At 35.4% G+C, this 69,647-nt stretch overlaps 2 long non-coding RNA genes across 2 annotated transcripts; one reads left to right on the top strand and one right to left on the bottom strand.

Annotated features, from left to right (window-relative positions):
- Nucleotides 1–15,616: 15,616 nt before the first annotated feature.
- On the bottom strand, nt 15,617–20,336 carry LOC149415030 (uncharacterized). Its single transcript, XR_016303882.1, has 4 exons — nt 20,295–20,336; nt 19,054–19,181; nt 16,507–16,653; nt 15,617–16,417 (listed from the first exon to the last, which is right to left on the bottom strand). It is a non-coding gene; the product is annotated as an uncharacterized LOC149415030 (long non-coding RNA).
- An 8,076-nt stretch (nt 20,337–28,412) lies between these two features.
- Nucleotides 28,413–37,068, top strand: LOC149415029 (uncharacterized). The gene is made up of 3 exons (XR_016303849.1): nt 28,413–28,505; nt 33,964–34,161; nt 36,968–37,068. It is a non-coding gene; the product is annotated as an uncharacterized LOC149415029 (long non-coding RNA).
- Nucleotides 37,069–69,647: the final 32,579 nt, after the last annotated feature.

Genomic DNA, 69,647 nt, shown 5'->3' with positions numbered 1-69,647 from the left:
AAATCATCCATGTAGACGTTTATACGATGTATTTTATATCATGTAAATACCCCGTGGATAGCATGGATAATTGTATGTAAGAATTGAAAGAGCTGGGATTGGGCGCGAAATTGAGTAATCTGAAAATATGTTCCCTGTTGTATGATAAACAGTCTGAAAGATCTACAGTCTCTCGTGTCTAGGATGAACGAAGTATGTATGAAGAATGAGTTAATGATGAATGTAAGTAGGTCTAAAGTCATGGTGTTTGTTTTCGTACTCAGTGTGCAATATAGTTGTGAATGATGAATACTTAGAGAGGATGAGTTTGTGTATTCGGGAAGTATGTTTACGAGATATGTGAAGGCCAATAGTGAAGGAACTATCTAAGACACATGTCTTTATACGGCTGTTCGTGTTGGAATCATTTCCAAGTTCGCCGCAATAGTTAGTGGGGGCTGCGTGTCGTTTGGGTGGCAAGCTGATAACTCTTGCCAGACGCCAAAAAATGATTTACGCGAGAGAAGTTCCTATAAGATATTAAGGAAAGGGTTAATGCAGGAAACTTCATTAATGGAAGACTGAACGCGGTCGGCGCCAACCATTTTTTTCCAAAGAATCGAAGCTAGCCGTCCACAATGGAGTGCTGGTACCTACTCTGATGAATAGCAGTGAGGCTGAGGAAGGACGAAAGCAGACTTAATGCTGTATAAATGAGACCTCTGAGGCGTATATGTGGTAAAACCATGAATGATCGCGTGAAAAATGTGGAGATTGGGAAAATAATGCAAGCGTAATGAGTAAGGTTGAAAAAGGGCGGTAAGATTTTTTGGGCACGTAGAGCGAATGAACAAAGGAAGGAGTGTAAGAAGAATATATGACATGAATGTGAATGGAATGTAGAATAATGATAGTGGACGCCCGAGGAAGACATCACACGATCAAGCGAACCAGATACTTGAGTCGGGCTATGTCAAAAGTGGCAATAACAAAAGTTAGACGATGTATGAATGTGAATGAGGCCAGAAGTGTTTTCCAAGAGTGAGTTGTTTGGCATAATGTACCTTCTGCCTACCCTGCGGAGAGATAGTGTGATGGTTAGTTAGTTAAAGTCCCCGTTAATTACAGGAAAATGGTTACTTTCATTTTTTTTTTTTTTTTTTTAATTTTTTTTAATTTTTTTTTTTTTATATATACAATAATATTATTATTGGGTTTATAAAAACAGTTTATTTTTAAACAAGTTCTGCTGTGTAATTATTATTACGCGTGACAGCTGTTTCGCCCTCTAAAGGCATTATCAAACTGTCAACTGTCAACTGGTTACTTTCAGCCAGAATGAATATTCAGGAGAATCTAATAACAGAGGGGCAATTCAAAAAAATTTCTTCCAAGTCGGTGCGGCATTCCATAAAAAGAAAATACCGCTTTTAAACACTTTTATGTGAATACCGCAAATCAGTCACAATCATAAATGAACCACGACTCAAATGTCTGGGGCCCAAGAAGTTGAAATAAAAAACTTGCCGGAATAGTCGGGTGCTTACCTGCATCGTTATTATTTTCTTTGATTAACTTTTGTCTATGGATATGAAAATTTTCGGTGTCTCCTTTGCTTTGCAGCCGCGCAGTGATTGTTGTCCCGCCTTTATAATACAATTAACTACACAATAATAACTGGGTTTAATTTATACTATATGAAATTATTTCAACAACCATCACATGTTTATAATTCATTCGTTCTACCTCTACCTCTCTAATTCTACCTCTGACGTGTCTTTATTACTTTCGATTTCAACTGACCGCCTCGCCTCGCCTTGTAAGTAAGTAGTTTCTTGCTATATATTGACTAAATAAGACATAAGCTCCTTAATTTGTGCTTGTTTATTGTAAGAATATATTGATTTTTAATTTATATTGAGTTTTTTTTTTCAGATCACTTGATTGATCAGTTTTAATAGCATTTGCGATATAACACATTGAGCTACCCAACACTAACCAGGTTAACACGTGGTACATGAGAATACATGAGTTTGTTCATTTTGATTTACGGCCGCTTTCACACATTAAAACCAAGCGATTAGTTCTTTTTTTTTTATTTTGGCGCGCAGTTAACCCGATTCCATTTAGTAAATTTCATTATTACCACATCTTTTGTCCTGACTAAATGGCTAAATGACTAAATGTCAATAAAAGACGTCTACGCGTGTGTTTTATTTTTCGACCATAAATTCATTAACCAATATTGCTTATTGTATGTATACATTTAAAATATTTAATAAATATTTCATATTTATGGGGCAATTGGTTCGACCCACTTAAAACTACACCAGCGTCAAATTAATAGTTTTGAGCCGTGTGACTTAATACACTAGAATGACTGACTTTTACTAGACGTGTATCGCTTAATGATAATTTCTGCGATTTCAATGATACATAATACGGGGTTATGGAAAAAAGGTGCCCTGTTTTGAAAATTAATAAACTAACTTATTAAATTTATACACCAAAATTCGCAGAAACCTTAATTTTTTTACATTACTTCGGCAATTTCGATATGAGTTCCCTATGTTTTACGGCAAACATCTGAGCAATCTTTGACTGCCCTCCAGGTACACTGAATCATATCAGGGGTTACAATTGATGTGCGGATTCTCTCTCATTGAGTCGTTGGGTTTTGTTTTAAATTTAAAATGTGCTTTTTAAGTCATTTTGTTTCATGATTGATTTATTTTCAGCTGATATCAATTACCATCACATAACAGGACTCTATCACAGCAGTGCCATGGATCTTCCCAACACTGAGAATGTTTCCATCAAGACTGAACCATGGCCACAGGAAGAAGGCTCAGCTGAAATGGGGCATATGGATATAGAATTCCACCTCCCGGATGTGAAGAAAGAATGTTTGCAGTATGCGGAGAGTGTTCAGCCAACTAGTAAGTTGCATTGCATAGATCGCAAAAGGTGTTTCAGATATAATTTTCTGCTTCCACTGTTGTTGTCCATCGGTACTTTTGATTTGACCTTTAAAATATTTTTTTACTTTACTTTTCGACCAACAGTTTCCAATTTCTAGCCGTAATGCCTAATGAAAGCGTACTGCTAATACCCCACCTTATTTTATCAAAAAATATATCACCTCAGATTTCGTATTCTAAAAAATCTTGTGGATTACCGCATCTAACGTGTCTTTTGTGAACCAATACATATAAAGATTTCGGAATTCCTTATTCGATTGTCTATAAAAAACTAGACATTCCTTCTGAAGATTATCAAGAATAGAATCCTTTCGCTAAAACTCCCCTATTGGCGAATAGTTTCGTGTCAATTTTATAAATTTATATCATTATACGGTCTCTAATATTAAATGATCCTGTATCGTAGTTTCTAAACGGCATATCTAACGGTAAATATTTGTAAAAAAAATCGTATTGATTTGTTTTTTGGAAAAGTACTTTAAGTCGAAGTATCTTTTTTTATTGTAACTTTTATAAATTCCACAGAAATCTGTAATCGCTAAAGCTAAGCTTACTGTAAGTAGCTTGTCATTAGGAGTTTGGTTAGCAATATTATATAATCCAACAATAAATACAAATAATTATAAAAAAAATACCAATGGTGGCCGTAATTTTTGATGTAATACTAACCATCACATCGATGTATTGTTGTTTTGTTATTGCAGGTAGCATTACTGTAGATACTGTTCCCATCAAGGCAGCACCGGGACCCCTAAAGGAAGATGGAAGAGGGATTCCTTACACGGAAATAGACATAGACCTGCCAGATGTTAAAAAAGAATGCTTAGAGTACTCTGAAAGTATTACAAAGACTGAAGGTAAAATCGATATTTTTTTTGTCCGAACGCGATTTAATTATTTTATATTTGCACTATAGATACCTACTTATCATGCTTTATCCGCCATCTTTTTCAGACTTAATAACGGACCCGAAGACGCATCCTGGAGAAAAACCGTTTTCATGCTCTTACTGCAGCTCTTTATTTTCTCGAAAGGGAACTTTAAAACTTCACATGCTTATCCATACTGGAGAAAAACACTATTCATGTTCCTACTGTAGCTTTACATGTTCTCGAAATGGATCTTTAACACGTCACATGCTTTCCCATACCGGAAAAAAACCTTATTCATGTTCCTACTGCAGCTATTCATGTTCTGAAAAGAGTAATTTAAAACATCACATTCCTACTCACACTGGAGAAAAACCTTTTTTGTGTTCTGTCTGCAAGTGTTCATTTTCCCGAAATGGATCTTTAAAACGTCACATGTTTACCCATACTAGAGAAAAACCTTTTTCTTGTTCTTTTTGCAACTATTCATGTTGCCAAAAGGTATCTTTAAATCGGCACATGCTTACCCACGATAATAAATTATCTAATAACTAAGAAATGTGTAAAAGTACTAGTGTAATAATGCACCACCGATAGTATAAGTGCGGATCTTTGTGAATGCAAAAATGGAAAAGTGATATTTTAGTTAAATAATACCGAATTACGAGCGAAAGTAGTTGTCAGTAATAGCCATAAATAAGTGCGAACGAATAGTGCCACAACTACTGCTATTGCTGCCGTTACTGTTTAAAATGGAAAAATAAACAAAATGCCGAACGGTGATTCTCCAAATAATGAAGAAAACCCTTTCGGGACAACTATTCTAACACAAAGATGTTCCTACCGTAGCTATTGCGCCTTCGTGGCAGCAGGACGCGTCGTCCAACCGCTCTGTGTTTTTTAAGTATTTTCAAGGGAAATGTGGCAACATCCCTTTGAAATTATTTTTAAAATCAACATTTTAAATAAACTTAACAACCAGTGATTAGAACTTCATAGTACTGTGATTTGAGTGCATTGTGTTAAAAATAAATAATCGGAAATTTTGCTCAAAAATATTCTACATTCGACGGCGATGAACGAAAATGGATCGGTAAAGGCACCCCAGATGTTTTCAACGGAATTTTCGGCAACTCTGAAGCCCAGGGTAATTTATTATCCCGACCGTCGCCTTTTATTGCGGGCAGAGTACACCAATTCAACAATCACCAGGAACAGGATTATATGGAGATGATAATGGACTCGCCAAACGTCACAGCGGTGCTGCCAAGGTCTCTTATCTATGTGTGGATATTTTACCTGGACTGATGACGAACCTCGTGCTGGCACTGTTGTGGGACGCGGTAGATTCTCGCTGCAATAGCTGGTCCAGTTTCTTCACCACCTAAGATTATTGCAGCAGAGTCTCCATCTATCTTCTTGTCACCTGTTCCTTTACTTCATTTTACTTAACTAAACTTCACTTTTTGTAATTTTTTTTTTGTAAAAACTGCATCAACTGTAAAGCGCCCCTGAGGTGATATCTCACAAAAGCAGCGCTATATAAATTGTCCAATAAATAAAATAATAAATAAAGACCGCTTAATCAAAATAACAGAAGGAATCGTGTCGTAGGCAGATATGAGGTTGCTTATGATCTTTATTATTATACTACAAGCTCGAAAAAATCGAGGGAAATTAGAGATGATTCCGTACAAATCGACCCAATAATTACTAATAACAGACATGTAATGACGCGTATTTTGAGTCTGTACCGTCCTAGAACGCAGAGGTGCGTACTAATAGCTTATTCATTAAAATCTAAATAGCACTGTTTTAAAATATACTGTGTTACTACGCAGCAATCGTTTATCACAATACAAGCAACATTTTCAGCTTACTGTGGTGGTAGTAGGAGATTTTCAAATATTGTCAGGTTATTCGTAACCCGGGAATGTTTGTCTTTCTTTTAAAAAATAAAAATAAATCTATAATCACTCAACACGAAAAAAAATTACATTTCCTTCTCTCTACAAGAAGATGTGCCAAAAAAATAATTGACATTCATTATCGCTATCATAAACCTAATTTTAAATATCTCGGAATCTTAATATATAAAAATGTTAGATGGAAAGACCATACCAATCTCCCAGTGGAAAGAATAAGAAAACTTATCTATGTCTTCTATAACTTACGTTACATATTAAAAATGAAAACTATCAAAATTGTACATTATGCATTAATATAGTCCCATTATGGCATTATTTGGTTAGGAGGGGCCTTTATACCTTACAGCCCATAATAATAATTGAATGAATAATTATTAAAATCATCCTTAGGAAACCATACGACTTCTCAACTTAAGAGATATTTCGGGAATTTAATGTACCAACTATCAGAGAATTGTATAAAATAAACGCCTTATATCAGATGCATAAAGAATATTTCATCAGTAAAGTTCACCCATTTCAGCTTAAGCAATAGATTCAAAACAAAGGGACTAATAGCCATTCCAATACTAAGACCGACCACGGCTCAGCACCCATACTGGTATTTAGATGTGAAATGGTACAATATATTATTGTCCAAAAACAAAATTAAGGTCACCGAAGCTTTGAAAAATGAACAATTCAAAAAGAAAATTAACTCCCTGAAATTGGATGATGATATATTGTACCCTTAGGATGGGTTGTTTCGCTGAATTTGAACAATTCATGAAATTTAAATGTTCATTTTTGGGTTCTGCAAAAGTCCTATTCAAGTTCTGTTATTATATCATTGTAGGCTGGTAGCTTTACAGAACTGAAATAATAACAGAATTTGAAAAATCTTTCACAGAACTTGAAAATTAACTTTTAAATTTGGAGAATTCTTAAAATTCTCCTAAACAATTCGTCCTAAATAAACGTTAACTTAATCTTTACCATTTAGAATTAAAAAAAATTTAACTTTGGCTCTTGTTATAAAACTCGTTCTCTAAAATTGTTTATATTGAATTATGTTTGAAGTTATTTTGAACATTGAATTGTATTAATTGTGTTTTGAATTACGTTTGAAGTCATTTAATACGTCTTTGAATATTGTTTACACATCGCCTTTTAAGCATTATTTGCTTTTGAATATACTTACTCCTCCCATAAACACGAGCTTTTGTAGCTCACCTTATAAAGTAGTAGAATAATGGTAAAAAAATTGCGTACTGTTATAATTTGAAATCTTGTTTTTTTTTGTAATATTAATTTTTTTTTAAAATTGTAAAATACAATTAATAAAGAGTGAGAAATTAAAAAAAAAAAATAATGCTACATTTTTATCCAAAACCTGATACTTTACCGACGATTTTTAGATATATTCTTTTGCTATTTTGCATGTATTTTTACCGATTCATTTATTGTCCAATATTTGTAATTGTAATGTAATAAAAAATTGTAACTTATTCTTATTTAAAAGCATAAGCAAATCTCCCCAGTTGGACCCGTGAATATTTCTCTACTAAATGTGTGATTAAATTATTTAATAAGAATGTTATGTAACATATTATTAATGTTTACCTTTTCTTTATAATTTCAATATAAAAAAACACTGTTTTATAAATTTTGGAGGCGGGTATATGTACCGCCGCCCCGTGAACAAATCATTGGAAACCAATACCTTGTCTATAGGTCACCCTAGGTAGTTGGCTACGTTTGGTGACTCGGCAGGGGTACTCTGGCTCATGGGGTGACGATTGTCTAGGTCTTGGCGGCGAATGCGTATGCCCACCTATTGTGTGTCAGGCGATTTTGAGAGACTGGTTCAGGGAGATATTTTTACTTCTCCTGCATGACTCTTGACCTACCGCCAAACACCGCAGTGGGAGGGATGAGTTCAAACGTCCGTCACTCCTGGATACACTGACCCCCCGATTCCCATCCCTCATTCATGTTTCCTTCCCAGATCTTCACCTCCTTCCTTTTTTAAAAAACAACCTCCATTCCTCAAAGATGACAGTGGTCCTGAGAAAAAATATATGTTGATCTAGGCTTGTCACGAATTGGACTGTGCTAAATCTGGAATCGAGATAAAAGTGAATAATTCATATTTCGTGCCGCTATCGTAACAATCGGTTTAATTTAAAAAAATATTTTTTTATTATATAAACGAGATTAAAGTGAAGTTACATTTTTCTTACAAATTCTTCAAACAAAAAGAATGTATTTTCTAAATATCGAGTTCTTTCAATTTTTCTACAATTAAGTAAAAAACAAATTTGTTAATGTTTTTTACAACATTCTTCATGTTTGATGTTTTAATTTAGGAGTGAATCTGTATGTGTGAACTCGCTTTAATGCTTTAGTTAAAATTACACTCAGAACGTGCAAATGGGTTTCCTTCAGTTCTGGCAGCACGTAGTCTGTAACGTCACTCTGGAAAATAATCATTTTTCTAAATTTTATATTTTTGGTAAAATATTTTCACACCACGCCACTAGCATAATCCTCATTTCACGCCACTGGCCAAATTCAAGCATATTATAGCCAGAATCCCGCTGAAATTTCTGACCCCGAAAAGCACGGATACCGCGCCCGGATTGTTCGTTTGTACATCTATATGATGTACATATTGTACATCTCCCCAGCGGCACTAAAATAACTAAATACACTTTGGGATAAACTGCCAATGGAAAGGTATTAAACCAGTGTTTCCCATCCTTCTCTATGCCATGCCCCACCGCAGTCTTTTTAAAAGTCAGATGCCCCACCGGCATCTTTTTTAATTAAACCGCAGCTAAATTTTCAAATCATATTGTAATATGTTTGTAAACTTATGAACCCCTAGTGAAATTAAATAAATCCTATTCTAATACATATATTTTAACTGAAATTATTACAAAACAAATTGAAAATGTAATTAAGTAGAATAAAATAAAAATTAAAACAATAATAAAACACAAGTTACAATTGAAAATTAGTACAAACACACACATATATTGATGCCTAATTCATTATTAAATTCAGTTACGCTTGCTACTATTTATTATTTAATTTCAGTCTTATGTTCCCTCTATTAGTTATATCTAGAGATGGCAAAATTTAGCATTAATTTTAAAAAATTTTAGCATTAACAATTAGAAATTTAGCGTTTTATAGCATTTTGAGGCATAATTTAGCGTTTCGTAGCAAAATAGAAAAAAATGTATTTCCTGAATGTTTTTAGCGCATATTTTAAGTATTTTTGGTAAAATATATGTTTAACCTTCATTTGCAAGTATTTCCATATGAAAGATTATAATTAATTTTAATAAGGAAGGAAACTCTAAGTACGGGTCAAACACAAACACAACAAATGCAGATTGCGATTAACATCAATAGGCGTAATTTATTTCGCACAATTTGTGTAATGTCAAAAAGCAATTTTAGCCTACAGTACAAAAATATTAAATATTTACACATAAAATAGTAACAAAATTATAAAAAATCGTAATGTAAATATCGATTTTTTGAAATTCTCACATATTATTTTAATACCCGGTATTTTCGGGAAATTTGCGCCTATTTCGCTAAATAGAATAATTTAGCTGAAATACGGCCAAAATCACGTTTTTCGCGTTAATTCGCGAAATAGAAATCACTGGAAACACTTTCAAATGCCTTGAAACGCAAAGAAAACTTATAAATGCCCTATTTTCGAAACATAAATATTTTTTCGCGTTTTTAGTTAAAACGAAATTTTGCCATCTCTAGTTATATCCAATCGATTTCGTTTTTTAATGAGCCCATGGTGCTAAAATTTTTTTGTATGACCGACGAGTATTCCTCTTTATATGTGGAATGCCTACGTGTCTCATCTCTGAAGTGTGGTGCCCCACTTCTGAGGCGTTATGCCCCACCGGTGGGGCGTACGACGCACCGTGGGAAACACTGTATTAAACTGTTTAAATCGATTAAAATACCATGTCATAAAATTTACACTTTTTCCTGTACAAAAATCCAGGAACCTCGTAGCGTAGTGATATAAACAGATTCCAGAGCGCTGCCTTACAGGGAACCTAGGAAAAATAACGCTTACAAATTTAATCGCATGGGGATCAAATTTCTAGTAATTTTAAACAAAAATATAGTTGTCAAGTCATACTTTTTAACTCGTGTAATGTAATGAAACAGTTTATAAATTATGCAGTTGAGCCTGTATAATTATTCTTGTAAACCCATTTTAAGCTATTGTCTTCGTTGAATACTCTGACAAAATAACATATTTGGTCAGCTTATAAAGCACTCTCAAGCGGGGGCAGATCCTCCAACTTTTTTTGGCATATACTCGTATATCGCGTCAGCTGAATAAAATTTAGACACAAAATTTTATAAAATAAATCAGTTCAACTTTACCACTCAAAAAAGTCTTTTACTTACCTACAAAGTAAATCCTGACCATCAGCTACCTCGCTTCGCCCCAACTCTGCTTGGAATCTTCTGGTGCTTACCTCATCAAGACCATCCGGCTGTTAGGCAATCGTAAAGTGCCAGAAGCAAGCAGAAGCAAAGCACATCCAGTGCCCACCTACCAACCGAGCGCTGGATGCAGGAAGCAGTCCACAGCAAATATTCATCACCATCATCATTGTAAATTACCATCTTCGTCGGTTGAAGACACGGTTTGGGACCGGTGCCTAAATCTAGTCTTGTACAGATATCCGTCTGGTACATAGTCGACAACTATAACATTTAATTGCACTTCGAACACGAGAATGGGTTCCTTCAAAATGCGTCAACAGATGAATCGAAAAATCAGAGTGCCCCGGCAAGCTAAGGGTCCTGGGTTCGAGTCTTTGATGTTACCGTATCTTTTTCTGTTTCAAATATTCATTTAGGAATCGCTAATATTGTCTTCAATAATTAAATATTACAATTAAGGTTTTACTTATTAAGTTATTCTAAAAAATAAGATTATTAAGTTTATTAAACAGAATATAAGATTACGGATAAGTCTTAACTAGTTAGAAGCTGGGATGTGATAAGTGATTTGCCTACTAATTTCGTATTTATAACTGTTCACCTTCCTGTCTTGCTCAGTACTAACAGTCAGTGACTTTATGTGACACATCACATAAAATCGTTGGGGGGCTCTATCACCACCCGGTTAGTCGCCTCAGGGGAGCTCTATCACCACCCGGTTGCCAGCGTTGTGAGGCGGGTTAATAGGGGCTGTAGGGAGGGATTTATTAATGTGGGTTTTGAAGAGGCATGGATTATATGAAGGAGAAAAATAGATGCCGGTAGCTCGTTCCACATAAGAGCCGATTTACACAAAAACGAATGGAAGAAGTGGCTCGTTCTCATGAGGCATCGACTGTGAACGGGTGTTTCGCTGGTGTATGTCGAGTTTCACGCTCATGCACCGGGGATATTGATAGCTCATTAGAGCAGGTTCCATTAAAATACCTGTAGAACAGACGCAGCATGCCCACATTGCGTCTGTGCAATAGAGATGGCAATCGGTCTGTTAACAATGAATTGTCAATCAGACGGACTTGCCCTCCTTTGCACAGAATCAAGTATTATGAGGCTCCAGCACAGAGGTGGCTTCCATACCGTTAAAGAAAACCACTCAGGTTCTGAATGTAATTTTTTGCGGTTTTTTCAGCACGACGCACTTTGGACGGAATGAAAAAAAACGCGAATTAAGTGGTTTTTGCAAATGTTAATTTTTTTAATATTTATATATTTTTTAGTGTAGTATAATAGTTTCTGCATTTTATGTGTTAATTTAAATATGTCAATAGGGCTTGATGGAAGTTTGGCAACGCTGCAAAGTGTGTCGTAAGTTGGATGTTCGGCATCGCGTTTTTCAGTTCACTCGTGAGTGGTTCATTTATGCTCCTACGCGTGAGCAGAGACGGTTGTGTAATTAGTGACGTTTGGATATATTTACAAAAGTTTTTTATGGCTGACATTCCTCAAGGTATTCTTAATTTAATTTACTAAACTATATATCATTATATCATGTGTGTGAGATTTGAACTAACATCTAATTTTACACTATTTTTTTTTTTTGCTGTTAAATTGCATATTTCAATTAGCATTTAGAAACAAAACATCGTTTGTTCCCATTTATGAATACATAAGTATTGTAGACTGAAGTCTCACCTTTAATGTCATATATAAATTGTGATCATCTTTTGTCCTTCCTTGAACAATTTTGTCATTTTCAGAAAGGCCTGAATGCATTCCCGGAGAGAATTATTCGAGGCATTAAAAGAACAGGGTATATTAAATGCCACTTCTGTGAAGTCAAAAGAGTTTTTAATTAATTACGTAACACAAAAATACCACATAGCGGCAGGTTCTAACATTTTGAGCCCTACATTTTACAAAAACATTAAGAATTTTTCACTACAATTAATGAAGAAATGGAGAAAAAGATGTCCAAGAATCGAGGCATAAAGAGATAAGGTACTACCGAGAACATCATAGCCGAAAAGTTTCCAGAACAAGCACCAATCAAGATATATTAAATAATTTGTTAATCTCATCAGACCCCGTAATTTCCTCTATTCGACCACTTCCTAAAAAAAAAGTTCTGTGTTACCAACTGAAGTTTTAAGTCTACTAAGAATTCCGTCCAATGGCTCTGGAAATTTGAGTGATGATTTAGACTCCGATGACAACGGAGACGCCTTTAGCACCTAGATTTTCTATACGACCATATTTCTAATAAAATATGTGTGTACCTGATTATTGCCCATCTTTTTGTGTTCACAGAAGTAACTTAAAATATGTTATATTTATGATTAATATGTTTTATTTTCCCAGATATTTGTATATCTTCAAATTGTATTGAATTATTTGTCGTTGTAAATTTCTACATAAGAGTATAATAATATTTTTACTTAAAAATAGTTATAATTCATTAATAAGATAAAAAAAATATTGCACTAATATTTAGCCAGCAAACAATTAATTCGTGTTTTTTCTTCATTCCGTCCACTGTGCGACGCATCAAAAGTAGTCGCGGGCTGCACCAAAGGACTAAGTTTCCTCACCCTCAATTTGAAGTAATTTAGTTAAAATAATTTCTTCATATCTAGACGTAGGTATATCTACAATATTTCAAATATCTTTGCTCGGTGTTCAGTTTAGGGATTATCATTTTGATTATGATGATATTTATAAAAAGTTGTAAGTAATTTAACTGTTTTTATTTTAAAAATTATATGATTCAATATTTTGAACACATTTTGCTATTGTAGGTAGGTACAGTGAATATTGTAAAAAGGGTTTCAGCAGAAAATGTTGATGGTTTTTTTAAAGAATACCTTAATTATCAATCTTTGAATTATTTTAAGTTGATTGAATACATTCTCGTATACGTCCGCCCCAGCTAATAATTCCATATTGTAAAATAGATTGAACAGTTGCATGTCCCCTCTTTTTAGGTTTTCTAGTCTAAGAATACTTCTAAGACATAAAAGTACATTTCCTAATTTGTTTTACAAGTTCACAAATTTTTACATTTAAATTGAGTAAAATGCATAATATATATTAAGATTTAATTTTGAAAGCTGCTTTTTTTTCGTTTTAAAAGATACAAATACCAAAACCGCAGATAAACATTTATTTATTTATTAACGGACATCGTCCAAATTACAAAAAAAACTAACACGAATAAAGTAAAATGAAAAATACAGGAGTAGATAAAGGTAGATGACAGCAAAGACATATGGTAGATATAATATAAGAAAATAAAGTGACAAGTCGAATCAAGTCAAGAATACGCCGTGGGTCAGGACCACAGGACACTTATAATATTCCGTCACTTGTTTAGCAACTGGTAAAAATCATTCAGACTAATCCCAAAAAAGTTAAGTTTTTGACTTGAGTTGACCAGTCTACACATTCTGGACAATGGTGAATAATATCCATAATTTGTCGAATGATGGTTGAGGAAGAGCAGTTCATTATTTCAGAGTCTTTGCGAGGGGATATTGAAGGGAATGAGTTGCAGTAGAGTAGGTGAATCAATAATACCATTTATAATTTTGAAGAAGCAAATGAGGTCATTTCTTTCCCGACGGACTTCCAAAGGAGAGAGGTTTAGAGTTAGTTCAATTTCATCATATGAGTATTTGCCTTTTTCTAAACCTAGCCTCCTAGCAATCCCTCTTAAGAACCGAGGTTGAACAGATTCAATGCGTTGAATGTGGACAGCATAAAAAAGAGACCAAATAACACAAGCATATTCAAGATGGGGGCGAACCAAGGAGCAGTAAAGAGTTCTAAGGGTATTTACATTTTTGAAGTCCGAAGTGATTCTAGTGATGAAACCAAGTAGTTTGAGGGATTTATTAACGATTGCAGTTATGTGATCCCGAAGAGAAAGCTTGCTATCAAGAGAGACACCAAGGTCTTTAATAGATGTAACAGTTGTTAAGCAAATATTATTAAGTTTGTATTCGAAGAAAATCGGTTTTTTTGATCTGTAGAAGGACATAATTTTGCATTTATCGACATTTAGTTTCAAACAATTAATTTTACACCAATCATTGAAAGAGTCGATATTCGATTGGAAAAGAAGGCAGTCATCGTGATTTTTTATTATCTTTAGAATCTTATTGTCGTCCGCAAAAAGCCAAAAGCGTGTATGAGAAAAATACTAATAATGTCGTTTATAAACAAGTTAAAAAGAAGCGGTGCTAGATGTGCTCCTTGAGCTAATAACTTTTTTTTTTAAACTTAAAAAAAAAAGAAAGACAAACATTCCCGGGTTACGAATAACCTGACGATATTTGAAAATCTCCTACTACCACCACAGTAAGCTGAAAATGTTGCTTGTGTTGTGATGGAGGACTTAGCCAGCCGAGGAATCGAACACACGACGCTCGGGTTAGACCCAAGCGCTATGCCCACTCAACCACTGACATTCAATCACAAAACGTTTGTTTTTTCGTAGTTGTTCTGTTTTGTTGCATTTTTGCAAGTGGAAATTTTCGCTCGATCAAAATGGCTCGCTTGGGCGATGAAAAAATGCTAAACTTCATTATGCACTATCGCAGCTACTAGCGCTTGTGGATTACAGGTACACCGCTTTACAAAAATAACATTTCGGTTCGTTTCATATTTCTTCCTCTCAGCCAGACAGGCGCACGAAACTATGAGAGAAGAGTAGCTAGCATGCCTGTATGTAGCTTGTCTATACTCACCTACAAGAATGCCAGCTACTCGAAAAAAACATGCATTTTTAATTACATGTGCATACGGTGCTTTATGGTCCTGCTACGAAAAACAAATTGCTTGTCAGCAGGTGCCTACAAATTAATATTACACGATTTTAAACTTTATAGTAATTCATATTATATATACAATTTCTACCATTACTCGGACATATATTTTGATCCCCCCATTCAATCACCGTTCAATTTACCATAACCATTCACATTATCAATACCTTTCTTTTGAATAGCCATTTCATCAACATATATTTAACTTTGTTCAGAGAGTTACATTATTCAGCAGAGATTAAAATTTCTTAGATATATTGTATTCCAGCGTTCTCTATCCGTACTTATTTATATATTTTCGAACGATCAATCCATTGTTATTTGTGAATTTAGTGTTATAAAAACGTTAAAGTTTCTCCGTACGCTGAGGGTTAAACATATGTTAATTATAATTATGTAGCCTTAACAGTTAAAATGTTCGCACTCTGGAATAACAGTGGGGTATCATGTCTGTCTGTAAATACCGGGGATATAGAAGTATAGAACATGCTTGATTATAATTAGTTCTGTTATATTTACTTTGGTATATGATACTATTGAATTCCGGTTTTAATTAAAACTTAACAAAGAATAAACAAAGAATGAGATAAATGTAGTTTTATCAGTATTTAAGGTAAGGAATATTGTATTTATTTACATGCATAAGGTTTTTTTAGAATGAATAAGCATGTGACGTTTTAACGTACCCTTTCGAGAACATAAATAGCTACAGTAAGAACACGAAAAGGGTTTTTCTCCAGTATGAGTAAGAGTGTGAAGTTTTAAAGTTCCCTTTTGAGAACATGAATAGTTGCAGAAGGAACATGAATAAGGTTTTTCTCCAGTATGGGTAAGAATATGAAGTTTGATAGTTACCTCTCGAGAACATGAATAGTTACAGTAGGAACATAAAAAGGGTTTTCCTCCAGTATGGGTAAGAAGGTGATCTTTAAAATTTTTCTTTTCAAAACATAAATATTTGCAGTAGGAACATAAATACGGTTTTTCTCCAGTATGGGTAAGCATGTGAAGTTTTAAAGTTCCCTTTCGAGAAGACGAGTAGCTGCATTCGGTACATGAATAAGGTTTTTCTCCAGTATGGGTAAGCATGTGACGTTTTAAATGTCCCCTTTGGGAAAATGAATAGTTGCATTCGGAACATGAAAAAGGTTTCTGTCCAGTATGGGTAACAATGTGATGTTTTAAATTATACTTTCGGGAACACGAATAGTCACAGTGGGAACATGAATAAGGTTTTTCTCCAGAATGGATGCGCAAGTGTCGTGCTAACGTTAACTTGCGTGAGCAGGAGAAGTTACAATGGGAACATGAGAAGGGTTTTCCTCCACGATGCTTCTTCAGGTCCGTTATTAAGTCTGAAAAAGATGGTGGATAAACCTCAATAAATAGGTATCTATAATGAAACATATTAAAATGAATTCAGACAAACAAAAAGCTATATTACCTGCAGTAATACTTTCAGAGTGTTCTGAGCATTTCTTTTCAACATCCGGCAGGTCTATGTATATTTCCTTATGAGGAACTTCCCCTCCGCCTTCTTCTCGTGGTCCTGGCTCCACTTTAATGGGTACAGTCTCCACATTAATACTACCTGTAATAATGAAATAATACTACATTGATATTTCAATATATGAAGAGTATCATAAAAAATTACGATCGTCAGTGACATTTCAAAGATTATTTGTATTTTTTGTTGGATTAAATAATTTTGTTATATTGTTATAATATAAGCCTAAGCGGGTATAGATTTCTATTGTGTAAAAAAATATTATTATTTTTGTTGTTGTCGGTGGCGTTTTATGGTCATTATATTACTCATTAGGGAGTTTAATCAAAGTTTAAAAAGGAAAAATAAATTGACCTAGATCTCCGTTTACGTAAAAAATCTATTCAATCCTGTTTGCAAAAGCAATAATAATAGAATATTTGTAAAAATGTAGAAAAAGTGATAAAATAATCCATAATATTTTCTTAGTAAAAAAACAATAATGTTCATGAAAATGTTTTGGTATCTAATAATAATTTATTATTATTTTCTGCGTTACGCTTTCATCTAAAGGAAAAACTTTATTAATTGTAAAATATGATAAAAGCCTTTTTACGGCGTTTTGAAGAAACATTAAGAAGATTAAACACAAAAAAATATACTATAATAACAAATTTAAACATTGTTTTAAGGACATTAAAAAAACACGGAATGAAGTAAATCAAGTATTGGGAAGGAAAAATAAATCCGATTGTGATGAAGTCATATCTAAATATTTCTTAAATTCCCAAACTGCGGATGTGGTGGCAGAAAAATTTGCAAAATTCTTTGACGCGGGTGTAAATCAGTTATTGCACGAATGCAATGTTCGAGCGTCTGAGTTAAAGCAAGAACATTTGCAACATTCAATGTACCTACCAAGAGCTAATGCAGAACAAATTGAATACATTATCGAAAGAACGAAAAATTCAAAGATACCGGGCGTGGATCTAATTCGCACGTATGATCTAAAAAAACATGTTAAATTATTTGGTCCTATAATTACTCACCTAATTAACAGAATTATTGACACAAGTCACATTCCAGCTGAACTAAAATGCAGCATCGTAAGGCCCATTTTTAAAAATGGAGATCACACCGTAATAAATAATTATAGGCCTATTTCCTTATTACCCGCATTAGAAAAAATATTAGAAAAATATATTTCCATAAATTTGGATAGATATTTAAATAATTTGGGCATTGTTGATGAATGTCAGTATGGCTTCCAAAAACAAAAAAGCTGTGATAAACTGCTCGAAAATTTTTCCAATTATATACATTCAGAGCTTAACTCAAAAAAACATGTACTAGTATTATTTATTGATTTCTCAAAAGCTTTCGATACACTCAGCCATACACAATTAATAAAGGTACTCGAAATCATAGGAATCCGTGGTAAACTCCTATCATTTTTCAAAAACTATTTAACAAATAGAAAAATGTATGTAAAGATTTTGAATGTAATGAGTAATTTTAGATTTATTAAATCAGGGGTGCCACAAGGGTCAATTTTAGGACCAAAATTATACATTATTATGTAATTGCCATGTCTAAACTTTTTAAAATAGCCCGTAGATTCATTTTTGCTGATGATACTGCACTAGTTGTCTCTAATGTAAACCCTGAAATAGCTATTCAAGAATTACAAATTGACTTTAACGAGCTACTTAAATGGTCTCATGATGTAGGACTAATTATTAATGTCAAAAAAACTAAATGCATTTATATAAGATCACCGAGCTTGAAAATGTGGAACTTACCTAAAATAACTGCACATAATTTTGAATGTATACATAAAAAAAATGGATAGTATTTGCTGCTGTGAAAAAATTGATTTTGCAAACGAATATACTTACTTTGGCATAATCGTAGACAATAACTTTAAATGGGACAAAAGTGTGACCAAAATTTGTAACCAGCTCCGATGTTTGGCGAGTAATTTTTATAAATTAAAATTTGTATTGCCTCGATGTACTCTCAAACTTATATATCATTCTATGGTCGAATCAATACTTAGATATGGAATTCGAACTTGGGGACACTCGAGTAATATTAATATTAAATACATTCAAAATCTACAAACTGCTATAATTAAAAAAATTGTTAAGCCTAGCATTTACAAACAAAGAAAAACAAATATAAATTGAAAAAATCTTAAAAGAAAAAATAAATGCCGCCGACTAATACTAGTATTTTATTCAACATTTATTGCTTAATATAATTATGACTTTTTCATCTGAAAACAAACAACTTTATTTTTGTTTAGTACTATATTTCCTACTAGACTTTCCTATTTCCTATCTTCATTTGATTTGTTTGTTACTGTGTTTGTTTTCAGGTGAAAAAATCAATAAGCCTTAATTGTCGAATAAAATGCAAGTATTTATTGAATTATTTGGCGGTTAAAAAAAGCAGTGTTCGTCTGAAACACCTCTGTATATTAATATTCGAAATGCAACTTACTAGTTGGATAAACACTCTCGGCACTCCCGACGGAAATACTCTCTGGTTCGTTAAGATCCATGCCACCGATGATAGCGTCCCGTTACGCGATAGTAATTTGTTGGTCTCTGCTCAAAATTACTTATCACCTGTAAAAAATGAACTAATTAATCCAATTTGATTGGTAACGGCGCCCTTGAGGTGATTTTTTCACGAACACGGCACTCTGGATATTTTAAATTTATTAATATCCACGCCCGTGCAATAAACGGCAGTTTTTACCAATGAAACAACAGAAAAGCGACCATTTATTTAAGGACTAAAGAAAACAATGATTCGCAAAATTACAAGTGTGACCTATAGAAATTAATGTTAAGGCGATACACTACGAAGTAATGCAAAATCATGTGTTTTTGGGTTGAAAATTTTATCGCTTAAAAATATTTTAGAAGCTTTAATTAAATAATTCTAGTAGAACACATCATCGTCTTTGAAATAATCGAGCATTTTTTTAATAAACATTTCATATTATGCCCAGAAAAAATAATGTAAGTAAAGGCTATAAAAACTGCTTTAAAGTTCAAAATTTCCTACTTACGAACCCATTTTCGATTATGGTTTTATTGTATAAAATTAAAAATTAAGTTCTTTAGAAAATTACAATAAAATATTTGAATATTTAAAACACACTTTTGTCATGTTTTGTTCTTGCATAAATGAAAACAGTCGGCTGGTGTTAACCGGTAATTTAAACTTTATCACCGTCTACATAAGGAGTGTTATTGTGAGCGGCCTCCAAATATTACCCTAAGCCAATCGCGCTACACTTTCAGTTAAAGTAAATCATTCTCGTCAAATCCATACTAAGTGCTAAATGTCAATTTGGCGTTGATGTAGTTCTTAAGTGGGTCAAACCACGTCAAAACTGTTTACAGATATATTAAGATTGTAAATGAAGTGGTGAAATAAATAATTAATGTGGTCGAAAAATAAAGCACAATTGTTGACGCCTATTTCTGACATCGAGTGTAAAGGTTTTCATAATTGTGACCACGGCCGTCAATCAATAATGAACAAACTCACACACTCTCGTCTGGCACATCTTCTGGTTGATGTAAGGTAGCGACATATCTGTTATATCGCGAATGCTATTAAAATGACCAATAAAGTGTTAAGCGACGTATAATTACAATAAACAAGCACCAATGAATGGGCTTCGGTGTTACTTAATAGGTACATATAATTAGAAGCTACTTACGTACAAGGCTAAGCGTGACAGTCAATTCCAAAGTGTTGAAGAAACGTCACTAAAAAAAGGACTTAATTTTTTTTTTTAAATTACTTAAAAATGATAAATTGTAGGTTATTGGAACGATCTCAAATCGTATAAATTTAATACAATTATACGCAATTCGTAAGGTAATGCAACTATTTCTGCGTGACAGGAAGGAAATAAAGGAAAAGCCCATAGAAGCCTATAATGAGTAGATATGGACGACATTTCTGTTGCGGTTACAAGGAGCCCGTTCCTTCGCAGTCACTGGAACTGTCAATGCAATTTCTCTGAGGAACCTGTTATTTTTGGAATATTTATCAGAAGTTAAAAATTTTAGAAAACTTGTAAAAAAGCACGGACCTAATAAGCCCTGGACAGACCATTAGTGATATTTTGTGTGAGCGGTAATTAAGCAAAGTTTAGGATGAGGGTAAATTTATTACAAACTGTTAAAATGATTTGTATTCAAGGTTTTTTTATTATTTATTTATTTATCTATCAGTTTGAAGGTTTTTACTTGTATTTATTGACATCTGTCTCACTAGGGTATACCTGTGTCGAGACAGACGTATACAGATACTTATACAGTCTTACTCATAATGAAATCCCTAATACGACGATAATACCCCGTATTAGCTATACAGGGGTGGGGGCCTATACTGGTCAGATTAAAAATCTTTACTCATAATCATAAATTTTCCCAATATAGCTCGACGGCTGGATTATGGAATATGATTTTTTTACAGTAGCAACACTTGAAAAATTTGGCATTTCGCGGCGTGTTGCCAACTTCACGTTTATTCATATGTCAAAGAAGTAATCCAAGAGTTGGTTTGTTTATCTTTGAATAACCTAAAAATGGATAACGTTGACATTAATTTGGAGGTAGAATTAAAAAGGCGCAAGCGTAACAAAAATTGGGGTGACGTTGAAAAGGTTTGTTAACTTTTATCTTGGCTCTAATGTTTTGTTTACTTGTTTGAAATTAGTGTAAGTATAATGATTGTTTTCCTTGTAGGCCTTGTTGAAGGACTGTGTGGCTGAACAGGTGAGGTCTGTAGAGAATAAAAACTCGGACAGTAACACCCTAATTGCCAAGAGGGAAGCTTGGAAGCTTGTTTTATTAAAGTAAGTATACCTCCATAATATATCCGCATTGTTAACTTTTCTACAGATTAAACTTTAAGTTTGTCGCTTCGTAGCTTTGACATCCATTTCAAATAAAAAAATTATCATAGTATAAAATTAATTAGGTAAAGGTATGCATACCACATAATTAATAGCACACTATTTTTCAGATTTAACACACTAAGTGACCAAAAACGAGATATGGGTCAGATACAAGCTCAATGGAAGATGCTCAAATTGGCTTGTAAGAGCCAATTGAGCCGGTATAGGAGGGAAGTGATGGCAACAGGTGGAGGTCCCCAACCACCAAGTCCTTCGCAGGATATTCTCTCGATGGTGGATTTGTTACCACATGAATTCGTAACGGACAAAAATGTTGATGATAGCGATTCAACATTTAAAGCAAAGGTAAATATCTTTTTATCGAAGGAAGCAAATACTTTGTGGTGTGACATTATATATTAAATGGAAAAACACACTTTTTATATGAATTAATATTTAACAGCCAACCAGCATTATTTTTTTCAAAAGATAAGTCGATAGTAATATTATTGAAATATTGATGGTTCTGTCTATATTTAAACTTATGTAAATCTTGCTTTAATTGTGGGAGTTATATTGGTAATTGTGTTTTATTATTACAGATGAATTTTCCTACATCAACCCCTCACTCCACACTGCCACACTCTGTTCCCAATAGGAAGTTGTCTTTTGAGGTAATATACCTAAACCTACTTAAATGATCAGCGCAACAATGAGTGCTAACTATTTGCAATATTTAAAGCAGTAACTTTTCAGATGGACATAATATTTTGTTTATATCAACAGGAAACAAGTGAAGCTGATTCACCACCTCCGCCACTATCACCACAAGCACACACCATCCAGCATGTCCCGCTGCACGCTTGCCCTCCACCTCTACCTCGGAGGCGACCACGCCATAAAGTAAGTATTTCTTCACACCACATTTTTGTTTGCTCAACTGACTTTATTGTCGTACCAAAACTGAAAGTTTACTAAGAAAAACAATAACTCGTATATGAATATTATTTTTTTTCATGTATAAAATGCACGATAATTTCAGTTGGACATAATCTTTTGTTTATATCAACAGGAAACAGTATCGAGTAACAAAACTGCTGCTTCGGAGAGAGACGGAAGACGTTTAAGCGAGAAGTTTCAGACTGAGGTACGTTTTTACTGCCAAGATGCTCAAATAGTATTGTTATTTTCCTAGGAATTTAATGTTGATACAAATAATATGTGTTTTTTACAGGTTTCCAGTGAAGCTGATTCACCACCACCGCCACTATCACCACAAGCACACACCATCCAGCATGTCCCGCTGCACGCTTGCCCTCCACCTCTACCTCGGAGGCGACCACGCCGTAAAGTAAGTATTTCTTCACACCACATTTTTGTTTGCTCAACTGACTTTATTGTCGTACCAAAACTGAAAGTTTACTAAGAAAAACAATAACTCATATATGAATATTATTTTTTTTATGTATGAAATGCACGATAATTAAGAGATTTGCAGAGAATAGATTAAAACACCGTACTAAGTGACTGCCTGTTTCATGGTGACTAAAGTTGAATATAGTTATTTTGTATGTAGTGTTAACATATGGATTAATAAAAATAATAATTCTAAAGCGCCGTTTTTGTGAGAAATCACCTCTGCTGTACACTTTGTTATATATAGGCACTATCTAAGTTTATTATTTACAAAGATACATAAACATACTTACCTGGATTGGAAATTGGAAAAATTATAATAGAAAGTTGGAAATAGAATAATTATGTTACCAGTTATGAAAAGTTCGTCATTTAATGTTTTTATTTTCAGGAAGACGACTTAGCCCAAATGAAGGCGAACGTCTTTGAAGAAACAAAAAAAATAATGCACCTTGAGCACCAAAAAAAAACGGAGTACTTGTTCAGGCTCATGAAAGACGAATCCAGGGCCAAAATTAGTCTACAGGAAGTAGAGTCACAGACCAAGGTTAGCTTGATGAAGAAGGAAAGTGACCTTAAAAATTGTCTACAGGATGAAGAGTCGCATACCAGGATTAGGTTCATGGAGGAGGAACACAAAATTAAAATGTCGATGCTGAAAGATGGATGGATAGCCAAATAATAATTTTATTTTATCTATATTTCATATTTTCGTTTACATTTATTAATGTTCTTCACTGTGCTATATAAAAATGTACAGACGTACATCAAATTGATTTCCTTGTAATATAAATAGACCAGCTCAACGCCCATGTAAACATAATGAGGAAATCTATAAATGGTTTCTCAGTTAGGTGAATTACACACTATAAATTAAGCACGTTGTAAACTGATTTCCCTAAAATAAAAATAAATAAACAATATTGATCATACCTTAGTCTTATTATTATATCTTCATTATTGTGTAATATGCATTTGTGTCGCAGGTACATTATACATACTACTGAGTATGTACATTTTTTCAGTGTAATATAATTATATATGTAGATACAATCATATCGAGTACATACTAATACATTTAAAAATGTTGATCAATGAACACCTGTCTAGTGGCATTTCCAATATGATTGATTGGGGCTACTTGTTCATTTGGGGCTACTTCCATGAAACCACCACCACCTGCTTCTGCTCCTGCACCCTCATCATGTTCTTCATCCATCATCATCTATTCCAAATTACAAATCATAGCATTAGTACATACAAAACTCTAATGTAAGGAATATCTAAAAACTGACATATTATATTATGTTTCATTTTAACATATCTTTTATTTTGAGTTGTTTTCTTACCTAACTGAGGATCATTCATATCGATGGCAAGACAATGGAGAACAGCAAGAGCTACGATAGTTGTCTTGATGGTATCGAGAGATCCTGACATACCCCGCAGCAGGCAACGAAATCTCTGTTTCCATACCCCAAAACATCTCTCCACCGTGTTGCGAGTAGATATTTGAGCCCTGTTATACGCCACTTCTCTGGGGTTTCTTGGGTTCCTAACTGGGGTGAACAGATATGGTGTACAGGCATAACCTCCGTCTCGCAACAGTCGTCCGTTGAAGTGACCTTCTTCAAACCTCTGCTTGATGGAACTTTCCCGGAAAATACGAGCATCGTGAGTACTGCCTCTCCAATGAGCAACAATATCCATAATTTTTAGATCTGCATTGCACACCACCTGGAATGAATTTATTCATGCAATCAATGTTGGTTAATGTTTATATTTCAGACACGTATTGAGGTTTATCACTTTACAAACCTGGACATTTAAGGAATATATCCCCTTCCTATTGATGTAATATTGGCCGGCATCACCCCCAACTTTCCTTTTCAAAACGTTTTATTCCTTGGAACTTTGCAACTGTTGATTGTTGCTCTTCAATACATTGTGGCATTTTAATGTACTGTGGAGCAAGGCGGGCAAATGCAGTTGCGACCCTTTTGGCAATACGGGACATTGTCCGTTGACTAAATCCATGTAAATCTGCACAATCATCTTGTATCTTCGAAAAAAATGTTATAATAATTTAAAAACTGTTTAGTTATCGATTTTGCTGATTTGTTTCACAGGAATGCAACTATAAACACTATCCTTACCTCGTTTCTGCCCCAGTATCGTATGGCACAAAGAACTTGGAGATCGGTAGATATTTTTCCACCCCGTTTGTTATTGACATGCAAATATGGCCGTACCAAATCGATCAAACGTCTCATATTTGCTTTGGTGAATCTATATTTGGACCTAAAATCTCCTTCCGTTAGCGCCGTAAATGGGTCATACCACTTTTTGTATGTTTTCCGTGCCCGTGGTGGATGAATACGGTCAAGATTTGCCAAAGCTCCAGTCAAAACGTCAAAATTGTCAAAGTCAGCCATTTCCGAATTTATACGCTCATATACTGCCTAATCCTGGTCTTCGGGTGGGTTAAATTCTGACGTCTGCTAATACGGTCAGATTAGGCAATGCGCATGCGCGCGAGTTGGCGCTATTATGAGTAAAAATTTCACTTAACCTGTCCGTATTATCGTAGTGTTGCGATTATGAGTAAGGCTGATTAAATTTTCCATATTACATAAGATGAAATGCTGAAAAAAGTAATAAGTGAAAATAAGATTAAATTTGAACTGTTCATTAAAGTGGGAAAATTATGCTTGTGCAATGATGGAGGATTTGGTTAGCATAGTTTAGAACTGCAATGCATGTTTGTTTTACAAAATTATGTCAGGTGATAACCAGTTATGTAATTAAGTACCAATAACTATATCCACAATCAATTATATTATTATAATCAGTATTCAATTGAATGTTGCCACCTCGGTGGACTCTTCCCAATTGGGGCCTTCGAGGAACCGAGAGGGAGCGGAAAGTAGAGATGAGACTACCGCGGAGGACTCTTCCCTTGCGGGACCCTAAGGGAACCTACGTAAAGAGGAACCTCATAACAAACTAACGCAAATTGATCTTCAGAGGATTCAGATGCGGGAAAGCAGTTACACTCACGGCACCTCCAAACCAACTCCTGGTAGAACCCCCACCTCCAACCGGACCCTCGAGGAACCAGGGGGAAGGGGGGTTTAAAGGAGGACCGTCCAACAGCCACCACGGAGAAAAATACGGTGAACTCCCTTACGGATGACGTGGGGGAAAATCCGCATCAATAAAATAATCTGTGGGGCTGCGAGGAGACAATAAATAAAGCATTTACGGTCCCAGAGTTCTAACCGGGGACCTGTTGCACAGGGAACCGGCAAGGTGAAGCCGGGAACGTCTGGAGTAAGTTGGCGATTATTTTAACGATTGTTTATCTTGGAACAAGATTTCACCTGAAATGCGTTGTCCTAAGAAAATGAGCTGTAAAAAGGGACACTTAAAGCTCGTTTTCGTAAAACAACATTTTGTCAAATGGATCTTTCTTGTTGTGAGGGAATATTTCGACATTTAAACATTTTTATTTTTAAAATAATATTTTAGGCTAACGAATAGGGTAGGTTCCGAATGAGAATTATATTGTCTATGATCGCGCCTTTTATTGTTTCCTCTATCCTCATCGATGATGTGGGACGTACTTTGGTTGCACGCATAAAATTTGTCTAAATATTGACATATCTATGGTTAAATAGAGGACCAATTTGGATCGATTTAGTGAGTGGTTTATTTATGATTGCTTCCCTCTCATCAGTTACAGTTGCACCGTCTTTCTAAAGTAATACCATATAAACTACATAACAATTATGTAAAATTTATACCACTTGAGATTATTTCAACCACCAACACAATTTTAAAGCAAAGATTTAAAAATTGAAGTGCTTCGAATTCTTTGTGACGTTTCTTCTACGCCTTGAAATTAACCACCGCGCTTTGCCGTGCATGTAAGTAGGTTCTAATTATGTTAACAAAGTAATACTTAAACTCGTAAATTGGTGCTTGTTTATTGTAAAAATATATCGCCAAGCACTTGATTGATTAGTTTTGACAGCGTTATAACATACTAAGCTACCCAACACTTACCGTGTAAACACGTGACAAATGAGATTAAATGAGTTTGTTCATTGTTGATTTACGGCCGCTGTCACACATTAAAACCAAGTGACTAGTAAGTTCATCTTATTACCCCGAGTGAACGTCATATACATTTTCAAAAACAGCAATCTTATTTTGTGGCACGATTAGTTTTTAGTAAACTCTAATGAAATCTGAATTGCTTAAGAATTATATTGGTTTTTTCAACAACAAAAGCGATTCAAACACTCTGATGAATATTTTTTATGATTTAGATAAGTTTTGATACAGACGTTACTTATTTTCAGCTGAGAATAATTACTATCACATTAAAGGACCCTATCACAGTAGAGCCATGGATCTTCCCATCCCAGATAATGTTACCATCACTACTGAACCATGGTCGCAGGAAGAAGGCTCATTTGAAAAACAGGCTTTTACTGATATAGAAATCCACCTCCCGTATGTGAAAAAGGAATGTTTGCCGTATGCCGAAAGTGTTCAGCAAACCAGTAAGCCATTATCCATCTGTGTGTGTTTCAGATGGGCGCAGTCACAACCCGTACTTGTGTTTGACTCTCCTTTTTATCGCCTATAATACAGCGCAGTACTTATAAATTTTCCAAGTGGCAATCTAAGAAAACGTTCAACTTATGCCCACAAACAGTTTCTAATTCCTGAAGCTATAAGCTGTAACATAAAATCATCTCACTCCTTAAATTCTTTTGGATTATAAGTTAATGCTTGTTATAAGTAAATAAAAAACTTATTCAAAACCCAAAATTTTGCTCCCCGGGAAGAGATAAAAATCTCTTATCTACAACCGCTGTTAAGTCACACAGTTCAGAATACTCACAAAATTAATATATTTACCAACAATTTTTTAATCTTTGTGCAACAAACTACATCAAAGTTATAATTTTTTTTACTAAGCTAGTTTAATACAATCAATTATATTTTTAATATTTACTGACGATGTATATCAGGGATATATTGTAGATAACTTTGATTTTACGGACATTCCCGCGTATCTCCATGCATAACCAAATTAGGATTCTTCAGGCATCGTCAAGCTGCATGTACGTCTGGAAAACTGATTTTCAAAATACATTGCCCTTGGTATTTTAGTGGAAATATCTCACTGTTGATAACAAGAAAATTGTAGGCCATTAAAAAATAACAATTATTATCTCTAATTGCAACGGCAATTATATTTATTTTTATCTTCTAACTACATGTTTGACGTCTATTTCTTTACAGTAAAAAAAACTTCTTAACTGTATCTCTGTCTATTCGATATAATTAACCTATCGGATTACGGATTTTCATGCAATAGAATGTGATATCCGCTTACCAACCGTAAGTAGCCTATCAATTTGTTATAATGTTATTATTCCAGGTAGCATTAATGTGGAGACTGTACCCATCAAAGCAAAATCAGAACCCCGAGAAGAAGATGGGGGGGCAATCACTTATACTGAAATAGACATAGACCTGCCAGATATAAAAAAGGAATGCTTAGAGAAGTCTGGAAGTATTTTCGAGACTGCAGGTAAAAACGACTTACGTTTTTCTGACTTTGTTTTAATAATTATCTAGTTATTATAGATACGTACATATTGAACGTTATCTTTTTCAGTTACATGTAACTACTACGCAAATAAAATTTAACAGTGCAAATCCGTAACCATACTGGAGAAAAACCTTATTCATGTTCCAATTGTGACTACTGCTGCTCACACAAGTCAGCATTAACAGTTCACTTACGCACCCATACTGGAATTAAACCTTATTCATGTTCCTACTGCAGCTATTCGTGTTTTTATCAGGGGAATTTTAAATGTCACATTCTTACCCATACTCTAGTAAAACGACATAAATGCTCCCATTGTAACTTCTACTGCAAAGGAAAATCACATTTAAAGGTGCACTTACTCACCCATACTGGACTTAAACCTTAATGTTCCTACTGCAGCTATTCAGGTTCTGTAATGGGAAATTTGAAAATTCCATTTGGAAAAACCTCATTCAAGAGTTCCCATTATAATTAGCCCTGCTCATACAAGTCAGCGTTAACAGTGCACTTACGGGATTTACACCTTATTCATAATCATACTGCAACTATTGATGTTCTCAAAAGAATAAAAAAGTAACCCTAAACTTTTAAAGCGACGTTTTTAACCATACTGGAGAAAAACTATATTCATGTTCCCATTGTAAATTTATATAGTCAAGTTCTTACCCATACTTGACATAAAAACCTTATTCATGTTCCAACTGTAACCTATCATGCTCACTTAAGTCACACTTATCATTGTGTGTGTGTACGTATAAAGCGTGTACCCAAATTCGAAATTAATCTTATCCATGTTCTGACTGCAGTTATTCATGTTCACGAGAAGGAAATTTTAAGAGTCAGATTTTGATCCACTCATGAGAAAAATTATTCATGTTCCGACTTTAATACAGATGTTTTCAGAAATTATAATTAAAGCTATACGTACCCATATTGCATGAAAACCTTATTCATTTTTCGAAGAAAAGTTCTCTTAACTGTTTATCGCTTTGTGATGTCATTTTTATATGTTTGTGGTTATCGTGGTGTATAAATGAAAGAACTCTCCAACTCAGGTATAGCGTTTATTGATTAGTTGAAAGCTGATTTACAATCAAAATATTTCACGTTTATTTATGCACAAATACTATGGAATGCTCGCGAAATTAAGTCGTAGTACTCGTAGGTAGGTGCAGCCGATGATAGTAAATACTGAATACTAATAATATGGTCGCTGCGTCGGGCTTATTTATATTGTTCGGCCGGTGGCGACAGCAGGTAGTTAAATGGCAACTAAATTAAGGCCACTCGCTCGGTCTGGACCTTTCGCGAAGTTTCGACAGCGTGGCAATTATGCCTAGGCCGAAGACTCGAACCTTCTGGCGAGTTCTCGTAATGTGTAAGACCGACTTGCGATATTATTGTCGTCGTTAGACAGGTAGGTGCTTGCAGTACATAGATTACTTTGTTTACGATGCGATTTGGATTTAGGTACATAATTCGGGAGTAGGTACTAAGTAGGTCGAGCGGCTTATTATTTATTAATTAGTTAATCTAGATTTTTCTCGACGCCACATGTTTCTTTGATTTACCTTTGTAACAATTAAGTTTGGTTATATTTTTGAGTTTTATTTGACAGTGTTATTATTATGGATAAAAGTGACTACATAAATACGACTATGGGCTTTTTACAAGGGGATAATTTTGAAAATAATCAGAAACACCCTATTAATTAGTTTCAAGAGCTGGTAAAAGAAGCGGTGACACATTTGTTCGGTTTATATCGTATTAAATAATAATAATAGTTGAATACGCTACGTGCTAGCTCTTCGCTCTTAGATCGCCGCAAGTAGCAGCACCTGCCGGTCACTAAATTCTCGCCATCAGCGTTCCGCGCGGTAAGAAACATAACTAATCGCTCGCCGGCCTTGTCCTCTTTCGGAATCCTGACCTCAGCATGTCAACACGCTGCTTTAGATTGTGGTCCCGCGCCCCAGAAGCAATCCAGATTCAAGGGAATATCCAAACTTACGTTTTGAAAACTACACTAAAATCCTTGCCGTTTAACAAAACGACAAAGTTTAAACTCCTGGCCGAACTTCTCAGCGAAACCAACTCGCACGCACATGTTTCGACGCTTACGTTGCACGTGGACAAAGGCCGCCTAAATTTCGCTCACCGACTTAAGAACCATGTAAGCTTGACCATCTTATCCCCTTTCCATGTGCTTTAATAAATTCAGTTCCGGTTTTGTAACTTAAATTTAGATTAAGAGATTGAACTTAGTTAGGATTATATTTTGTACCCGTAATATTTTCCGTGCCCCATGAGTATAAGATGTGTTCTATATGATATTACTTTGTATGTTGTAACGTTGCCCTTTGCTATAATATAACGCTGAAACCTGATTCCCATGTCTTTACTGAACTCCTTGTATGGTTCGGAATGATAGTAGCAACAAATGATAGCTGACTCCACCCCTCGAGAGATAATCGATATGCCTTTATAAGAGCTAGCCTGAGGTTGAATTATATTCAAATTTGGTATTTAACTTAGTCACCGGCCTAAAATTCTAAATTTTAAGTATATTACACATTTTAAAGATGATTAAATTTGTTAAAATGAAAAATATCAAAAAACCAAAACTTTAGTCTTTTATGAATACATAAACCAAACCTAATATGTCAGTAGTTTCTAGTTGTAAACATATCTAATAAAGCTGTTCATTTGTTGGACTTTATTTTAAGAGTATTTTAATCACCTTTATAATATCAACACTATCAGTATAATTCCATAGTTTGCTAACGTAACAATATTTCAAAACTGTATATTAGAATCTTTTGCAAAAAATAAACAAGTCGACTGCATATATACAGACTTTTCAAAAGCATTCGACAAAGTATCCCATAAACTACTAACCCGAAAACTATTTGCCCTAGGAGTAAGAGACAACATGCTAAAATGGTTCACTAGCTATTTAACTAATCGTAAACTATTTGTTAAAATAAAATCTTTGCTATCGAAAGCTTTCTGTGCGACCAGTGGCCTACCGCAAGGTAGTCACCTTGGTCCCGTTTTGTTTCTCATTTTCATTAACGATATAACAAATTGCTTCGACGATGTCGAGGTATTGCTCTTTGCTGATGACATCAAGCTATACAAAAAAATAACTGATGTAAATCATTGCCAAATACTACAATCAAATATTGATAAGTTTAAAGATTGGTGCGTACAAAATAATCTGTTTTTAAATGTAGACAAATGCAAAACCCTGACTTTCTGCAGAAATAAAAATCCTGTTTTATTTGAATATTCCATTAACAATACAGCTTTAGAAAGAGTCACGGAAATGAGAGATCTCGGAATTATTTTGGATGAAAAACTAAGTTTCGCCAATCATATCCACCAAATTGTAAACAAAGGCATGAAAACACTAGGCTTCGTATTAAGAACAACTAAAAACTTTAACTCCATACAAGCCATTAAACTGTTATACATATCTCTAGTTAGAAGCATAATTGAATACAACTCAGTAGTTTGGTCTCCCTCTTACAAAATTCACATTAATAACATTGAGCGAATACAAAAAAAATTTCTGCGTTTTATAAATTTTAAATTAAATATCCCACTAGAAGACTTACAATATCATTTCTTATTAAACACTCTAAAAATACACACACTGGAAGACAGGCGTAAAATAAACGATTTAACTTTTTTATTCAAGATTCTAAACTCTAAATTCGACTGTTGCGAACTTCTGCAACTCATAAACTTACGAATACCTACAATAACAACACGACAAAATACACTATTCTACTGCAACACACATAAGCGAAATTACATTGCGAACTCCCCAATACAACGGTTTCACACTATGGGAAACCAATACTTAGGTGATGTCGATATATTTAACATAAACTTTGCGAATTTTGTGGATTATGTAAAAGACCTATTTCAATACTATTCCTAAATGGAAGTTATATTTTTGTAAACCAGTCAAATCGCTGTATTTTTTAATTTATGTTCTTGATATTTTTAATTTTGTTTCTCGCATATACTTATGTAATTTTATTTTTATTATTTCTTTCTTTTCTTTCTTATGTTTCAATACTGTCATTAAATTTGTACCACCCACATGTAAAAGCCCTCTGGGCGTTAAATAAATAAATAAATAAATAAAATTACGAAGTTCTTTCGCACGATTGAAATAATGCTAAATAAATTCTCAAGATTTTTAGAGTTGGTATTTATAGATAATGTCTAAATAACGACTTCCTACTTTGCTCATTAAATTGATCAAAATTATCGAAACGACGACTTTTTTTCCAATATAATATATTTGTTTAAAATTATTAATTTAAATTATTATTAATAATAATTAATTAATTCAAAATTAAACAATTACTTTGTAAACATCACTTATAGGTAAATACTTAATGCCGACCGGGTTTCGCTACAACCGTAGCTTCATCAGGGCAGTATAATAGGTAAATACTTAATGCCTACCGGGTTTCGCTAGAACCGTAGCTTCATCAGGGCAGTATAAGTTATTGTTTAATTTTTAATTATAATGTCACATCACAAAGTAACCGCTTCATATGAAGAAATTAATTAATTATTATTAAAAATAGTTAATTAATTATTGTATGCTACTTAGTAAGGAGTCATATCTATAATTCCACCGTTTAAAAAGCCTAGTAAATTCTAATGATATTTAAGAGTTGCTATTTCCAGATAATATCTTTATTTCGTCTACCTACTGTTCTTATTTTATAATCAAAAAAGATTGGATCGAATAATTATTTCCGATTTAAAATTACATATTATTTCGAAGTTGAATGCGAAGATGGTTGATATTTGAAATGAGATGTTACTGCGGCTCTGATTACCAGATACTTATGCGGAAAGTTAATTTTGTAACCGGTTCTTCAAAAAGAAATAAAAGAAACCGTGGGTAAGTTTCAAGAGACTAGTGACTTTTTTATTTTCGATAAATAGTGCAAGAATAAACCAGTTCCACAAAAAAATATCAACGGTTCCAGTGACATAAATGTAGCCGGGAGCTGGTACAGGAATATCGATCATCTCTACGAACGGAAACGTCAGGATTCAGACAAGTCAGAATAATGTGTCACAGAGTCTCCTTTGCTTCCTTCTCGTTTGTAATTATTGTTCCGTCTCCCTAAAATAATATTGTACGAACTGCACAATAATTGAAATTGATCTGCTTTTCCTTTTTTGATGACGTTTGTTCAACGTATTGACCGTCATGCTTTACCCTGTTTGTAAAGAGGTTCTATTTATACTAACTAAGTAACACTTAAACTCTGAAATTGGTGCTGGTTAATTGTAAGAATATATCGCTTGACACCTGTTAGATCAGTTTAAAAAGCGTTCTCGATATAACAAGAGAGTATTTGAGAGAGCTTTTGTTACATTCCTTTCTTATTTTTAGCTGAGAATAATTATCATCACATGACAGGACGCTATCACAGCAGTGCCATTGATTCCAACCCAAAGAGTGTTTCCATCAAAACTGAACCATGGTCACAGGAAGAAGGCTCAGGTGAAATGGCCTATGGGGATGTTGTAATCCACCTCTCGGATGTGAAGAAGGAATGTTTGCAGTATGCCCAGAGTGTTCAGCCAACAAGTAAGTTGCATTGCATATCACAGAAGTGTTTCCGATGCAAATAATCAGAACAGCTGCTTGTTCTTTACTTCCCCTCTTGTCGTCCATACTTTTACTAATTATAATAATAACTTATTATGCTCGCAAACAGTTCTTAATTCGTCAAATGTATCCTCGTCATATGTTATCTTTAAAGTAAATAATTGCACCTTCTGTAATCCTAAAATTCTGTCCTCACAAGAACGTAGTGGAGTCCTGTTTTAACTCGACCGTTTGACGTTTAGTATGTACGTCTGTAAATTTTTGTACTTTCCGTTTCCAGTTTAAGATAGTATTCAGGTTAGATTCTATCAATTGAAATAATCAAAACTATGGTACATACCTACCTTACTAAAACTGTATAATTCCTTATTGGATATATAAAAATGACATTTAAAATAATGGTTTATATTACGTACCTAAACGTAAAAACTACCGTTCAAAATAAAACAAAAACTGGGTGTAGCCTGGCCGACGTTGGGTTCTTCAGCTAGTATAATGAAAAATACTAAATTCTCGTGTGTGTCTCTGAACCTCTGCTTCAATGAACTCTAGAATTCCTGCTTTGAATTTATCTTTCGTTTTCAAAATTGTAAAAGTTTGTTTAATAAGACACTCTTACTTAATATGTTGATTTTGTGCATAACGTCGTGAACAACCAAATGCCAAAATATTTTTAGGCTGAAATTGTTTTTAACAGAGATGTTCATAATTACGAAACCAGAAATGTATATAGAATTAGATTTCCACATATTAAGAAATCAAAATCACAGAACTGCCCTGTTTTTAACAGAGATATTCATAATTACGAAACCAGAAATGTATAAAGAATTAGATTTCCACATATTAAGAAATCAAAATCACAGAACTGCCCAATTTACAAAGGACTAAAGATGTATGATGAAATGCCTGAAAGTTTGAAGAATGAATGAATTTAAAAAGAAGTGTTATGTTTATTGTAAAAATATTTAAAGTTACAAAATGAAATATTATCTTGTTTATATTCAAATATTGTATAAACTTACACAATAAATAATAAAAAAATCTTTAAACAAACGGTAAAGAACCAACCTATATAAATAAAATAAATTAATATTTTCGAAGGAAGCAAATACTTTGGGGTGTGACATATTGAATGAAAAAAACATACACTTAGTAAGACACCACTTTATTTTTGAATCAATAACGATAGCCAACCGGGTTTCACTTGTCCCAAGCTTCTTCAGGGCTAAATATCAACAGTTGATAAAGTGGTGTCTTACTAAGTGTATGTTTTTTTCATTCAAAATAAATTAACGTGATTTTATTATATTTTCCATTTTTAATATTTGAATTATAATGTCCCTTCTTTTTCACGGTATTTCATGTTTAAGGTAATTCAATGTACCGTTGATATTAGACATAGATAAATTAAAATTTCAACAACTTAACGCCGTATCCATATTTCAGATATAAATCGACCTAATAAACCTATCCGATTATTAATGTATGTATGATGGGAATTCCAATGAGCTTACTACTGCAAACTTCAAGTATCTTATCAGCAGGATCTTGATTGAACTATATAAAACAATCTAACAATAATTACAAATAATCATACACATAGCGCTCATGTCTCTACATATATTGAAATTGAATTATTTGTTGATGATGGTATGCTATACAAGCCAATAAAAGTCTAAACGATTGTGTCAATTTACAACATGAACATTTAAACAATATATCCACCTAATGCCAATAAAATCAACTATATCTAAATGTTTCAAAATGTCATCACATTGTCTTTTCGAGAAATAAAAATAAAATATTATTTAATTATTCTTTTAACAACAACAACATTGTAACATAGCAACAGTCTCAAATATTCGTGATCTCGGAAAATCCTTGATAGTAAACTACAATGTAACCTTCATAAACATAAAATCACAAATTAAACTGCTTAAATGCTAGGCTTCATCATAAGAAACACAAAACTTTTTAATAGCATCGATATTATTAAGCAACTCTACTTTGCCTATGTACGAAGTCATTTGGAGTTTGCATCAGTTGATAGGTCTCCATTTTACAAAATCCACACAGACAAAATCGAAGCAATTAAAAACAAATTCATAAAATATCTTTGTAACAAGTCATTTGTAAGATTTAATAATTATGCAGAGGCAACTTCATACTTAAAAAATGATTCAATGTTTGTACGGAGGCATCATAAGGATGCACTATTCCTGTATAAAGAAGCCCAGAGTTGCTAAACAAGATTCCATTCAATGTACCTGCGCGTTCAACACGCTCTTGTGTCCTGTTCAAGGTTGATCAAAGCAAAACAAACTCTAAGAATAATTCTTGCCTGAACAGACTATGCAATAATTACAATAGCGTATTATCCAAGGTTGATATTTTCAGTTGCGAATTGACCATATACAAGAGGTCCATAAAATAATATTTCTCTGATGGTTTATGAATAATGTTTATGTCTCTATTGTTTAAACCTCAATTATGATTTTACTTATATCTGCATCCTCTCTCCATGGCTATAAATGTATGGCTTTGTAAATTATTCGTTTTATATAATCTTTTGTTTCGCATAATTTATTTAATTCATATTCCTTTCTCATAAATTTAATTTACTTATTCAATATTATGCTGTCTCAGAAGAGGTAAAGTCACAAGGAGGAAATCCATAATTGGTTTTATTTTACTATATAATACTTATGTACAAACTAATTAAATGTAAACTGTCGATTTCCCGAAAATGAATAAATATTAACATTTTATTGATGTTCTGTTTCAGGTAGCATTAATGTGGAGACTGTACCCATGGAACAATCAGGACCCCGTGAAGAAGATGGAGGGGGAATCCCTTATACGGAAATAGACATAGACCTGCCAGATATTAAAAAGGAATGCTCAGAGCAATTTGAAAGTATTACCGAGACTGCAGGTAAAATGGATTTTTTTTCGTCTGAATCAGTTTTAATAATCTTATCGTTTCATTATAGATACCTACTTATTGAACTTTATTTGTCATCTTTTCCAGATGTGATAGTGGTCCCGAAGACACATGCCGAAGTAAAACCTCTTTCATGTCTCCACTGTAACTACTCCAGCTCAAGCAAATCACATTTTACAGTTCACTTACGCACCCATACTGGCGAAAAACCTTATTCTTGTCCCCATTGTAACTACTCCAGCTCAAGCAAATCAAATTTAACAGTGCACTTACGCACCCACACTGGCGAAAAACCTTATTTATGTGCCCTTTGTAACTACTCCTGCTCACAAAAATCTTTTTTAAAGAGTCACTCATTCACTCATACTGGGGAAAAAGCTTATTCATGTCTCCATTGTAACTACTCTTGTTCACGGAAGTTTGTTTTAACGGTACACTTACGCACCCATACTGGAGAAAAACCTTATTCATGTTCCTACTGCTCTTATTCGTGTTCTCAAAAGGGACATTTAAAAAGTCACATTCTGACCCATACTGGCGAAAAACCTTATTTATGTCCCCATTGTAACCAATCCTGCGTAAGCAAATCGCATTTAACCGTTCACTTACGCACTCATACTGGCGAAAAACCTTATGCATGTCTCCATTGTAACCATTCTTGCTCACGGAAGTCAGATTTAACGGTACACTTACGCACCCATACCGGAGAAAAACCGTATTAATGTTCCTACTGCAGCTTTTTATGTAAACAAATGGTACGTTTAAAACGTCTCATTCTTACCAATACTGGCGAAAAACCTTATTCATGTTCCTACTGAACTTATTCGTGTTCTAAAAAGGGACATTTAAAAAGTCACATTCTGACCCATACTGGAGAAAAACTTTATTCATGTTTCCCCATTTGTAACCAATCCTGCGTAAGCAAATCAAATTTAACAGTTCACTTACGCACCCATACTGTTGAAAAACCTTTTTCATAATCCCACTGTAACTACTCTTTCACTAGCAAATCACATTTAACACTGCACTTACGCACCCATAATGGCGAAAAACCTTATTCATGTTCCCATTGTAACTACTCCTGCTCACGAAAATATCTTTTAAACCGGCACTTATTCACTCATACTGGAGAAAAACCATATGCATGTGCCCATTGTAACTACTCCTGCTCACTGAAGTCAGATTTAACGGTGCACTTATGCACACATACTGGCGAAAAACTTTATTTATCTCTCCATTGTAACTACTCTTGCTCACGGAAGTCGGATTTAACGGTACATTTACGCACCCATACTGGAGAAAAACCTTATTCATGTTCCTACTGCAGCTATTCATGTACTCAAATGGAACATTCAAAACGATACATTCCTACCCATACTGGATAAAAAGCTTATTCATGTCACCATTGTAACCACTCCTGTTCTCGGAAGTCAAATTTAGCGGTACACTTACGCACACATACTAGACTGATTTAATTTTTTTTAAATTTCTTAGTAAGTAATGTATGTTTTATAATAAAGCGCCACTGTAAGTATCAATGTTCCTACGTACAAATCTTAATTTTGTTTTGAATAATCAAATTTAGCAAAAACTAGAATCGTGCTTTTCTATATACTCGGCTCTATTATGGCTCGTATTAAGTCTACCGTTGAGAATATTCTTGCTTTTGTCAATTTATGCGAAAAATCGTGGATATGTTCAAAAGGGTATTTGTCTGGGATCGTAGTCGCGTTCAAACCCCTGTTATACCCAAAAGGGCGTCATTCTTCGTTGTGTTTCTTAACCATGTGTTATGGGCTGGCCCAACTACTCTTTGACGGCCGACACATTCCATGCTCCATAAAGTATTTAAATTATTTTTTAGCTGCTTCCAAAAGATCCGGTGCCAGCTTGCGGGCTCAATCTGTTACAGGCGTTGCCCTTGTTTCAATCACATGTGTAACATTATGTTTACGAACATCTGGAGTCTTCATGTCGGGTCGTGCAGTGCAGGGTATTTATTTTAAAATGTCTCAGTATTTCTGATTAGCAGATAACGTCGAGATGCCGGATGAGGGTCCTTGAGAATTCATTCCTCCAATCTGTAGTGGACTTGTCCGGTAATGTTGCGTTCTTTAGGTTGTATTTTTCGTGATCCTGCTTGGCCTTGGGAGTACGGATACCTCAGCACCGGTGTCGATCAAAAAATTTTCTTGCCTTATGAGTTCATGGATGAAGAGACGACATGTATGTTGAGGACAATCGCACGTCTCTACTGCGGTTTTCCGTTGTTGGTTCCCGACTTGTTGCTATTAAAAATACATGGTTTAATGCAATAGTACGATTTGTCAGCGAAATTTTCATGATATTTGCTTTAGCCTTTTGAGGTTTTGTTGGTTTATATTGGCCTACGGCATGACCTGGATCGAGGTCGTCGCGCGGAATTCGGGTACGATGTAGATGGATGACTTCATTCTCGGCGGGTGCTGGGATTGCTGTTTTCATAATAGCTTTGAGCCTGTCCGTGACCATCTCTTCGAGTCGTTTTAAGTTGTTTGACTTCGAGAGTGAGTGACGCAATTTGCTCTTGCAAACTCTGGAGTACAGCACACACGTTTAAATCTACGTTCGAAATGTTTTCATTACGCTGTTTCTCGTTTTCTGTTCCACATTGTGTTTTTGGTATCCTTCCAAAATTTTATCTGCTGCAGACGCAAGTTGTAACAGGTTGTCATCGGGTAGTGCGGCCAATGTGGCCTTGACCTGTTGAGGTTTCCTTTGCAGCCGAAGTGTGAGCAGCGAGTTCATGCATGAGTTGGAGTAGTCCAGACGGTTTCCTGTCATCGAGCTGTAGTCCGGTTAGAAGACGAGTGAGTAGGTTTTCTTCAGAATCTTGTAATCTCTCGATGAGTGCTGATTTGAGAAGTGTGTACTTGTCCGCTGCAGGGGGATTTATGACGACGTCGCTCACGATTCTGAGGGTGTCCATATCCAAAGCGGTGTTTTTTTTAACAATAATGTTTTTTTTTTGTTTTTTAATTTAATGAAAATCATATTTAATAATATAATTATTAAGTTCTGCAAGTATTTTTGGTTTTTTGAATTTTTTAAAATTTGATTTTAATTAAATTTAAAAAAAAATAATTAAATGGAGTTCTACGAATTAAACACAAAAACAATAAATAAAAAAATACTATAATGTTATATTTGGTGAGGTCATCCTTGACTCTTGAGTTTGAAAACTGCCTTTCAGCTTGTGCGAACCAAAGTGCAATATTGTCGCGCCAGCACACGGGTAGTTTAACCCAGAGTTTATGACTGTATCCATTGTGGGATTATTATCTCCGGTTTTGTACGATGTCTGGGTGTCCTCAAACGACACAGATGCTCGTTCTGCGGTGTTATTTTAGCTGGTCTGCAGAAATTGGTGCGGTGGTTATCTGAAATTGAGATTTTTTCTTTTGCACCAATTTACGGCTCCTTTCAAATCAAATCAAATCAAATGAAAAATTATTTATTGTAAAATAAAAATTACAAAAGGTGTAGCTTATGGGTAGACCCCATTTCTTCCAGCTAACCACATTTATTTAATTACAATGTTTATATAATATTATAATAATTACAATGTTTTTACAGATAAAATAACAATATACCAATAAAAAAATAAAAAAAATACAAATATATATACCAGTAAAAATAGGCGTTTCATTTACGTAAGGTATTCACTCAACGTGTAGTGACATTTATTAACAAGGAAATTGTTTAGTAACGATTTGAATTTGTGTGTATCTTGTATTTTTTGTTTAATGTTATGTGGAAGGTTGTTATATACTTTAATGGCCATGTAGTATGGTCCTTTTTGGAATATTGTTTTGTTTGCTTTTGGTATTAGTAAGTTTTCTGTGAGCCTTGTAGCGTATTTATGTGTTGAGTTTTTTTAGTGGGAACTTGTCTGTAGATGATCGCACTAACATGCATAACTCCATTATATATATATATATATATATCTGTGACTGTCAGAATTTTCAGATTTTTAAACATAGGTCTACATGAATCTAAACGATCAGAGTTTGTAATTTTTCTTATGCATCTCTTTTGTATGATGAAAACATCTTTAGCGTTTACCGAGTTTCCCCAAAAAATAATACCGTATTTTATTATTGAATATACATAACCATAGTATGCGGCTATTACTGATTCGGTGTTTAATATTTTTCTCAAGGTACCCAGAACATAAGAAAAACTACTGATTTTTGCTACAATTTTTGAGACATGTTCTTTCCAGTTTATGTTTATATCTAATTCTATTCCCAGTAGTGAACAGGTTTGGGAAGGTTCCATAATATTATTATTAATGTTTACATTTATATTAATAGGTGTAGCTTGCACTGGACAAAATTTTTTAAATTTGGGTTTTGTTGTGTTGAGTGATAGATGTTGCGATAACAGCCAGTTTGCTATTAATTGGCAAGTCTCGTTTACTTGTTTGTTAAATTCGTCAACGTCTCCATTACATTCAAACAACAAAGCGGTGTTTCTTTCAAATCCGTAAATGGTGTTCAGGAGATATAGGAGATTGAAACGAGTGACTGCACGGTTGATGTTTTGATTTGTTCGTGAGGACGATTTTTACAACTACGCAGAGCGCGGGAACGGTGGCAGTAAGACATTGAAGGTTACACCCACCCTGTCCCACCCCGGTATAGGTGACTTATGGTCACCCCTTCGGAGCTCTCGCATGAATCTAATTTTTTTGAATAAACGGCTCTACAAAGTATAAAAATGAAGCTAGACCTTCAATGTCCCCGCATACGGTGTTAGGAAGCGGTAATGCGAGCGCTTACAGGTACTAGTCTAAGAACAACACAGAACAATAAACATCAAACAATCGGGTAACAAGTGTCGGGCAAATAGTTGATGGAGGGAACCCACACTCCAGTACCTGTAAACACAAAGAAGAAATAAGTGACATAATAGAGTGACGGGGGAGTTTTGCCGAACCACGACTAGCAGTCCTGTTGAGAGATTGGTGGCTGTTGGGGCGACTGGCGCAGGTCAGGACTTCCACACCCCTTAGCCGACCACCCGGTGGAGCCCTGAAGATAAGTATGGGAAAAAGAGGGATAAACCCTAAAGAACCTAGGGGAAAGAAACGTCAGGAGGTCGGAGGCAGGGTGGAGGTTACCCCAATCCGCCCAGTCGCCCCTCTGACCACCAACGCTCCTCAGGGGTGGCGCAGGTGATTGGCGGAGTCCACGGTAAAAAAAGGAAATAAAAGAAGCTACAGCAAGGTATGCCGGGACGAGGCCCGTTGTCCAACCCCTATTGGGGAGAAGTAAACAATACAAGACACACAACGGAGTTCAATTCTAGCCTGTAAACTCGTTGCCGTTACTGAAAAAAGAAAAAAAAAAACGAAAAAAAAATACATATAAAAGAAGAGAAAAGAAAAGAGAAAAGGAAAACAATAAACAATCCAAAAGTGCCACTTAAGGATATCGGTAGATTAAGTAAAACAAAGTAGAAAGTGTAAAAATAAAATCTGCATAGTCTGTAAAGAGGACAGCATGTGAAGTATAAGATAACAAAAAAGTAAAACATAAGAAAAGAAAACTGAAAATAAGAGGAAAAATAAGAGACATGTTATTTAAAAGAAATGTAAACGAAAGAAAATCATCTGCAGCAGCTGGTACAGTAAGGAAAGAAAAATAATAAAAATAAGAAGAACAGAATAGCATAAACAATAATCGGAGAATTGTAAAAGAATTAGTCATGGAGCAGGAGCAATACACCAGGGGTTCTCAGTTATCACGCTAGTCAGCGGCTCTAAGCTCAGACCATCTCTCAACCCAGATCCTAGTAAGCTTCCTCAGACATTCGAAATTAACTCTGTTAGAAACAAGATCGGTGTTCCACACCGGTCTAATGGGGACATTCAGACCGTCTATCATTTCGTCTCTGGCATCCTTCAAGATCTCACAGTGCCACAGAATGTGCTCGGCCGACTGGTAAGTATTGCCACAAGCGCAATTGGGATGGGTAGACAGGGCAAGGCTGTGAAGCCTCCCCCTGAATTCCCCATGTCCTGAGAGGAGCTGCGTCATGTGATGGTCCAGTTTGAGGAAGGCCCCTTCCATTCTGAGTTTAACTGATGGGAAGAAGGAAAAGGTCCATCTTCCCATGCTCGACCTATCCCAACGGACCTCCCACTTTTTAAGCGAAAGGTCCCTCATCGTTCGAAGCAGTCCAGGGAGAGTTCCCGGTCCACCTGGTGTCAGAACGACACCAAGATGGGTTGCCGGGGATCCTCTGGAAAGTCTCTGCTTGGTTAAGACTTCCCTAATCTCCAGATCGATTGGCAAAATGCCGGCCAAAACTGGCAAAGCGTCAGAAGCAACAGTACGGTATGCGCCAGATAGTGCCAGCAAAGAAGTTCGCTGGCCCCTAGTAAGAGCGAGGAGTATAAAGCAGTTATCCAGGCGGTGCTCCCAAACAGCGGCAGCATACGAAACTTGCGCAACGTATACGCCCCTGTACAGAGCACGTAGTGCCGGACTGCGTAGTCCCCATTCAGCGGTGGAGAGTCTCCTCAGCTTTAGGAACAGCGCCTGAGCCTTGCTTGAAACATCTTTAACATGAGCCAGAAATGAGGACGATCGATCGAGTGTTACACCTAGGTACTTGACCGTGTCTGCAAATTTGATGTTGGTGTCTCCCATCCGGATGGTAGGGTTTCTTTTTCTACTGAGAGAGCCCTTCATCAGGAGACCCATTGTCTTGTGGGGAGCGAAGGTCATCTTGTTCCTCTCCCCCCATTTAAGGAGGGTGTTCAAACCATCACCAGCCTTTTCTTCAATTTCCTTTCTGCTGTTCCCCGAGACAAGATACATCTTATCATCCGCGTAGTCGATCATGATACATCCTTCAGGCAAGGGTAACCTAGAGGAGTCGTCAAAGTCAATATTCCAAAATTCAGGTCCCAGAACGGAGCCCTGGGGACAGCCCATATTTACTTCGCGTTCTATAGTAAAATCACCATGGGATATCGAAACAGTTCCTCCCGATAGGTAGTTGTCAACCGATTTAAACAGGCGTTTTGGACAATTCCTACTTTTAACCTTTGTGCGTATCATGTCCCACCACGCGAAGTCGAAGGCACCAGTTATATCTAAGAAGATTGCTACAACATACCTCTTTGTGCAGACCTTCACCCAGTTAAGCGCAAACAAAATGGCGTGCACAGTGGATTTCCCCGGACGAAACCAAATTGAAGTTCACTGGGCGGTGATAGTGTACTGCGAAGACGCTGCGGAATAAGTAATTCCAGGATCTTACCGAGGACTGGGAGCAAGGTTATTTTTATTTTATTTTAAATGCACATTTACAGTTATACATAACCAATAATAAACATACATTTTATTTTAATTTATTAAGTAATAATAGCGTTTTTGAACTGGTGAATATTAAGTTGGAAAATATCTATATCAGGGGACAGGTAATTTAGTAACATAATCATTTTTCCGAGCGGCATTACTAATGGTAAGTTGGTTCTGCATTTTGGAACGACAAAGGTTCTGTGCCTGCGCGCTCTTGTATAATTATCGGGCGATAAGCCTTTACATCGGTGAGTGGTTTGCCGTTCCCTTTAGGTATAATCCTGAGCACGCCCCTCTTCCATTCAGAAGGGAAAATTCCTCTTCTCAGGCACTATTCCATCACTTGAAAGAGCTCCTCTTTAGCGTGGACCCATACATGCTTCACTATTTCGCCGTTGAGTCTGTCATGCCCTGGTGCCTTCTTTGGACCCAAACCCTTAATTATAGCACCTATTTCAGCTCTAGTGACGGGAGTGATTCTATCCTCTTGGGCGAGGTCTCTAGGTGGAAGCCGTGCTAGATTTATAATCTGTTTTTGGTGGTCACTTTCCCCAATTACTGACTCTACAGGGACTAACTTGCCCAAAAGTGTGTTGAGAGTAGAGGCCACGTCCACAGTCTCAGCGTCCCTCCCATCAATATTCCCAATTAGACTTGACAAAAACCGATCCGATCCCTTGCCGAATTTTTCAATTGCGCTGTGGATTTCCCACGGGTTGGCGTTGCCCACATCTTTAACCCAATTATGCCAGGCAGCTCGTTTCGCAAGGAGAACCGCATGTTTGAAAGTTGCCCTGGATCTCCTGAGAGCGGCCTGAAGGGCAGCTGTCTCCTCCTCCGTACAGCTTCCCCTCCTGGACAGTCCCAAGGCCCTATAGGCTCCTTTGTAGGCCCCCTTTAGCGAAGTCAGCTCAGGTGACTACCACGTTGTTCTAATTTTCGTCTTTGGGTTTGATCTGCCCAGAGAGGAATCAGCCGCAGATACAACAGCAGAATTGAAAAAGTTCCCCAAATTGTCCGGATCATTAGCTGCTACGTGATGAAAATCCCTTAATGTATCTCGTAGCGCCTCCCCAAAGTTATCCCAATTCGCCCTGGAGGTGTTGAAATTCCAGGAGGATCTCGGAGTTTCAGTTTTCTTAACACCTATTGTAAATGTGATTAATCTATGATCCGAAACTATTGCGCATTCATGGACCCTCCATTTAGATATCCTGGCCGCAACTGATCCAGAGCAAAGAGTTAGATCAATGTTGCTCTCTCCTAGTGTGTTTGAAAAGGTAAAGAACGAACTCGGTTCGTTAACGATACAAAGGCCTTGCGCAGCAATAAGGTCTTCGACGGCGTCAGTCCGTGATCGTACTGAATGGTTTTTATTATTGTCAAACCAAAGAGGAGAGCGAGCGTTAAAGTCCCCTCCGATAACTACGTTACGACCTTTAAGCGCGTTTAGGGCGCGCGTCAGACTCAGGATATGTGGTCCTACCGGGTTCCCCCATTTAAAGTAGACTGAGATCAGATAGATCTCAGTATCAGCAAATTTAATACATACACAGGTTTGGTACTGATTAGACAGCCCTGCCAGAAGGAGGGGGCTGATCAATGATGTATTGACCAGAACACCCGCCCCCGGCGATGAGCCGACTTCGAGTACCGCTCCCGGAAATTCAATTGGTGTCTTTCCTTCCCAGGTGTACTGCTCCTGAATAAGCAAAATGTCGATGTTGAGTTCAGACATGACCCGCTGCGCGTCCAGGGTGGCCATCCGGGATCGCTGCAAGTTAATCTGACTAAGGGAGAGTGTATTATGAGGAGCCATAATCAGTCATTCGGACTTGTGCATTGATGGCGGCCAGGTGGGCAGGACAGTCCCTATCCCCTGTTGGATGGTCCGAAGGCTTCCTAAAGCGAGTACAGGTGGCACAGACAGCGGGTAGTGCCTTCTTGGGGCAATCCTCTTGTTTGTGTCCCACAGCGGCGCAGTGGCGACAGGTTTCTTTCTCCTGCAGGACTGCAAGCAGGACTTGGAAATATGACCATACTGTTGACACTTGAAGCATCTGGTCGCACCTGTGTAATCGCGAGTACGACAGGCATTCCACCCAAGGAAGCACATCCCGCTGTCTATCAAGACTTTTCGTGCAAGAGGGTGGCAAGTAACAACCATGTTCATGGTGGGGGTGTCCCGTTTGCCAAAGAGCGAAACTCGCCGCATGGTTCTTAGGTGATCCTCTAAGGTTAGCATAGTTTGACCGGACAAGTTATTGGTAAAAATTTCCGAAAAGAGCTCCTGGTCTGCAGTTAGGTCACCTTTTGGGACATTATAGATTACGATCTTAGGTAGTCGACCGAGGGGATTGATCATCTTAAGTCCACTCGCGGCGAGTTTCGCTTCGGCTTTTTTGATGTTATCTAAGTCCTTCTTGTCACGAGCCTGAAAGGCCATCCCGGCGCCTTTAATTTTCCTAGAGTGGACGATCTGGAAATCGTCCCGCTTAGGATTGAGAACCTTTTCGAGTTGTTTTAAGGTGTCGTCCGATGTCTTGCCTTCTGGAACGTCAGGGTAGAAGAGAACCGTCAGGGACTTCTGCGGGATCGGGCGTTCGAAACCTTGAACAACAATTTTTTTTGAAGCCGGTAAATTTGCCGCTGCATTAGCATATGACATGTTCTGCATTGATAGTGGAGGCGGGGCTGAAGTTGGGCGTGTCTTCAAAGCTAAGTCCAGTTTAGACGAGATGGCCGATTGGGCACACATCGTTTCATCAATTGTAGTGCTTCTGGTATTTAGGGTATTCAGTTCTAGCATTAGTCTGGTGATGTCAGACATCAAATCATCCAATGTGGAGTAGAGCACACTTTTATCAGTTTTGCTAAGTTTGTTGGAACCGTCCATGAGTATCATTCTAATTTTGTGGCACTTCTCCAGGGCTGGAATGGCCTTGAACTCCTGGTTCCCCGGAGAGTCGCTGTAGCGCAGACGCTTCTTGTTCTCAGAGTTGGGAGTAGTTGCTATAGCGATGGAAGGCATATCTTGAGAATGAGGCACAGCAGTGGAGCGACGAGTTGGTTCCAGCTCCGAAACGGCCTCACTGTCAGAGTCTATTGTGTGAAGCTCCTTCTGTGACCTGGTTTTGGTCATTTTTTTCGTCTTGGAAGGACCAGCTGTGGGAGAGCCCGAGCTAAGAATCTGCTGAATCTGTTCGAGTATGTTATCACGGTCTTCGGAGCGTCTGACCGGATTTTCAGTGGGACCATCGGACTCGCCACGCGAAACTGGATCGGAATCCATTTTAAACTAAGAGTGGGGTAAATCTAAAATTTACCCCAAATTTCCAAAATTTTCCCCAAAAATGGAGAAAAAAAGTCGGGAAATTTTTTGGTCAAAGTGCCCTTAAATGTGTGAAATTATTGATTTTAAGGGTACAAAATATTTTTTTGGGAAAAAGTAAAAATTTTCTCCGTCTTTACTAATCCTCCACACCAAAATGATTATGGAGAATTTAAAAAAAAAAGAAATGTCACTGTCACTTTTAAATAATCTCTTCCAATCAGTCCAAAATTGGCAATATTGTGAAGCAAGAGATGCGTCCTCTGATAAGTTCTTTCATCACTTGCCGGACAAAATTCGTGGATTGTTCTAGAAAGTTTGAACACGTGGTGAACACTAAAACACGAATAGTTTTTAAAGTATTTGACACAGGAAAGAAAAATTCCGCGTCTGATGCAGTAGGTGACGTTAACGTTCACAAATAGATGCACTTAAACTGGGTAGGATTAAACTGCGACTTGAGGAACACCGCGAGCAAAAAACATTAAAATCACTGTGGATCGCACAAAAAGGTGTCAAATGCACTAAAATTTTCAGCAAAGATGCAGGGGCAAACTTTGCACCCTGTATCGGCTATGGATACAGGGGGAAATAGTTAAGACCGCCTAGATGGCGATTTTGAGAAAACAATACACTTACTATAAAAGTATGAAAAACTCACTAGCACAAAAAAAATATTGATACAGGCGGAAAGCCCGTAAAAAACTGCACCTGGTGGCGCTTAAGGGGTTGTGGGATTATGGAATTTAACTGAGATATGGAAAGATAATTGCGGAGCAAGATTAGTATGTGCTCTTACCACGGAGGCATAAATAAACCACTCTCTAGATCGATATCTTCGGGCTTTTTGTATGGCGCCATTTTGTCACCCCCTTAACCACAGACGACCACAGATAAAACGGTCGTATGGTCCAGACAGGTAATTATATTGTGGACCATAAATAAATCTCAAGGCCATTTAAAAAAGTGCAAACATAGACAATATGACTGCACCCAGCTAACATCGTTCATTCACTAGCCCAAAAAAAATATATTTATAAATAAAAATATTGGAATGCAGTTAAAGGAAAATAAAAAAAACCCACAGCTATTCACACATAAAAATACTTTTTATTTTCAAAAAGACAATGGACAGTAATACAAAACAGGGTCAGTACAACCGATGTATTGAGCATTGATTTATCATTGAAGTACAAGATAATACTAATATATCTAAACAAAACATGAAACAGAACAAGACACAGAAATATAAAAAGTAACGGTCTCAACTAGGAATCGAACCCAGTCTTACTGCAACAACTTAATAGGATTTGACATTGCACAAAAATACAAGAATATATACACAAAATACATATTCAACAAATTTAAGTGTTAATTATTATTGCCACAGCACTAGAAGTTATTCAAATTCTCCTGCAAGGGTTTCATATAATTTCCACAGCTTTGTCGTCAGCAAACATCATGGAAAATGCTGGTTAAATCTGAATACTTACATGATGCAATTCTGGAGAGGTTTAAATGACCTTGTTTGATGTAATCGTGGCTTTTTTAGCAGTTTTAGCATCCTAATACGTGGTATAGTATCGCGTCGGAATACGGATAGGTCTGAAAAGGAAAATTAATTAAATTATTAGCCAATGAAGTACAATCAGGAATTAGGAACATTGTATCAAAGAACGAGAGGTTAGTACCTTATTTGACAACGGGTTCGGGTCCTTCTTTCAGTTGGTGGAGATAGACAGGATGACTGGAAGATTAAGCGTTGCCAAGCATTCTTTTTTAATCCCAAAAGTACCGTATTTTTGCTTTCATTTACGAAATGACACCCACAAACAAACGTATTTCTTGCTGCTTCTTGCTAGCACCGGATTATCGAATCCGTCTGAGCAACCTTTAACACAACACGGCATTAATTTATCACCTTGAAGAATTCTAGCACGCAACATTATTTTTAGATGGGTTAGACGATTTTCAAAATTCAAAATATTTACGCTAAAAACTGACTTCGACTTCCGAAATGGCGTCTTGGAAATTACCGTTAATTTTTATCGCAGCATAACACATGCTTAGCTTCTCTTTCTGTTACACAAGTCGCTATGGTAGAGAGCGAGAGATCAAGATACAATTTTTGCTCTGAGCCAATGAGATCTGAGCTTTCAGCCACAACAGCTTTGTCTATAAGAATTTGGGTTGAGGATAACTCCTCCCATCAGGGTTACAAGGTTATGCGAGAGTTATACGCCCCTGCACGGAGGCAAGAACTAAACTGATGGTGGCAGTAAGAAAGCAAGACTGGCAGTTTCGAACGCTAAAACCGGTATGAAGATTTGTCTTGTCGTATTCGCTTGCGTTGAGTAGCGGATTTCTTCGCGCCAGTATTGCCAAATGTGGGGAGAAATAAAGTAGTCCCACACCAAGTTAACCCAACATAATGACAGTTCAACACACATTTAAAAAGTAAGTGTAAGTCATGTCCTGCTGCTGGTAAAACATCAACATTACAACAAAATCAATTCAAGTGTGTTTTGTGTTTACTGTTTTTACTTTTTCGACATATGTAACTGTCACACTAAACCTTGTTAAATATATATGTTTATAATTTTTTTTTGCTATACGTACTTAACAGTGACCACCAAACTATTTATATTTGAATACAATATATATATATATATATATATATATATTTTAGCTAGTGAATGAATGATGTTCGCTGGGTGTAGTTATATGGTTGCATTTTTTTAAATGGCCTTGAGATTTCTCTATCCATATAAATGATATTGATATTGATCTAGAGATTGGTTTATTTATGCAGGTGTCCGACTACTGCAGACTACTGTGGACGCAGGGGCATTTCTCTCAGTTTTGGCCTTGAAACTCATTTTAAACCGCCACACAGTGACTTAAATTTGAACGCTGGCGCGACATTGACCCCAGATCGGCATGTTCCCGAAATGATTTTCTTTTTACCAATGTGTTCTCAGTTAATCACTGACATTAAAAAACCATTGAAAATAACATCCGAAGCTTACTTACTCGGTAATTACGCACAGAACTGAGATGTTCGGGCGCGCAACTATGCTGCTGTATCTAGGCGAGTTTGAAGGCGTGCGGAATCAGATTGTTTGTGTACTTGTTTCACAAAAAAGTATTTTTAAAAATTACTTGACATATTCTTTAAGATACGTGCTTTATTTAAATAACTGAAAAAAAATATTTTTTCCATAAATTATAACTGTTGCCTTGGTTCAAAGTTTACCTTTTTTTACATTTTTTTTTCCAAAGTTTTGCCTTTAATGGAGTAGGAATAAAAATCTTCACGAGTCTTCACGCTAATTTTAATAGGATATTATTGCTGTGTTTTTTTTGTACACGGACAAAAAAATCACCACCAACTTTAGCCAGCCACTCCAGTAATTGCATTTTTAAGAAATGATTGTACTTAATTTTCGTCATTTTATTTTCAGAATCCAATATTTGACTCCGATATGTCAAAGAAAGATCAACTGCATGTAATATTTAGTTCTTCGTACCGTTAGAATAAAATTTAAGTTATTCAAAATTATTCACTGTCAATTTAAATTAACATCTGAAACTCAATTATTATGTAATTAGTCGCAGAACAGGGGTACACTGATATTCGGGCGCGCAACTATGCTGCTGTATCTAGGCGAGTTAGAAGGCGTGCGAAATCAGGTTGTTTGTGTACTTGTTTTACAAAAAAGTATTTTAAAAAAAAATCTTGAGATATTCCTTAAGATACGTGCTTTATTTAAATAACTGAATTTTTTTTTTTTCATAAATTATAACTGTTGCCTTGGTTCAAAGTTTACCTTTTTTCCAATTTTTTTTTACCAAAATTTTGCCTTTAATGGAGTAGTAATAAAAATCTTCACGAGTCTTCACGCTAATTTTAATAGGATATTATTGCTGTGTTTTTTTTGTACACGGACAAAAAAAATCACCACCAACTTTAGCCAGCCACTCCAGTAATTGCATTTTTAAGAAATGATTGTACTTAATTTTCGTCAATTTTTTTTAAGAATCCAATATTTGACTCCGATATGTCAAAGAAAGATCAACTGTATGTAATATTTAGTTCTTCGTACCGTTAGAATAAAATTTAAGTTATACCCAATTATTCACTGTCAATTTCAATTAACATCTGAAACTCCATTATTATGTAATTAGTCGCAGAACAGGGGTACACTGATATTCGGGCGCGCAACTATGCTGCTGTATCTAGGCGAGTTAGAAGGCGTGCGAAATCAGGTTGTTTGTGTACTTGTTTTACAAAAAAGTATTTAAAAAAAAATCTTGAGATATTCCTTAAGATACGTGCTTTATTTAAATAACTGTAAAAATATATTTTTTTCATAAATTATAACTGTTGCCTTGGTTCAAACTTTACCTTTTTTCCAATTTTTTTTACCAAAGTTTTGTCTTTAATGGAGTAGGAATAAAAATCTTCACGAGTCTTCACGCTAATTTTAATAGGATATTATTGCTGTATCTTTTTTGTACACGGACAAAAAAATCACCACCAACTTAAGCCAGCCACTCCAGTAATTACATTTTTAAGAAAGGATTGTACTTAATTTTCGTCAATTTTTTTTCAGAATCCTATATTTGACTCCGATATGTCAAAGAAAGATCAACAGTATGTAATATTTAGTTCTTCGTACCGTTAGAATTAAATTTAAGTTATTCGCAATTATTCACTGTCAATTTAAATTAACATTTGAAACTCAATTATTATGTAATTGTTCGCAGAACAGGGGTACACTGATATTCGGGCGCGCAACTATGCTGCTGTATCTAGGCGAGTTTAAAGGCGTTCGAAATCGGGTTGTTTGTGAACTTATTATACAAAAAAGTACTTTTAAAAATCACTTGAGATATTCTTTAAGATACGTGCTTTATTAAAGTAACTGAAAAAAATTTTTTTTTTCATACATTACAACTGTTGCCTTGGTTCAAATTTTAGCTTTTTTTCCAATTTTTTTCCTTTAATGGAGTAGGAATAAAAATCTTCACTAGTCTTCACGCTAATTTATTTAGGATATTATTGCTGTGTCTTTTTTGTTCACGGAAAAAAAAATCACCACCAACTTAAGCCAGCCACTCCAGTAATTGCATTTTTAAGAAATTATTTTATTTAATTTTCATAAAATACAAACTTAGCGCCCAAGTTACACGCTACTTTTTATAAAAGCATTAAAATTATTATCAACATTTCAACTAATAAGAATTAACAAAAAATAAGTGGTATTTCTTATTAATACTTAAAAAAACATCAATGGTGCCAAATAGTCGAACGCCGAGAGCGATGTCGCGCCAAATCATCATAATTGGCCACTGTGCGCCACGCCCACCTCAAAATTCTTATAGAAAACGAATAATATGGCTAAAAGTTCAGATCTCATTGGTTAGAGCAAAAGGATTGGTTTGATCTCTCGCTCTCTACCATAATGACTCGTGTAACAGAAAGAGATGACGGAATTTTGCCGTTTGACAGTTTTCAAATCATTCTAACAAAATGAGAGTGGTTTATTTATACACGCGGGTTGTCATTTGCTGCCGAAATACTATCATTTCACGTCGAAAATATTGCGTGTTAAAGTTGTTCGAGATAAAAATACAATATAAGCCAGTATAGTGTTAGCGAGTTACAAACATATTATATTCAACCTACCTACGGAAGTTCAAGTTTAAAGTGAATTGACAGTTTTTAGGTTATTACGTAACGTACTTGGTCTTCCTCAACAACGTATAAATGTTATTTATTATATCGACCAACTTATTGATGTTATTGATTAGTGTTAGGTTATTATTGTATTGTCTTATTGTTTTGGTGAAATTAAAGTTTTGAAACATATGTAACAATGAGTTCAAAATAGGCAGAAAAATGTCGGAATTCATCGTCATACTGTCGGTCAATCATGTTTTGGAATTTTTCTTGTAATTTTGGGTTTCTTCTTCTCAGATTAACAAGTTTCATCGGAAATAAACTGTAAAAGTTCATTTTCTTAGTCAGATGAAAATAAAAAAGTTTTCCCTCGGAAAACATTTCGACATTTTTCTGCTTCAAGGACATTTTTATTTTTATAATAGTTTTTTTGGGCTAGTGAGTGAACAGAGTAGGCTGAGAGCAATTATGTTGTCTATGGTCGCATCTTTTTTAAATGGCCTTGAGTTTCCTCTACCTTGTCTACTGCTTTGCTCCGCACGGTAGGTACTGCTTGTATATCTGTGGTTAAGTACTGTATAATTCCGTTACATACAAAAAGCCCGAAGATATCGATCTAGAGAGTGGTATATTTATGTGTGGACGCCAGTTGTCAGACCAGTCAGAGTAATGTGTCACATAGTATCCTTTGCTTTCTTCTCGTTTGTTATTATTGCTCCGTCTTTCTAAAGTAATATTATACGAACTACACAAAACTTGAAATTGAACTGCTTCTACTTTCTATGACGTTTCTTCAACGTCTTGGAATTGACCTTCGTCCTTCGCCTTTTATTTAAGTAGGTTCTGTTATATTAACTAAGTAACACTTAAACTCGTAAATTTGTGCTTGTTAATTGTAAGAATATATCGCTCAACAACTGATTGATCAGTTTAAAATGCCTTCGCGATATAACACGAGAGACAGACGAGAGTACATGAGTTTGATCATTGTTCATTTACGGCCGCTGTCAATCATTAAAACCAAGCCTTAATTAAGTTCATCTTACCTTGACCTTGTCACATCAAATCATTTTTTTTCCTAATTCAAATAATTTTTCATGAATTTATTTTATTTTCCATTTTCAAAATTTGAATTATAATGTCCCGTGATTTTTGACAATATTTCACATCAAGGCTTGTTTAATGTGACCATTGATATGATTTTGAGAAATATTAACATTTCAAAAACGTTACGCCGTACTATCCATATTTCATATTTCGACATAATAAATCTATCCGATTATTGATTTTCATGTGATTGGAATTTGTTTTGTATTTGGCAAGGTAAATATCTTTCAGTAGGATCTTGATTAAACTATATGAAACGATCTAACAATAAATACAAATAATCATACACATAGCTCTCATGTCTTTATATATATTAACATTTGTTGTTGTTCTGTTTAAGGTAGCATTAATATGGAGACTGTACCTATTGAAAAAACACCACGACGCCGAGAAGATGGAGAGGGAATCCCTTGTACGGAAATAGACATAGACCTGCCAGATGTTAAAAAGGAATGCTTACAGCGCTCTGAAAGTATTACCGAGACTGCAGGTAAAATGGATTTTTGTTTGTCTGAATCAGTTTAAATAATCAAAATATTACCGGCTTATTGAGCTTTATCCTTCATCTTTTCCAGATGTGATAATGGTCCTGAAGACGCATCCCGGAGAAAAACCTCATTCATGTCTCCACTGTAACTACTCCAGCTCATACAAATCAAATTTAACAGTGCACTTAAGTACCCATACTGGCGGAAAACCTCATTCATGTCTCCATTGTAACTACTCCTGCTTACGAAAATCAGATTTAACGGTGCACTTACGCACACATACTGGCAAAAAACCTTATGCATGTCATCATTGTAACTACTCCTGCTCACGAAAGTCAAATTTATACAGGCACCTTCTCAACCATACTGGAGAAAAACCTTATTCATGCCTCCATTGTAACTACTACTGCTCACAAAAATCTCTTTTAAAAAGGCACTTATTCACTCATACTGGAGAAAAACCTTATTCATGTGCCCATTGTAACTACTCCTGCTCACGTAAGTCAGATTTAACGGTGCATTTTCGCACACATACTGGCGAAAAACCTTATTCATGTCATCATTGTAACTACTCCTGCTCACGAAAGTCAAATTTATACAGGCACCTTCTCATCCATACTGGAGAAAAACTTTATTCATGCCTCCATTGTAACTACTACTGCTCACAAAAATCTCTTTTAAAACGGCACTTATTCACTCATACTAGAGAAAACCCTTATTCATGTACCCATTGTAACCACTCTTGCTCTAGCAAATCAAATTTAATAGTGCACTTACGCACCCACACTGGAGAAAAACCTTTTTCGTGTTCCTACTGCAGCTATTCATGTACTCAAAGGGGACAATTAAAACGTCACATTCTTACCCATACTGGAGAAAAAGCTTATTCATGTTCCCATTGTAATTTCTCCTGCTCACGAAAGGCAGGTTTAGCGGTACACTTACGCACCCGTACTGGAGAAAAACCTTATTCATGTTCCCCTTTGTAATATCTCTTGCTCACGCAAAGCAAATTTACCGTTACACTTATGTACCCATAATGCACTTAAACGTATTCGTCTTCCTACTTACGCTCTTCACGTACTCCAAAGAGAACATTAAAAAGTCACGTCAGGCAAATTTATCGGTACACTTACGCACCTATACTGGAGAAAAACCTTATTCATGTCCTTATTGTAACTACTCTTGCTTACAAAAATCGAATTTAACAGTTCACTTACGCACCCATTCTGGAGAAAAACCTTATTCATGTTCCCATTGTTACTACACCTGTTCACACAAGACAAGTTTAACGGTACACTTACGCACCCATATTGGAGAAAAACCTTATTCATGTTCCCATTGTAATTTCTCCTGCCTACGCAATGCAGATTTAACGGTACACTTACGCAGACATACTAGAGAAAAACCTTATTCATGTTCCAATTGTAACTACTCCTGCTCAAAAAAGTCACGATTAACGTTACACTTACGCACCCATACTGCAGAATAACCTTATTCATGTTCCCATTTTAATTTATCCTGCTCTCTCAAGTCATATTTACCGAAACACTTACGCACACATACTGCAAAAAAACCTGATTCATATTCCCATTGTAACTACTCCTGCTCACGCAAGTCAGATTTAACGCTACGCTTATGCAGTCATACTGGAATAAAACGGTATTCGTCTTCCTACTTACGCTCTTCACGATCTCGAAAAGGAAACAAGAAAAAAGTCACATTCTTACCCATACTTGACAAAAATACCTTATTCATGTTCCAACTTTTACTATTCCTGCTGACTAAAGTAAGCGTTAATATTGTGTGTGTACCTATAAACGGTGCATTCTTAAAACTAGTACTAGGAATAAATCTTGTTCGTGTATTGACTGCAGTTATTCAAGTTTTCGAAAGGAATAATCAAAACAAATTTTTACCCATACTGGAGGAACACCTTATCCATTTTTTGAAAAAAAATATTTTAAACTCTCTCTCTCTCTCAATCTGCCTTTGTAACACATGTTAATTCCTTCACAATTTTAATTATTTTTAAATATTTTTAATTTTGCGTTACAAATTTTCAGTTTATTTAAAAGTGTTATACTATTGATAAATGTGACAACATAACGAAGACCGTGAATTTTTTACAAGTATATCATTTTGAACTTATCAGAATAACCCTATTCATAAGTGTCATGAGCTGGTGAAAGCAGCAGTGAAAATTTGTTTTAGTGACTTATTTGAAAATTAGCAAAAAAATGATTAAATAACCCACAGGTACCTAAATTTTATAGTTTATTAAAATACATAAACAGATTAAACTTATTAGACCACTAGTTATACCGAGACTGCAGATAAAATGGATTTTTGTTTGTCTGAATCAGTTTTAATAAACTAATCATTTCATAGATACTGACTTATTGAGCTTTATTCGCCATCTTTTCCAGATGTAATAACGGTCCTGAAGACACATCGAACCTCATTCATGTCTCAATTGTAACTACTCCTGCTCACGCAAATCACAATTAACAATCGTACCCATACTGGAGAAAAACCTTTGCATGGTCCTACTGCAGCTATTTATGGTCTCAAAAGGGATATTTAAAATTTCAAATTATTTCCCGTAATGGAGAAAAACCTTATTCATGTTCCCGTTGTTACTAATCCTGCTTACATTAATCATCTTTAACAGTGCACTTACGCAGACATACTGGAGAAAAACCTTTTTCGTGTCTCCATTACATCCAGCAGCTACCAGGATAGCTAGCACGGTTGATCTATAGCGGTTCTATCTGTAGGTATATTATTATCGTTGCCAAGCATGACTGCAGATCGCCAACAAACAAACTACAGTTCGCAATGACCACAGTCTTGCCCTGTTATAAGACCACTATTCGGAATCATTAATCGTCTTTCAAATAATAAAAATTGTATAATAAAAACACATAAATTTGTTTTCGACCACTATTGTTTTATTTTCACTCTACCGGTTTCGGAAGAACCCTTCCTTCGTCAGGAGAGTATTAAAAACTGATCTACTACACAAAATATTGACATATACATACAAAAATGTTAAGTGTTTGAGGGAGGGGTGGACAAAGTGTAAGGGGTAATTACAGGAATTCCAGGAAGAACAGAGCGGTTAGCTGGAAATATGTCTAGAATAGGACTATAAGACAGATTAATTTGGTTATTTATTATACTGGAGTTATTATTGAGGGATTTTCTGATTTCAAGTGCTTCTAAATTATCTAATTTTTTGCCTTTGTTACTACGGTGTAGAATTTTAACCCCTGTATCTTTTCTAAAAGTATGATCGGTGGAAATGAGATGATTGGCAAACTCTGAAAAATTATTGTTATTTAAACATCTTAAATGTTCCGTGATTCTAATATTTATATTTCTAGTTGTCTTACCTATGTAGAACGATGGACAATCATTGCAACATAGTTGGTAAATGCCTGAGTGGCTAAATTTGTGATCTTTATCTTTAGTATTTTTAAGTAATTTTCCCAAGTTGTTATCAGTACCTATAGAACGCGGGTTTAATGTGGGTAGGCAAATTTTATTTTGTAGGAAGCAGTTGTCAGTGGATCGTTGATATTGGCTAACTTTCAACGATAAAAACTCAATATTCCGACCTAAGAGTTCAGTTTGTATGTATGTTATGTTCCATAGGTTAGTACGGAGTCAAAAATACTCGTGAACTGAAACATGAGTATAATCTGATTAACTCTGATATAACTTTCACACTTATTATTGACATAGTTGGGTTTCGATGTCTTTGTGGGGACATCGAGATTGTTAACGAAATGCATCTCGTCATATTCGTATCCGTTCTAGGAAATGTTGTGTTTTATGACTTGCAGGTGGCCCAAACAAATGGAAAAAAAGTCCAGAGTAGAATTATATTGTTTTTATCAGATTTTTATTGAAAATAGTTTGTGATAAATCTGTTACAAAAAAACAAACTTTACTGTCTGTGTGAATACCGCACAAAAGCCTAATTGCTCTGAACTTTCTGGGCTCAGTGACACTATGGCATCTCCAATTGTGGTATTTGAAGATGCTAAAGGTAGCAGAGAGTGGAAGCAGATGGGGAAGAAGAAGGTTGGGAAGAACCTGACTATTCTGATCTGTTCACCAAATAAGGCTTAAGCTATTTCAAGTAACGTTTCAATTCTGAATGGTGGACTTACATCAGGGCAATACCGAGAGTATCTACCACTCTGGACCGTGCCGCAGAAGTTTGTATGATATGTATTATAGTATTTTAACTATTTAATTGAAACAACTCTTCACTCAATAAATTTACTTGCGCAAGCCGGGACTTAAACTCGCGACCCCCGGATTGCTTGCTGTGAGCCTTAGCCCTCAATCCCGGAGGCCGTCTTATTTTGACTTTGTAGAGAGAATGCGTAACTCTTTCTCCAGCGTCCCTTCATTCATACCACTCTCTAAACATCGTGACACTAATAAGAACAAACTCCAAACAAAGCAAACTCTGTTAAGTAGTTACAGAGTCTATAGGGCACACATATACGAACATTATGTTTTCTAGAGTTTTAACAAAAATATATAAAGGAACCCACAGTAAATATTCCATTTTAACATCAAATTACAATACAACGTGGTCCTTGTGAATATAAACATTTGGTTTTATAAATATCAATCAGTTTTATTATATTTTCTTCTAACAATTAAAATGTAATTAAATAAACAACCGGCAAAATAAATAGACACCTGCAGGCTCTGGTGGCAAGTCGCATCGCCGTCCCTATACGATTTTTTTTTTTTTTTTTTTTTTTTTTTTTTTTTTTTTTTTTTTTTTTTTTTTTTTTTAGTAGCTATATTATACATTTTTTTTACATTTTTATAAGAATATATATATAAAAAATAGATGTTGATTATATTCATAGTCCTCCTCACTAGGAGATCCTGTGCTGAGGGGGACTAGGTTTTGGATAAGTTATTCAGCGACTTCTATGGTATGACTCCATGTTTTGGGTAAGGGTTTCCAGAAACTTCTACGACGAGTAAGTTCTTTTTCCGGTAATTCCTTAAGCCAAGATTTAATGTTCTTAATGCAGTTGTTTTTTGTTTTGATTTGTTTGATACTAAGTGGGAGTTTGTTATATACCTTTACTGCTAAAAATTCAGAGCTTCTTTGTCCAAAGGTAGAGTTACACTTTGGTATAGTTAGTATCTCTGTTTGTTTGGCTCTGGTATTATGAGTATGTGAGGTGTTTTCCTGAGAATTATTTTTGAGGTGTTGTACCAAAATGTTTTTGGCATAGATTTTCTGTACGCTTGGAACGTCAAATTGTTTAAAAATTTCTGTTGTTGATGTCCTTATGGGAACCTTTAGTATGGTCTTTATGATGCAATTCTGAGTTACCTTTATGACCGTAAAAATCCCACCCCATAGGCCACGTTAACCAAATTAGTATTGGGCTTTAACCCCAAATAAGATTAGTTAAAAAAACGCATTCATCAAGATTTCGGCCCGGGAGGAGTCTTGGAAAGCGACGGCTTCCGGTTTCATTTTTGGGATGAAAATATCACATTACCAAAACTAACGGCAAAAATTGATTGCAAATTTGTTATGAAAAAAAAAATCGTTCGGCCAACTTTTCTGTGGGGAGAAGTACCTAACAAATGACATTGTAGGTATCCTCCAGATGCGGCAAAATATCTCATCGGCCACACGAATGGAATCGATGTCAGAATTTAGATAAAAATTCCCTGTTTACGAATATGTCGTTCGGCCGAAATTCGGCCGAGGAGAACCTTGTGGTCTACGCGATTATTCGAGCGAAAAATACTATTTCTTCTAGCGACATTTTTAAATTACCCGCAGAATAATAATATGAAATTATCATCTCATTACTGTAATATTAGAAATTATTAAAAGTAGATGTATTTATGCATCAATACAAGTACTACGGGGATATGAAAAGCAAATATATAATAATACATTATTACTTATCATTTTGTAATGTATTATCTTGTAATGAAAAAATAAAAAAATAAAATAAATCTATTAAAAATCATTTTTAAAGGCCTAGGTACCTTCTTTACAGTAACGTGGTTTAGTGAAGTAAGAAAGTACCTAGTTATTACCTAGTATTTTTTAATCTGAACAAATAACTAAAATAAATGATATACAATAATATATTTTAGTTTGTGAATATTCTTACGCCATTGTCAACCGGTGAAATCAACGATATAAAAAGTTTTTCGACTAATTTTTTTTTTTTATATATATAAGGAATCCAAACTTCTTCCCATAAATCTGTTTTGCGGCACGCCCCCTAGGATAGAAGATACTCCCAGTATCGCCCTGGTGTAAGATCACCATTCATACTTGAAATGTTGCTTGAAATTGCTTTAGTGACCACATAATAGTTTGGTGACCAGATCTGAATGACCATGTACTCGCCCGAATTCCTCTTCCCCATCTCCTTCCCATCCCCACTACCTTCAGCCTCACAGCTTACCCCATTTGGGGATGCCATTCTCTCACTGGCTCCAGACGGTTGGGAGCAGTTGCAACTCTGGTTGGGTGTTCACATAAAAAAAAAAAATAACCCTGAGCGAACATCATTTTTTTTTCACCTCTTCAAACGCATCAAACTCATTTTGTGGCAACATTAGATTTAAGTGAGCATTGATTACGAAACCTTTTGATTTTTTAATAATATAAGCTGTTGATTATTTTTAATGATTTTAACTGTTCATGTAGAGGTTTTTTTACAGACCTTTCTTATTTTTGGCTGAGAATAATTACCATCGCACAATAGAACGCCATCACAGCATTGTCATGGGATCTTCCCAACCCAGAGAGTGTTTCTATCAAATCTGAACCACGGTCGCAGGAAAAAAGCTCTGGTGAAATGGCGTATAAGGATATTGAATCCGTCCCTGACGTGAAGAAGGAATTGGAGGTTGCCCACCACTTTCCCATGGCTTTCTTAGGATCCAGATGGTTTCCTCCTGCGCCGTACACGACAAGACTCTATATTTTTATTGATAAAGAAAGATAATTTTCAATTAAAATTATTCTAGACCTCATGGTCTTTTTGGGAGTCCTATGGTCTTTTGGGGAGCGAAGTTCAGCTGGTTTCTCTTTTCCCACACTAGGATTTCTCTCAAACCGTTTTCAGCTTTGCAGTCCACTTATATTCTGCTGTTTCCCGAGACCAGAAAAAGTTTTCATCAGCGTAATCGACCTAAATACATCCCTCAGGCATCGGCAACCTGGAGGAATCATCGAGAAGTATATTCCACAATTCTGGGCCAAGGATGGAACCTTGTAATTAGGCAGTCACTAATTTAATACAATATAACAAAATATAGAAATAATCCTGCAAATAACACCGACCCGTGACGACTTTTTAACGTAATATGTATCAATTTGGTGTCGTAGCTTTCGAGGCAAAATCAGGACTAGAACTAGATGGAGAGGGAATCTCTTATACGGAAATAAACATAGACCTACCAGATGTAAAAAAAGGAATTCTTAGAGCACTCTGAAAGTATTACATACTAACTTATGGAGCTTTATTAGCCATATCTTTAAGGCATGATAACGGTCCTGAGAACGTATCCTGGAGAAAAACCCCATTCATGTTGCTATTATAACTATTACTGCTCAAACAAATCACGTTTAACAATTCCCTTGCTGGAAAAAACGAGCAATATATTTACCTAAACTTTAAACAGACTACCGTTTTTGACGGAATTATTTATTGAATGTATATTTTATCTACCTTTGTAACAATAAGATTTTTTTTCCTACACAATTTAAAAAAATTTTCTTTGCATTTTTTATGTTTGCCTTTGAAATTTGCAGTTTATTTTATATTTTGGATAAAAGTGACTACGTAAATTTCAAGAGCTAGCAAAAGAAGCGTTGGAACGTAATAAAATTTTCGTTTAAAAATTGCACACGAATCAAATATTTCATTATTTATAAACCAAATGAAAAATATTTTATTAACACTACAAAATAAAATCTGTTTCGTTGCTGGCGATTGTAGTATTAATATTAATGAATATTCTGAAAGTGCTTTCAAAAATGAGTTTATAAATTGTGTGACTGAATTTTATTTTAAATCATGTATAAACAAAAATACTCGAGAAATATACGGGCAAAAATCTTCCTGTTTAGATCATATTTGGGTGAATGATCATTTCATTTTATCTAGGAATCGTAATTGACCATAACCTTAGATGGATACCTCACATCAAACAAATCACAAATAAACTTCTCAAAAAAATACACATTTTCCTAAACATAAGAAACATATATAAAATAAAACAGTTGAAAACAATACATTTTGCACATTGCCAATCAATAATAGAATATGGAATTATTGCTTGGGGAGGAGCAACAAACTCGGCTATCAATTACATAGAAACCGCACAGAAAACGATCTTAAAGGTAATACTAAAAAAACATAGACTGACTGATACAGACCAAATATTCAACAGCTGTGACGTACTAGATATACGCCAATTATACATTAAAACACTACTAAACTACATTTTTGACAAAAAAAAATAATTTCAACATACACAAAATAGCACTAACAGACCAGTTAGACAAGCGTACAAAGAAAACATAAAAACTCCGACAGTAAATTCAAGCTTTGGACAAAGACACTACCAATACCATGCTATAAAAGCTTTCAACAGTCTATAATTTGAAATTAAAATTGAGGAAAATAATAATAAATTCACACACAAAATTACAAAATGGGTTAAAGAACAAAAAAGACAATATTACCAAAATGTCATAGCATAAAATAAAAATAAAACCTACACGTAACACACAAAACCAACATAAACACACATCACTCAGAAACACACAAGATTATTTTCATTATATTATTTTTTAATTTTAAATGTATTATTATGTATTTCGTATTTTTAATTTTAAATTTATTATTTTCTTTTCAAATTTATTATTTTCTTTTCAAATTTATTATCTTCTCTTTAAATGTAATATGTAGATTAGATTTTCATATTATAAAATGAAGGCCTCAGCACGGGCAAGCCCCCCAGTGAGGCCAACATTACTGAAAAACATAAATTGTAACAAAATAATGTACCAAATAAAAAAAAATAACAAAACCTTTATAAAATTAAAACAATGGTTTGGCAAACAAATATTACAGACCACCATACTTGCTTAAGTTTATAAAATAATGAAATGAAAACGGAAAAAAATGTCCCAATCACCAAAAAAAAACAATTTTATCGATATTTGAAGAAAAATTAAAAGCAGAAACTTGGTATACAATATTACATTCCAACGATGTCGAAAATTTTTCAAATATGTTTGATAAAAAAACTTAGGGATCATATTGAAAATTCTAAGACAGAGGATCATATTGAAAATTCTAAGACAGAGGTCTCATTACACACAAATTCCAAATTCAGACGTCTTAAACCTTGGATAACTTGCGGTCTTATAAAATTAATTAGAGAAAAAGACATATTATACAAAACTTCAATTAAATATCCATATGATGAAAAGGCCAATACCTTTCTCAGAAAATATAGAAATAAATTAACAAGTTTAATTAAATAAAGTAAGGACGACTACTTTAAAAAATATATTTCTACTTCAGAAAACAATCTAAAAGCTTTTTGGAAAACCGTAGATTATGCAATCGAAAACAAGAAAATAAATACTGTTAAATATATTAAACGCGAAAATAATATTATAGATGTATCCAGAGACCCTAAACAAACAGCAAACATTTTTAATAATTATTTCTCTAAAATAGGAAATAACCTCGCTGAAAAAATCTCTAAGCCTCTACATATGCCTAAACCCGCAACCAGTAATACACAACTGAAATACACAATCCGTTATCAATACACAATCCGAAAGGCGGCTCTTCTCTTGGTTTTGACCATTTCCCGGTAAAAATACTCAAAACGATGAAAATGTACTTTCTTACACACCTTATTAATCTCAGTCTGACTGAAGGCATATTTTCCACAAATAATAAAAAAATCTCTAATATCACCCTTCTTTAAAACTGGTGACACACAAAATGTCTCAAATTATACTGTCTATGGTAGCGCCTTTTATAGTATCTTCTATCCTCGTCGATGGTGTGGGACGTACTCTTTTGGGGTGCGCCTGTTCTCACATTGCCGGAGGATTGGGGGCGGAGCTACGAAATCCGAACTTCACTTCATATCTGCCCGGCAAATTTAAACCTGTGACAATGAGAACTTGGCTTTCTTGGTTGGTTGTTATTTCTCCATAAGACTGCATAACAATTACATCGAAAAAGGCACTTTGTCATAAAAATACAAGTAGTGCATTCAAGTTTAAATGATCTTAAGAGTTACTAGTGAAGTAGGCCTATCGTAAAGGAATATCAGAATAGGTCACGGATTAAACACAAATTTCTTCTACTTTGTGATTTTATTCGGAAAACCTAGAATATATAAGATTAAATAACAATTGTGAGGTCAGGCTTCTGGCAGAAAGCTTAAATAATACAAACATAACCTTCAAATATCAATACAAACTACCAGAGCTAGGTAAGTTGGAGGTTAGTAATAAAAAGTACAATAACCTATCCTAGTAATGGTTTCGTAACCAGGAAGTAGAAGGCTAGATTATCTATAATACTTCTATTTGACCTAACTGAACCGGCAATATACTAACAACATAACATAACAGCAACAAATATATTTCTACAATATATTTATAAATCTATTTTAATTTGACGCTTTATATAACAATGTATTGTTCAACTGAAATAAAGAATTTGTTTATTTATTTATATTCTCAACTTAAATTCGGTAGGCCTGGCCAGACAGCTTGACGTCACATCGGAAAACTTCCGTTTATTGAAACTGCGGTCTGAAGAAGAGCATTATAGCCCACGCACATCTTACAGAAGACCTACAGAAGTAATAGGAACTACAGAAGTACACTATAATGCCTTCATGCAACACCAAATTATTTACAAAGTGGTTCAAACGATGAACAGGATAAGTACGCAGATACAGTAGAGGACGCACACACGTTGTATTTCGAACAAGAATTCACATGTTCATAATTCACAGAAAATTAGCTTATTAAAACTTAAAAGCACAGGACCTATAGGAGTATAGACTAAACTTGTTGCATCTCAAACAAGAATTCACATATAATTCACTTTAAAATAGCTTATTTACAAGCATAAGACCTACATGGTCAACTTGAAGACATTTTGAACACGGTGGACGTGAAGACATTTTGAACACGGTTGTTATGAAATCGTGGACACGTTGCACAACATGCGAACACGTTGCACTGCACTATAGCAAGTGGCGAGGAATGACTCGATATGATTGTTTCTAACACATATCATCATCCGAGTGAATAACAATGTCTGTGGCTGTTCGCCAACTGTCAGCTACAGCTCCAACACGCCCAACAAACTTGTTTTCATTCTTTTTTTTTCTTTGATTACGTGGAAGTTCCAGATACTTGCTCTTTATTGCATTTGTTCGTGACCTTTGAACCTGCTTCTGAGAATTCTCTAAAATAAGCCCTTCATTGGATGTAGGGAGTTTTGACTTCATTTCAGCCAAATGTTCATTATTGAAATTTAACATCTTCAGCATAGTCGTGGGGTCATCGCTTAGGAGGTACGAGTAATCGGCCATCATCTTCAAGCTTTCACGGTATTTCTGCGCCAGATTTCTGTTGTGTTCCACTGAAGAAGGCTTACTCGTAGTCTCAGCTTCTATGCCATCAATAGCATCGTCACAAGATGTCGTACTGGCAGAGTCATCTCTTGGCGATAGGCTTGTCGTCTCATTTGCTTGGTCATAAAGCATCCCCGAAGAAAACTCTTCATCAAGAGAAATGTATGGATTATCTCGGAACTCTTTTGACAAATGATCAAAAGTATACTCCGAATAAAGAAAAATGGCGCACATGTGCTTACATGGAGTTCTCCATGTTTTAAAGTCATAACAAGAACAGCACGATTCGGCGAAGTCTACAGTGTACCAGCAATCAAAGTCCGTTTCACTTCTAACCATGAATAGTCCTTCACACATATCAACGTCTTCGACGCGTCATATTCATCCTTCGCAGCCATGTATCGTTTCATAACACGTTGAACAAACTCTTTCGGACGGTTCCTAAGGAAAGGCGGGATTTCTTCATTGAAAGGCTTATATGAAGAATGCAGCTGAGCATTGGACACCGTGTATTTCTTCAATGACTCAGGTAAATACTGCTCAATGATTATCCTTAAAATGCCAGAAAGAGACTTGTCGGACGAATGTTTTAGAAAGCTGTGTTTCAAAACCTTATTCTGGCTTTCTACGCCATTGTTGGTGGTGACTTTGGCTAGGAAATCGGGTCTATGAAACGCCTGGACCCACCGACGGTAGCATGGTAACCATTCCCTCTGAAAATAGCTTCTGGCATTTGTGCACTCCATATACACTTCATCGTTATTCATGCTCTCCAAGTTGCAGAGATACTCATCTTCAGACTGCGAACTTGCCAGCCCTCTCCACAATTTCTTCAAAGTAGCTTCTGCATCGTTAGGCACATTACCCTTCTTTTTCAACCATCGGTTCCATGATTGTTCCCTGTGGAACGCACAGAGGTACACCACCGATTTTGGGAACGTTCTCTCAAGAGCATTGATCTCAGCTTCTGAGAAGTCGGTCATAAAATACATTGGTTTCCACTCTGGGTTCCACAACGAAAAAACACTCAACGCTTCCTCAATAAGCGTAGATGCCTCATTATGCACCACAAAAGTGCCAACAACAGAATAGCCACAATTGGTTTTTACTGTTATAAAAAAAAAGTGGCAAACTGTATTTTGTAGTTTTGTACGTGGCATCCAGAAGAGATATGTTGTTGCCATAGCGCCGCAGGAGTTCACGCTGCCATTTGGTCTGGTGACAGAATAAAATTGTAGATAAAGAAGTCGGCGTCGAGTCCTCTTCTGCATCTTCGACCTCCGCAGCATATGGGCGGAAGAAAAAGTTGTCGTCTACTGCGTCCGCTTTCCAGCTTTTAATTAACTCTTCTGTTGCTTCTTGATCAAACTTACTCTTTTTTATTTGGAAGAGCGCCTTATACATGTGAGATTGTATAACTTTATCTGATGGATAAAAGCATCTGTTCAGTGTGTCGGGTTGAGGAATGTTTTCGTCTTTAATCATTCTTCTAACCAATTCCTTTAAATGAAACTTCATGGTTTTAACACAACAAACATTTCTCTTCACCATGTTCTTCAGTTCTGTCTTTAACTTCGAGTGCAAAGTCTGGTTCAAATTTGACGAAAGAGTTGCATGTGTATGTTCCGCTGCAGGTGACACTACAATCATGTAACGCAAAGTACTTTTCAGTGGAACACTTGCTGCCAAATCTTCGTTGAGTTTCTTCAATACCTGTGTGAGACAAGTTTGAGTGTTAGTCACAAGTAAGATTTAAGTGTTTGACATTGGCACACACATTTCCAACTTTCAGTCCAATATAACAGGCATACAAAATGTGCACAGACCTAAAATAAAAAAATCTGTCATTTAGGGTAAGGATTTGGGGTTTGACATTCAAAGAGAAATGTATTGTATACATTATTTACTTTTTTATAAAAGTTCTAGTCGGCGTTACGTGTGTGACATCAGAAAAACCACGTATTTTTATTTTTTGACTTTAAACTGAGAACTCTGTGAAGTTTATGGGAATAAAAATGTATGAAAATTTGTGGTCCTTAAGGCTCAGGGCCGTATTTAGGTATTTCGCCGCCATAGGCAAACAAAAAATTGCCGCCCCCCTTCATTTTTTTTTTCTAGTCCTAATTTTCATAAATGTTTTACTTTCTTATAAACCTTCTTATAAACTCGACTGCTTTGTGGTAATACAGTCAATTCAAAATATAATGAGTTTTCGGATGACACAAGCGTACATATTGTGGAACTAGACGGTATTGTGGCGGGTCGTAAAGGCAGTTAACATATTTGCAACCTTATGATGAATTGTGGACTAAACTCTTTCTTTTTTGGTAATAATTTCATTTCAAGTTTCTGTCTTCTGGTGTTTGTGGAAAACGCCTTTTTGTGGGAAACTTGTGGAAAACGCATTTCGCCATTCGGCGAAATGCCGCCACCTGAAACTTGCCGCCACAGGCTATTGCCTATGTTGCCTAGGCCTAAATACGCCGCTGTTAAGGCTATACACTACACATAGGAATGATTACCTAAATTTTACAAAAATAAAATACATTGATATAAAATTAATTAACAGTGTTATGTGTGTGTGACATAAGCATGGTATAGTGTGAGCGTGTGAATTATCATGGTATATTAGGGTTCCCTTTCGATGTAGAAATTGAAAATCAATGTCAAAGTAAAAATTCAATATCACATCTAAAATTTATATCAACAAATTAATCATCAATGTCATATTAAAAAAAAGGCTTTTTTAAAATTCTTATAGCCTAATTAAGTAATTAATAATTATACTGGTTCCTGAAAACTGGTTTCTAAATGTTTGGTCTGAAGAACCAATTCAGAACCAGTG

The sequence above is a fragment of the Hesperophylax consimilis genome, chromosome 19 (genome assembly GCF_061612785.1).
Source record: "Hesperophylax consimilis isolate HC1 chromosome 19, BYU_Hcon_1.0, whole genome shotgun sequence".
In the NCBI taxonomy this organism is placed as follows: domain Eukaryota; kingdom Metazoa; phylum Arthropoda; class Insecta; order Trichoptera; family Limnephilidae; genus Hesperophylax; species Hesperophylax consimilis.
The sequence above is the reverse complement of the archived record's forward strand: the minus strand, read 5'-3'. Positions and strand labels throughout refer to the sequence as shown.